Source organism: Quercus robur, chromosome 6 (assembly GCF_932294415.1).
Source record: "Quercus robur chromosome 6, dhQueRobu3.1, whole genome shotgun sequence".
Taxonomy (NCBI): domain Eukaryota; kingdom Viridiplantae; phylum Streptophyta; class Magnoliopsida; order Fagales; family Fagaceae; genus Quercus; species Quercus robur.
The window spans coordinates 19,630,747-19,702,835 of record NC_065539.1 but is presented as its reverse complement, the minus strand read 5'-3'; the positions used below and the strand labels follow the sequence as shown (position 1 = coordinate 19,702,835).

The window sequence follows — 72,089 nt, the reverse complement described above, 5'->3', positions numbered from 1 at the left end:
AATAAGAATTCAAAATTCATATAAAATTATCTAAAATCCTTAACCCTTTAAACAAAAAAAAAAAAAAAAAAAAAAAAAAAAAAAAAAAAAAAGCTTAAATAACAACAATTATTAATCTATACAAAAACAAAACTAGGCCAACAACAAGTGAAAAAATTATTCATTAAAACCTAATCAAAAAAGGAAAAAAATTACATTTTCCCCACATACCATCATTAGTCCTCTTAAACAAGAAGAAAATGTCTATACAAAATTTACTGATCTAAAATCCCGTAATACAAATTAGCAAGGCCAAACAAATTAGTCCAACAACAAAATCACAGATAAAAAATTTAGCCCAACCAACCAATTTTACCAAAAAAATAATAATAAAATTAGCTTGGCCCTTACAAAGTTTGTAGCAAAACTGATCTCAAAAGGTTGAATTGAGACATTCCACTCCATCAAATTCCAAATAAAAATTTATTTAAAAAAAAAAAAAAAAACTAACGGAGAGAGAGTGAGAGGCACTAGGAGTAAAGCATGCAGTAGAGGTAGAGGTAGTGGAAGATTGAGACCAAAATGCAGCAACACTCCAGCAAGAAACTTTGACTTCGGCACCACCACACTAGATCTGCTTCTGAGAGAGACACCAACAACAGCACTACAGACTACAATAGCATCAAACAATTTAACAAGCAAATTTTTCTTTTCAAGCTCAAGAGATTCAATTTTCTTTAGGCCAAGTTTAACATTCATAGCATCCTTTGCACCAACTTTGCAAAGTTTGTTATAGGCCTCTTGAAGATCTGCATCTTCAGAGGGTTCCCCATCAGAAGGGTTCTCTTCAACAGATATGCTCTCATCAACTACAGCAGTAGCAGTGAAAGTAATGAAGTTTCCATCCTCATCACAATCAGACTCATGATCAGAAACTTCACCATCACTAAGGGTTACAGCCATAGCCTTACCCTTAGACTTCAAATAGGTTGGACATTCAGATTTCATGTGTCCATACCCTTGACACCCAAAACATTGAGAGCCCAAGGAATTATTGGAAGATTGACCTACTCTTTCTCTAGGTTTATCATTGTTATTAACCTTAGTGGGATCATGCTTCCTAAAATTTCTAGGTTCAGCAGTGTTTGTGCCTCTTGCCTTTCTATTGCTATTCCTGAGAAAGTTTCTAAAGTTCTTGGCAAGATAGGCAATCTCTGTAGCAGAGAGCTCATCATCAAATCCACCACTATCAACATCATCAACTAACTTAAGAGCCATTGATTTGGATTTGGTAGTTTTGGGTAGATCCGACTCATAGGATTGAAGAGATCCTACAAGCTCATCAACAGGGATGGAGTCCACATCCTTGCTTTCAGTAATGGCAGTCACCTTGGGTGTAAAGTCTTCAGTCAAAGATCTAAGAATCTTCCTAACAATTTTAGGTTGATCATAGATTTCACCCAAGTTAAAAGCAGAATTAACAATATCATTCAGTTTAGCATAGAATTCATCAACAGACATCCTAATGCTTTCAAATTTAGAAGTCAATTGCTGCAATTTATTTATTTTGACAGCCTTTGTGCCTTCATGCACAGTCTGGAGGATATTCCAAGCAGTATGAGCGATCTCAACATTCGAGATTCTCTTAAATTCCTCCATAGAAACAGCGTTAAAAATCGCATTCACAGCCTTGCTATTAAACGAAGCTGCTTCTTTCTGAGAAGTTTCCCACTGACTAACAGGAGTAGTGGGCTTCTCCCATCCGTATGCAACGGAGTTCCACACCCTCTCATCAATGGATTTTGGGAAAGCTTTCATCCTTACTTTCCAGTAAGCAAAATTATTCCCATCAAAGTGAGGAGGAATAACTAGAAAGTGTCCGTGTTCCATGACAACAGGGGTCAAGGATCAGCTCAGTGATCAAAGGATCAACAACAAAAGAGCTACCTGCTTAGATACCACTCGACAGTTTTTAGACCCCTTAAACAATTGATTAAACCTAGGTAATTAGCCAAGTTGTTATTTAGTCCAATTAAACAAGTCTAGGTTATCACAATATAAAAGATCAAATCATGCAAAGCAGCGGAAAATAAATAACACAAGATATGATCACCCAGGAAACCAAACCGGTAAAAACCTGGGGAGGATTTGACTTAGCTATCCTCAAGGTAAACCTGAATCCACTATCTTGAAAGAATCGAAGTTCATACAAAAGGACTTACAAGCACCCCCGCTCGACTTCCTAATGCTACCAACCAGTAGAACTTACTGAAACGACCACGTACAAGCTCCGAATCCACGGACTCCTTCTTCCTTGGATTCCCACAAGCTACAAGCACACCCGCTTATGTAGTCTTTAAGCTTTAATGGCAGCAACTGAATTGATCATCAAGGTGTAGAAAATATCTCCTCCTTGAAAACCCTAAGTTTGTGTAAAGGAAAGCTCCTCTAGATCTCACAAGAGATTTACACAAACCGCAATATGAGCAACACTAAAACGTGGCTAGGGTTTACCTTTTATACTTAGGACAAATAAGAAACCCTAAAAACGTTTTAAAACAAATAGGACTGAGTTTGACGAATCTGCAGAAAAGCAATCAGCCCGAGCTTCAATTGGTCGAGCCTAAGCTTAGATCGATCGAGCCAGGCCGAAAGCCACAGTGCTTCCTGCTTTAAACTCGATTCCAACTTTACATTGACATACAACTTTGAGCTAGCTTTAAACACTTCTAAACACATTGTTTTGATCATGGTTTGCCAACAATACACATTAGAGTTCTAAATACATAAAATCCTAAACTTTAGAACCTAACAATATATATATATATATATATATGAGTTAATGTATGTTTTCTTCACCTTTGTCTCACATGTGTTGTTTCTTTTCTATCTTTATACACATGTTTCTTACTGTATACAACTTGTCTATGTTTCACACTTGTTCTTGTTTAACCATTTCAGATAAGACAGGTTGCAAGTTTATCATGCCATGATCTCTCTTTTTGCAAAGTTTTCAAGAGTTCGCTGTAGGGCTAGACTTATGTACTTTTGTAAATTATGGGATAGTTAGGTAGACTTCTCTCATAATTGCTTTTTGTGGTTTTATCACGGATTTCCAAAGGGGGAGACTGTTAGGGTCATATTTTATTGTAATTGGCTAATCCTTTGACAAAATACACTTTACTTGTAATTGGGTAGATCTAAGATGGGTTTAGTACTTCAAGAAACACGTTGTTTAAGTCAAGTATTAAAGACATGAAGATTGATCCAAAGAACAAGTGAAGAAAAGCTGTTCACTAAGTCTCGACAGATAGCTCGATAGAAGCCTGCTATCAAGACTTAATGTGAAACTCGATAGATAGCTCGACAGCAGCTCAATCTATCAAGAACTACGATTTTAGAATTTCGAAATACGAAATTTGACCCAGTCTTGTGCAGTTGTTTAGGGTTTCTTTTCTCATAACCCTAGACATATTTAAGGCTTATTTTAAGAGTCGTCACACACGAATACAGAGACCAAGATACTTATTTTCTCTGTGTGAAACTACTGTGTTTGTGCGCCATAGGATTTTGTAACCAAGTGTTTCCAGATCTTCATTGTTGATGAAGTGAAGAACTTTGCAGTCAATAACATCTGTTCAAATTACTGGAGCTAGTCACGTATTAGGGATCCATGCAAAGGGTTAGTCACGTAATGGGATCCATGCAAAGGGTTAGTCACAAATTGGAGGTTTGTGCATCAAAGGGAAAGAAGGCTACTACAAGATCAAGTCCAATTGGGTATTAGAGCAATGGTTCAACTTTAGGTTGGTATTTCGAGATTGGCTAGGGTAGTTGGTAAGATTCCTTATACTTGTAACCGCTTGATTGTTAATTAGTGGATTCTTAGGAGTGGTGACCTTAAAATCACCTGGTGGGATTTTTGCCTTGCTAGGTTTTTCCCATTTGTCAACAAATCACCGTGTCTAATTTATTTTCCGCTACACTTAGTATTTTTGGTGATTTGTTGGTGCTTTCACGATTTGCATACAATTGAACCTAATTAATTAACTTGGATAATTGAATTAATTAACCGGGGTCAAACTATCCTAACCCAACTAATGAGACCTATGAATAGTAGCAAAAATAAGATGAATACTTAAAATATCTGGCTTTTTAAGCAATCCTAAACGCACAATTAATGCATGAGCCTGGACTCACTGAGTTAGGGTCCAACCCATTCTTCGGCTCCTTCAAAACCTCTATATCCCTCTGAAATGTTTTTGATTCTGCTGTAAACGAATATCGGTAGGTGAAAGGAGAAGAGAGGGGAATTTTTGGGTAATAATTGTGCAATAATTGTTTAAAGATTCAATTGAGCAATTATTGTGGTCGATGGTAAGCTTCCAAAAAAGGGCTCCAATTAGGGATGATCAGACCCATTGGGTAATGGGTATCCGACCCTACCCAACCTGAAAGTTCCAGCCGATATTATTTATTTAGTTTTTAATGAGTATAACATAATCAAGTTGGATTTTATCCAAACTCGAACAAACAAACAAGAAAAACACAAAAACAAAAACAAAATAACACAAAATGAATCTAAAGCTGGAGAATACATAATCGGATAGAGGAAGTCATGGACAACACATACTAGTATACTACCGGACTACATGCTATGCAATTATTAAAAAAAAAATATGTATTGTAATAGCACTTCCTATTTTGTATAGATGAAGTCATATACCATTTATTAAGAATATATATAATTAATAGCAACTTCCTATTAATCAAGAATTCATACCCTCTAAATGTGTCATTAATTTTTAGAAATCAAGAAAATCTAAAATTTATAGATTTCTAAATTTGTTCGTATAAATATCTTTCCTTGAAATTCGAAATTTATAGATTTCTAATTTTGTTTGGCCAAAGATCTCTCCTATATATACATGTATGCAGAAGAACATCAACCATAAGGGTGCAAAAGTAAACACACACACAAAAAAAAAAAAAAAAAAAAAAAAAAAAAAAAAAAAGAGAGCATAGCAATTGTATACACAAAGACATAAGAGATGGAGAAATATTCCTTCAAGTTGGCTTTTTTAATTGCCCTCGTAGTTCTTGGCTCCTGTAAGAATCTCATCCTATATTTTTACTTAATTTGTTTTTTCTTATATGTATATAGTACTATATGGCCTTATTGTTCTTGCAAATAATTATAAACTTTGAGATAATTCAGTATTTTAAATAGGTTTGGTACATCTAATATGATAGAAATTTAAGTAAAAATTAAGGAATATATACTTCTATTCATCACAAAATAAATGGTCATTTTCAAGTTTTTTTTTTCTTTTTTAATATGCAAAATTATTCATTATTCAAGTCTGTGTTATAGGGTAAAAAAATTTAACTCATTCACTCAAGTAAAATTTAGATTCCCTCTTACTCACATTTTTCTACATCTAGGTAAACAATTTTGTATACAATCATTTAATCCTTATTCATTTAAGAGGGAAAATGAACATTAGTGTTACTAACAAACATTTGAAAAATGCATAATATCTAGATTTAAAAAATTGACATTATATCTCATAATAAACGAGTTTCAAACACAAGAACGTTCACTTAGTTATCATTTACATAGGAGATTAATTTGTTGGATCTTATTTATTTACTTTTTTTTTTTTTTTAATGTACGATGATACAGTGTTGTATATATAAAACTAGTACTGTGCCACAATTTTATAATTTTAATGATTTTTCAATGTTTCATACTTAAATATAATTTGAGAGAATGCAATCGTTAACAAATACAATAATTGCAGGTTTTAGGTTGGATGTTGAAGGACTTACACAAGTTAAATGCAATACTGTTAAAGAGTGCAGTGATCCACGATATTGTTATTGCCACCAGGTTTTGAAGTTGTGTTTCTGTGATCCCCCCGCTAAACAAGAATTTGTAGCTAAAGTCTTCAATAATCGCTTGGAAGGAAAAAATGAAAACTTGTTGCATTAACTTCAACCCTTTAAGTTGTAATTCGGAATAAATTGTAATTCTCAGGACATCCTATTATACAAGAAAAATAAATCAAGGATCCTGTTAATAAGTGCTATAAGGACACAAGTTAAATATTAATAAATGTTCAATTATTTAAAATGCTAAAAGGTTAGCATTAAACTCAATATATTTGCACATTTTGTTCCATTCTCTTTTATTTTCAAATCATTGACATAATATGGTTAAATTTTTTGATTTGTACGTTTTAAGTTTTTATCAAGACTAGGATCACGCACGGTCTAGAGAACAATCACGCTAATATCCATACCCAAAATAAAAAACCCCCAAAATGGTAGATATATGAAATTGAATCATCAATTTCAATAGGAGAAAAGAAAGATACTCATCTAGCTAAGTAGAAGAATCCTTAAATCCTTAGCATAGGAAACTATAAGTCCGGCCACCATATTGACCAAGAAACATATCTAAATGAAAGAAGCTAAAATGGAGAGGCCAAATTATGTACAATTATCTCTAAGCTACTGCAAATTTTGAGAGGGCTTGTTTCTGTTGATTGTAGCAAGGGAATTAGTTGTGCATATAAACACGAGAAGTGCTACGTCTACAAACAACTTGCATGGAACGCGAAGGAGTGCAGCCCAAATTGCTTGGAACTCAAGTTTGAGTTGAAACTCGAGTTCCAAAAATGTGCTATATAACTAAATAACTGTGTTAATGTGCTTTTCTCCTAAAATTTGCTAAAATTTTGCTATTGGGAAAATTTGGCAACTGGTGATCTCTTCAAAGGTTTAGTCCAGTTTAGCTATTCCTATATGAGGGTGAATTAAAAAGAAAAAAGAAAATAGAGGTAACGCATGGGAATTGGGGAACTGTAATTGGTCATTATTATTATTATAAAAAAATTAGTCTAGGGTCTTGACTCTTTAAGTGGAGCTTATGTTGTTATATAAACCACAATTTATTTATTTTTTAAAATGTGAAGTTTAAGCAAAATATTTTTCAAATTCTCTTAAAATAAGAATTCAAAATTCATATAAAATTATTTAAAATCCTTAACCCTTTAAACAAAAAAAAAAAAAAAAAAAAAAAAAAAAAAAAAAAGAAGCTTAAATAACAACAATTATTAATCTATACAAAAACAAAACTAGGCCAACAACAAGTGAAAAAATTATTCATTAAAACCTAATCAAAAAAGGAAAAAAATTACATTTTCCCCACATACCATCATTAGTCCTCTTAAACAAGAAGAAAATGTCTATACAAAATTTACTGATCTAAAATCCCGTAATACAAATTAGCAAGGCCAAACAAATTAGTCCAACAACAAAATCATAGATAAAAAATTTAGCCCAACCAACCAATTTTACCAAAAAAATAATAATAAAATTAGCTTGGCCCTTACAAAGTTTGTAGCAAAACTGATCTCAAAAGGTTGAATTGAGACATTCCACTCCATCAAATTCCAAATAAAAATTTATTTAAAAAAAAAAAAAAAAAAAAAAAAAAAAATAACGGAGAGAGAGTGAGAGGCACTAGGAGTAAAGCATGCAGTAGAGGTAGAGGTAGTGGAAGATTGAGACCAAAATGCAACAACACTCCAGCAAGAAACTTTGACTTCGGTACCACCACACTAGATCTGCTTCTGAGAGAGACACCAACAACAGCACTACAGACTACAATAGCATCAAACAATTTAACAAGCAAATTTTTCTTTTCAAGCTCAAGAGATTCAATTTTCTTTAGGCCAAGTTTAACATTCATAGCATCCTTTGCACCAACTTTGCAAAGTTTGTTATAGGCCTCTTGAAGATCTGCATCTTCAGAGGGTTCCCCATCAGAAGGGTTCTCTTCAACAGATATGCTCTCATCAACTACAGCAGTAGCAGTGAAAGTAATGAAGTTTCCATCCTCATCACAATCAGACTCATGATCAGAAACTTCACCATCACTAAGGGTTACAGCCATAGCCTTACCCTTAGACTTCAAATAGGTTGGACATTCAGATTTCATGTGTCCATACCCTTGACACCCAAAACATTGAGAGCCCAAGGAATTATTGGAAGATTGACCTACTCTTTCTCTAGGTTTATCATTGTTATTAACCTTAGTGGGATCATGCTTCCTAAAATTTCTAGGTTCAGCAGTGTTTGTGCCTCTTGCCTTTCTATTGCTATTCCTGAGAAAGTTTCTAAAGTTCTTGGCAAGATAGGCAATCTCTGTAGCAGAGAGCTCATCATCAAATCCACCACTATCAACATCATCAACTGACTTAAGAGCCATTGATTTGGATTTGGTAGTTTTGGGTAGATCCGACTCATAGGATTGAAGAGATCCTACAAGCTCATCAACAGGGATGGAGTCCACATCCTTGTTTTCAGTAATGGCAGTCACCTTGGGTTTAAAGTCTTCAGTCAAAGATCTAAGAATCTTCCTAACAATTTTAGGTTGATCATAGATTTCACCCAAGTTAAAAGCAGAATTAACAATATCATTCAGTTTAGCATAGAATTCATCAACAGACATCCTAATGCTTTCAAATTTAGAAGTCAATTGCTGCAATTTATTTATTTTGACAGCCTTTGTGCCTTCATGCACAGTCTGGAGGATATTCCAAGCAGTATGAGCGATCTCAACATTCGAGATTCTCTTAAATTCCTCCATAGAAACAGCGTTAAAAATCGCATTCACAGCCTTGCTATTAAACGAAGCTGCTTCTTTCTGAGAAGTTTCCCACTGACTAACAGGAGTAGTGGGCTTCTCCCATCCGTATGCAACGGAGTTCCACACCCTCTCATCAATGGATTTTGGGAAAGCTTTCATCCTTACTTTCTAGTAAGCAAAATTATTCCCATCAAAGTGAGGAGGAATAACTAGAAAGTGTCCGTGTTCCATGACATCAGGGGTCAAGGATCAGCTCAGTGATCAATGGATCAACAACAAAAGAGCTACCTACTCTGATACCACTCGACAGTTTTTAGACCCCTTAAACAATTGATTAAACCTAGGTAATTAGCCAAGTTGTTATTTAGTCCAATTAAACAAGTCTAGGTTATCACAATATAAAAGATCAAATCATGCAAAGCAGCGGAAAATAAATAACACAAGATATGATCACCCAGGAAACCAAACCGGTAAAAACCTGGGGAGGATTTGACTTAGCTATCCTCAAGGTAAACCTGAATCCACTATCTTGAAAGAATCGAAATTCATACAAAAGGACTTACAAGCACCCCCGCTCGACTTCCTAATGCTACCAACCAGTAGAACTTACTGACACGACCACGTGCAAGCTCCGAATCCACGGACTCCTTCTACCTTGGATTCCCACAAGCTACAAGCACACCCGCTTATGTAGTCTTTAAGCTTTAATGGCAGCAACTGAATTGATCATCAAGGTGTAGAAAATATCTCCTCCTTGAAAACCCTAAGTTTGTGTAAAGGAAAGCTCATCTAGATCTCACAAGAGATTTACACAAACCGCAATATGAGCAACACTAAAACGTGGCTAGGGTTTACCTTTTATACTTAGGACAAATAAGAAACCTGAAAGTTCAAAAACGTGTACAAAAACACTTTTGAACGTTTAGACCCCCAAAAACCAATTTAATCAACACACGCAATATGTTAAACAACTAGTTGGCGGAAACTTAACATATGCTATAACATGGAATTGATTAAACAACTATCTAAGCCACAACAAAATAAACCACAGCAGATAATGTAAAGGCAGAGATAGAGAGGAAGGAAGATGCAAACACAGCGATAACACCAGATATGTTATCGAAGAGGAAACCGAAGACCTCGGCGAAAAACCTCTCCGCCGCCCTCCAAGCGGTAATCAATCCACTAGAAAATACAGTTGGGATACAAGGACAGCAATAGACCCTCCAAGCCTAATCTACCCAATGCACCTAAGCCCTCCAAGCTTCTTGCTCCAACGAGGTTGCGCCGAACCTCTTTCTTTTCTAGCTTTCCGGATTCCGCTACTTCACTGTAGCATCAACCAATGAATATTGGCTCCTTCCTAACTGCTTCCCAGAACTCCAAACGTCTGTCTCACAGAGATGATAATGGTGAGAACCAGGTTTGGTATAATGGCCTCTCAAGGATTTGACAATGGAGAGGAAGAGAGTGAGGGAATTTGATGAGACTCTAAGGTAGAGATTGTGGGTGAAACAATCTGGTTTTTCTTTAGGGTTTCTCTCTCAAAATTCTCTGTGGAAGCTCTCTTTCAATCGTGGGTTAAAAGGGTATTTATACTGGAGTGAAGAGGAATGCGAAACGTCAGGTTTTTCCAAAACAGGGGTGGCTCGCGGCTTGACCTCGCGGCTTGACTAAGTCGCGAGTTCCAGTCGCGAGTTAACCGTATGGCCAGTTGTCCTGTTTTGTCATGTAGTGCTCCAGCTAGCATGACTGTTCATCTTCCAACATGCTTGGCACGTGTGCATCTTCTGGCGGGTTGAAGCCGCGAGTCCAGCCGCGAGTCCCAGCCGCGACACTCTGTTTTCTTGCACACTCTTGAGCAATCTTCACACTATCTCACTCACTACCCTTACAACAATCCCACCTAAATACAGGGTTACTAAATGCTGAATTACAAGCAAATTTGGCACGGAATAAAGCCAATTAGATGGTTGAATAAATTCAACCTTACAATCTCCCCCTTTGGCTATTCCGTGACAAAACCCTAAAACAGACTCTAGACTTAACATGTGAGTTGGGAACAGTTGAACAAAACTCACTCACACCTAATTCTAGAAGCTGTGAAGCACTTGAATCATATGAACATAAACTCCTGAAACACAACAATACACCATGATCATTGTAAGTAGAAAATTATAAATGCATATGAAACAGGCAATATGTGATCAAGCAAAGATGGAGTTAATAAACAAACCATGGCTTGATCAACCAAGTGAACACCACAAGGTAGTGATCACAGTGCTCATTCACACTTGGAATGAACACAAGGACATACAAGTTAACAAGCACAAGGCAAGACACTTGTATGCTCAACACTCAACCAATGCATAGCACACAAGACATATGCATCTAGGAACAATCCTACAAGGGCACAAGAGTGACAGTACAACAATCACAATGCAGAACATTTAGATTAAAGTACTGATTTCAACATAGCATAAAGGCTGCACTTAAGCATGGTACATACCACAAGGCCTACAAACTATGCATAAAACATAAACCCTAAAAGCTTACAAAAGCATATGGGTACAAACCAACAAGTACCTGAATAACATCATCAAAATATATTTAAAGAATAAACCAGGAGTATATGAAAAGATTTAGAAACAGTTATACACCAAAACCCAGTGTATTAAAAACCATAAAAACCATAAAAACACTAATTACTCCCCCTCAACAAATTACTCCCCCTTAAGAGCTGCTTTTCTGCTTCTCAATTATCAATGAACTTTCTCCCCCTTTTTGACATGGAATGGCCAAAGGGTCACTTGTCATGCTGAGTTGTGAAGCTGTCAAGTGTAGCAGCCAAGACATCAATCTGGTCTTGCATGGCTCTCATCCTGTCAGAATGCTCAGTCTGGACTGCCCTGATCCCATCAAGCCTTTCCAGAATGATCTGGAAAGCATCTGGAGGTGTGTCTGCAGAGGTTGAAGCTCTGTGTCTTTTGCCACTTCTCCTAGGTGTTGAAGTTGATGCAAGTCCAGCTGCTTCTGCTTCAGTCTCCATTGGAGCAGCCTCTCCTTCATCACCTTCATCTTCTTCTCCTGGAAGCCTAACACTTATCCTTTTGCAGGTAAGCTTGTTGATTGCAGAGGCTGTAGACATGGGACTGATGTCTTGAGGGATTGGAACTCCTTTACTCCTAAAAATCCTCATAAGCAAACTTGGAAAGATCAATTTAGGCCTAGAGGTTGTTCTGGTCTCATCCACAATGGTGTCATAAATGTGGGAACTTATGTCTATGAAGTTCTTTTCCTTGAGATCCATCAGAAAGACTGCTCTAGCACAGTTGATTGTAGTCAATTTCCTAATGGGATAGAGGTTAAACATCATGATTATGGTAAGACACCTCATGTCCACTGGAAAGGCAGTGGTATTCAAACATTTCCCTTCTCTCTGTCCACCTATCCTTTGTTGAATTGTTTCAATAGACACACTCCTATCCTTGTAATTGATAAATTCTTCATCATCTAATCCTTCAAGTCCTAATGCATCATCTATGACATGAGCATCCAAGACAAATTCTTTACCCCTCACCCAGCAACTCAATTCATTATCCTTTATCACAGCATTTGAGTAAAATTCCCTTATTAAGGGTTCACACACAACAGGGAAACCGCCCAAAAGCTTTTCCCATCCTCTTCCTTCAAAACAACTGGGAATAAAAGTTTGCCTTAAATCTTCCAAATCCACAAATCTCTCTTGAATGATTCCTGCATTCAAGAAGTTATCCTTGTATCTCTTAAAATGGTGAACTGACCTAAACAATCTAGGATCCATCTTAAGTCTTTTGTCAGCCTTCTTCGCAGTAGATTTCTTCTTCTGAGGTGAAGGAGCCATCTGTGAACAATCAGAAAAGGCCACAACAACATATAGCAATATATGTGCAGAACCAGTCAGAACCATGTAGTAAACAGAGAGAGATATCACCCAAACAAATGAACTTCAAACACTTAAACAGCAAGCTATTTAGTTCACACATATGGATAAACCAAGCCTAGGATAGGAAACACATGAACAACATGGTGAAACTATCCTGAAGGCAGATGAATGACAAAGAGGCAGATAATGGAAAAATGATATGACATACAAACAATATATTGAGCCTAACAGAATCTTCCCACAGATTAACAATCTAAGACATGCAAATCTATCAAAGGAAAACTCACAACCTCAAACAGAACCAATAGTAACATTTCAACAGCTCAAAGTTCATATTGAAATGAAAGGAATACTTAGCTAAGCACAAGAGCAATAGGAATATGACTATCATTAACACAACCTATATCAACAGCATCCATAAGCTAAGCAAGAACAAAGGGCAGAGACCGAAACACAAACCCATTTCAAAAACACAATCAAATGCGAAAAATCAAGGGTAAAAGCACAGAATCAGGTAGAAAAAAGTGAAAATCAGAAAACCCATACCTGTAACTTGACGATTTTGGGCTGTAAGAATGCAACACAAGAGATTGGAAAAGGGAGCACGGAGTGTTTGGGAGGAAGAGTGTTTAGAGAGAAGATAAACAGTCACAAAAATTCGAGGGAAAAACTGAAAAAGTTTAAAAACTGCTCCTGTTTCTGCAAAACACGCGATTTTCGCGACTGGTTCAAGTCGCCACACAGTCGCCAGCTCAAGCCGCCAAAGCACTCAAGAACAAAATTTTGAAAAATTTTTCCAAGTGTTTTTCGCGACTGGAAGGTCTACCCGCGAGAGAGTCGCGAGCTAAGCCACGAAAATCTCTGAGTGAATCTCGCGACTGGACCTTCCACTCGCGAACAAGTCGCCAAAACTGACCAGCGAAGATGCGACTGAGGCTCGCGACTTGATACACCCGCGACTGAGCCGCCAAAACAGGGCAAAACTGTATTTTTGAAATTTTCAGATTTTTCCAACAAAATACTTTCCAAAAACACCTAAAACACTCAAAAATCTTTTTGTGATTGAATTAACAAATATTGAGCATGTGAAAACACATTTTATCAAGTACAATCACACAAATGAATATGGCATTTATTGAACATAAACTTGTGTGTTGTGTGTGGATACCAACACTGAGATAGTCCTTTGTCTAATGTGAAGCTTCAATGATCAATTCAACCAAGGCATACACAATTAGCACTAGATCATGTGACCAATCTCAATTATAGAAATATGAATATATGACCTCCCACACAACTTGATAACATAACTTGGAGCTTTTTATTTGACTCCACTTTCAGCCTTAACATTTGATCTTTTGAGGCAATCATCTCTCATTGTGAGAGGGATATATAACATTTCTCTTTGAAGAACAGGCCTTTGGCCTTTTTGAATGAAATTTCACTTTTAATATAAAGTCGCTTACCCTTTTTCCTAGTCAAATACTAGAATGTGCGACAGGCTTTTGTAGCTCAATATCTCTTTTCATTTGGAGATTTACATTTAGTGAGCTCTTTTTAGCAAAAAAAATAAAAAGTGGGAAGAGATATAGACACAAGTCTATGCATGTTTCAAGATCAACATAACCATTCACTAATCATTCATGACAAGTTTGAAGATCTATTTACAACAATCACATAGATTTCAAGATTTTTCCCATAGTGATATGAGTGCATGAAGACAAGCAATGCTCGAAAATGCACAAAGCCATTAGCACAAAGGTACACGGCAAAACGAGTTTTAAGACAAAACTCAACAAAGTCAATCAAGCTTTTTGATTTTCAAATTTTTATGTAATTTTTGGATTTTTGACTCAAGAAACAAAAAGATTGATAAAACACAATTAAGAAATATTCACAAACAAACAACCAAAAGCAAAAACACCAAGCATACCACACAAAACATAGTCACAAAGCATAGGAAGTATTAGTGCATGGACATGTTGTAATGCTTATGCATGAGTACCCCTTTTCACCCACACGTCACTTGCGTTTGGGGTGATTTCCTTAAAGGATTGGGTACGAGAGTTAGGGCTTTCAAACCTTCGTGAGAAGCTTTCCAAGCAGTTGGTGAATGCACCAATCATCTTCATCACGTCCATCATTCCGGGATCTCCATTTTGCTCTCTAGGTTGATCCCCTGCCCAAGTTCTCCTATCAGTTCTTGGTCCTCCTGACCTTTGAGGAGTAGCACTGTTCTTTGCTCTCAGCTTTTGGCAATTTGGTCGAGTGTGCCCTTGAAGTCCGCAATAATGGCACACATACATTCCTCTAGGACCTCTTTGTGGTCGAGGACGTGACTTGGCACGAGACTCAGACCTGCCCACATACTGATTACGATGATTCAGCATCCGTTGGTCCACCACATTCTTCTTCTCCTCCACCTTGAGCTTCACACCAGTAGAGTTAGCTACAACTGGATCTTTGGCTTTGACAAACTTCACTTCTTTGGTGACATTTCCAGTTGAACTACTTCCTCCGCTATATCCCAGTCCGGATTTGTCTGAGAAGCTCTTTTGAGAAGATATAACATCGTCTAGCTTCTTGGTGGTGACCCTCTCTATTTTTGCATTTGCTTGAACAACCTCACTTTCAAGAAATCTCACTTTAGTGTAAGCTTCGGAGAGCTCACCATTCAAGGTTTCAATCTCGCATTTGGCCTCCCTATACCGGATTAGGAGACTTTTGTAGTCCTCCTCAGCCTTCTTCATCTTTCTCACCGCGGCCTTGGCCACCCTTGTGTATTCACCAGATTTCTCCAAAAGTGAGTTGTAATTTTCTTGAAGAGTTGCAATGCTTTCTTCTTCTTCAGCTTCCGATTCTTCAACAATTCCTAGTAAGTCATCCTCACTATGTTCTCCAAGGTCTTGAACAAGCACATTCAATTCATCCGAAGACTCAACATGAGAAATAGTCATGAAAGCGGAGTAGTTCCCTTCTCCATCACAGCTCTCTTCAGATTCTGAGTCGGATGAGTCTGAATCACTCAAGGTCGTGGCATACACCTTGCCTTTCGATTTCAAATAATTAGGACATTCCTTCTTGAAGTGTCCATGCCCGTTGCATTCAAAACAAACGACACCTTGTGTGGATTGGGATTCTTTTCCATCTTTCCTTTTGAAATCCCTCTTCTCCCTTCCAGAATTTTGGAAATTTCTCTTATCATCAAATTTCCCATGGTTTTTGAATTTCAAAAACTTCTTGAAATTTTTAACAAGATAGGCTACATCCTTGTCCACCATATCTTCTCCCGACGAGCCTTGATCTTCCACCTTCTCATTAGTGGTCTTTAGAGCAAGGGATTTTCCCTTCCGTTGATTTGGCAGCGATATTTCATAGGTCTGTAGAGAACCAACCAGCTCCTGCACCTTGATGTCGTCAAGATCCTTGCTCTCTTCAATAGCTGTCACTTTGGCACGGAAGCTTTCCGGCAATGATCGAAGGATCTTCCTTACAATCTTAGAGTCCTCCATCTTCTCCCCCAAGTTAAACTTACTGACAACCACTTCATTCAACTTTCCATAGAAAGAGTCGAAAGACTCATCCTCACTCATCTTGAGCTCCTCAAACCGAGTGGTCAGCATTTGTAACTTGGTATCTTTCACCTTCTTCGTGCCTTCATAAGTTGTTTCCAGAATCTCCCATGCATCTTTGGCAATAGTAATGTGAGAAATCCTGTGAAATTCATCTGGAGACACACCACAGAAAATAGCATTTAGTGCTTTACTGTTAGCATTAGATGCAGCAAGTGCTGCCTTATCCCATGTGGATTTGGCTGCCTCAGGTTTGGCCCAACCAATCTCAACAGCATCCCACACGGATTCATCAATAGAGCATAAAAAGGCTCTCATACGAACCTTCCAAAATGCATAATTACTTCCATCAAAATATAGAGGTGCATTAAGGGATTGAGACCTATCCATCTCAAAAAGAAAGGGAGTCAAGGATCACACAATGGTAATGAAACCAAACAGATGTGTACCCGCTCTGATACCAATTGAAAGTTCAAAAACGTGTACAAAAACACTTTTGAACGTTTAGACCCCCAAAAACCAATTTAATCAACACACGCAATATGTTAAACAACTAGTGTGCGGAAACTTAACATATGCTATAACATGGAATTGATTAAACAACTATCTAAGCCACAAAAAAAAAACCACAGCAGATAATGTAAAGGCAGAGATAGAGAGGAAGGAAGATGCAAACACAGCGATAACACCAGATATGTTATTGAAGAGGAAACCGAAGACCTCGGCGAAAAACCTCTCCGCCGCCCTCCAAGCGGTAATCAATCCACTAGAAAATACAGTTGGGATACAAGGACAGCAATAGACCCTCCAAGCCTAATCTACCCAATGCACCTAAGCCCTCCAAGCTTCTTGCTCCAACGAGGTTGCGCCGAACCTTTTTCTTTTCTAGCTTTCCGGATTCCGCTACTTCACCGTAGCATCAACCAATGAATATTGGCTCCTTCCTAACTGCTTCCCAGAACTCCAAACGTCTGTCTCACAGAGATGATAATGGTGAGAACCAGGTTTGGTATAATGGCCTCTCAAGGATTTGACAATGGAGAGGAAGAGAGTGAGGGAATTTGATGAGACTCTAAGGTAGAGATTGTGGGTGAAACAATCTGGTTTTTCTTTAGGGTTTCTCTCTCAAAATTCTCTCTGGAAGCTCTCTTTCAATCGTGGGTTAAAAGGGTATTTATACTGGAGTGAAGAGGAATGCGAAACGTCAGGTTTTTCCAAAACAGGAGTGGCTCGCGGCTTGACCTCGCGGCTTGACTAAGTCGCGAGTTCCAGTCGCGAGTTAACCGTATAGCCAGTTGTCCTGTTTTGTCCTGTAGTGCTCCAGCTAGCATGACTGTTCATCTTCCAGCATGCTTGGCACGTGTGCATCTTCTGGCGGGTTGAAGCCGCGAGTCCCAGCCGCGACACTCTGTTTTCTTGCACACTCTTGAGCAATCTTCACACTATCTCACTCACTACCCTTACAACAATCCCACCTAAATACAGGGTTACTAAATGCTGAATTATAAGCAAATTTGGCACGGAATAAAGCCAATTAGATGGTTGAATAAATTCAACCTTACAAAACCCTAAAAACGTTTTAAAACAAATAGGGCTGACTTTGACGAATCTGCAGAAAAGCAATCTGCCCGAGCTTCGATTGGTCGAGCCTAAGCTTAGATCGATCGAGCCAGGCCGAAAGCCACAGTGCTTCCTGCTTTAAACTGGATTCCAACTTTACATTCACATACAACTTTGAGCTAGCTTTAAACACTTCTAAACACATTGTTTTGATCATGGTTTGCCAACAATACACATTAGACTTCTAAATACATAAAATCCTAAACTCTAGAACCTAACAATATATATATATATATATATATATATGAGTTAATGTATGTTTTCTTCACCTTTGTCTCACATGTGTTGTTTCTTTTCTATCTTTATACACATGTTTCTTACTGTATACAACTTGTCTATGTTTCACACTTGTTCTTGTTTAAGCATTTCAGATAAGACAGGTTGCAAGTTTATCATGCCATGATCTCTCTTTTTGCAAAGTTTTCAAGAGTTCGTTGTAAGGCTAGACTTATGTACCTTTGTAAATTATGGGATAGTTAGGTAGACTTCTCTCATAATTGCTTTTTGTGGTTTTATCACGGATTTCCAATGGGGGAGACTGTTAGGGTCATATTTTATTGTAATTGGCTAATCCTTTGACAAAATACACTTTACTTGTAATTGGGTAGATCTAAGATGGGTTTAGTACTTCAAGAAACACGTTGTTCAAGTCAAGTATTAAAGACATGAAGATTGATCCAAAAAACAAGTGAAGAAAAGCTGTTCACTAAGTCTCGACAGATAGCTCGATAGAAGCCGACTATCAAGACTTAATGTGAAACTCGATAGATAGCTCGACAGCAGCTCAATCTATCAAGAACTACGATTTTAGAATTTCGAAATACGAAATTTGACCCAGTCTTGTGCAGTTGTTTAGGGTTTCTTTTCTCATAACCCTAGACATATTTAAGGCTTATTTTAAGAGTCGTCACACACGAATATAGAGACCAAGATACTTATTTTCTCTGTGTGAAACTACTGTGTTTGTGCGCCATAGGATTTTGTAACCAAGTGTTTCCAGATCTTCATTGTTGATGAAGTGAAGAACTTTGCAGTCAATAACATCTATTCAAATTGCTGGAGCTAGTCACGTAATGGGATCCATGCAAAGGGTTAGTCACAAATTGGAGGTTTGTGCATCAAAGGGAAAGAAGGCTACTACAAGATCAAGTCCAATTGGGTATTGGAGCAATGGTTCAACTTTAGGTTGGTATTTCGAGATTGGCTAGGGTAGTTGGTAAGATTCCTTATACTTGTAACCGCTTGATTGTTAATTAGTGGATTCTTAGGAGTGGTGACCTTAAAATCACCTGGTGGGATTTTTAACTTGCAAGGTTTTTCCCATTTGTCAACAAATCACCGTGTCTAATTTATTTTCCGCTACACTTAGTATTTTTGGTGATTTGTTGGTGCTTTCACGATTTGCATACAATTGAACCTAATTAATTAACTTGGATAATTGAATTAATTAACCGGGGTCAAACTATCCTAACCCAACTAATGAGACCTATGAATAGTAGCAAAAATAAGCTGAATACTTAAAATATCTGGCTTTTTAAGCAATCCTAAACGCACAATTAATGCATGAGCCTGGACTCACTGAGTTAGGGTCCAACCTATTCTTCGGCTCCTTCAAAACCTCTATATCCCTCTGAAATGTTTTTGATTCTGCTGTAAACGAATATCGGTAGGTGAAAGGAGAAGAGAGGGGAATTTTTGGGTAATAATTGTGCAATAATTGTTTAAAGATTCAATTGAGCAATTATTGTGGTCGATGGTAAGCTTCCAAAAAAGGGCTCCAATTAGGGATGATCAGACCCATTGGGTAATGGGTATCCAACCCTACCCAACCTGAAAGTTCCAGCCGATATTATTTATTTAGTTTTTAATGAGTATAACGTAATCAAGTTGGATTTTATCCAAACTCGAACAAACAAACAACAAAAACACAAAAACAAAAACAAAATAACACAAAATGAATCTAAAGCTGGAGAATACATAATTGGATAGAGGAAGTCATGGACAACACATACTAGTATACTACCGGACTACAGGCTATGCAATTATTAAAAAAAAAAAATGTATTCTAATAGCACTTCCTATTTTGTATAGAGGAAGTCATATACCATTTATTAAGAATATATATAATTAATAGCAACTTCCTATTAATCAAGAATTCATACCCTCTAAATGTGTCATTAATTTTTAGAAATCAAGAAAATCTAAAATTTATAGATTTCTAAATTTGTTCGTATAAATATCTTTCCTTGAAATTCGAAATTTATAGATTTCTAATTTGTTTGGCCAAAGATCTCTCCTATATATACATGTATGCAGAAGAACATCAACCATAAGGGTGCAAAAGTAAACACAAAAAAAAAAAAAAAAAAAAAAAAAAAAAGAGAGAGAGCATAGCAATTGTATACACAAAGACATAAGAGATGGAGAAATATTCCTTCAAGTTGGCTTTTTTAATTGCCCTCTTAGTTCTTGGCTCCTGTAAGAATCTCATCCGATATTTTTACTTAATTTGTTTTTTCTTATATGTATATAGTACTATATGGCCTTATTGTTCTTGCAAATAATTATAAACTTTGAGATAATTCAGTATTTTATATAGGTTTGGTACATCTAATATGATAGAAATTTAAGTAAAAATTAAGGAATATATACTTCTATTCATCACAAAATAAATGGTCATTTTCAAGTTTTTTTTTTCTTTTTTAATATGTAAAATTATTCATTATTCAAGTCTGTGTTATAGGGTAAAAAAATTTAACTCATTCACTCAAGTAAAATTTAGATTCCCTCTTACTCACATTATTCTACATCTAGGTAAACAATTTTGTATACAATCATTTAATCCTTATTCATTTAAGAGGGAAAATGAACATTAGTGTTACTAACAAACATTTGAAAAATGCATAATATCTAGATTTAAAAAATTGACATTATATCTCATAATAAACGAGTTTCAAACACAAGAACGTTCACTTAGTTATCATTTACATAGGAGATTAATTTGTTGGATCTTATTTATTTACTTTTTTTTTTTTTAATGTACGATGATACAGTGTTGTATATATAAAACTAGTACTGTGCCACAATTTTATAATTTTAATGATTTTTCAATGTTTCATACTTAAATATAATTTGAGAGAATGCAATCGTTAACAAATACAATAATTGCAGGTTTTAGGTTGGATGTTGAAGGACTTACACAAGTTAAATGCAATACTGTTAAAGAGTGCAGTGATCCACGATATTGTTATTGCCACCAGGTTTTGAAGTTGTGTTTCTGTGATCCCCCCGCTAAACAAGAATTTGTAGCTAAAGTCTTCAATAATCGCTTGGAAGGACAAAATGAAAACTTGTTGCATTAACTTCAACCCTTTAAGTTGTAATTCGGAATAAATTGTAATTCTCAGGACATCCTATTATACAAGAAAAATAAATCAAGGATCCTGTTAATAAGTGCTATAAGGACACAAGTTAAATATTAATAAATGTTCAATTATTTAAAATGCTAAAAGGTTAGCATTAAACTCAATATATTTGCACATTTTCTTCCATTCTCTTTTATTTTCAAATCATTGACATAATATGGTTAAATTTTTTGATTTGTACGTTTTAAGTTTTTATCAAGACTAGGATCACGCACGGTCTAGAGAACAATCACGCTAATATCCATACCCAAAATAAAAAATCCCCAAAATGGTAGATATATGAAATTGAATCATCAATTTCAATAGGAGAAAAGAAAGATACTCATCTAGCTAAGTAGAAGAATCCTTAAATCCTTAGCATAGGAAACTATAAGTCCGGCCACCATATTGACCAAGAAACATATCTAAATGAAAGAAGCTAAAATGGAGAGGCCAAATTATGTACAATTATCTCTAAGCTACTGCAAATTTTGAGAGGGCTTGTTTCTGTTGATTGTAGCAAGGGAATTAGTTGTGCATATAAACACGAGAAGTGCTACGTCTACAAACAACTTGCATGGAACGCGAAGGAGTGCAGCCCAAATTGCTTGGAACTCAAGTTTGAGTTGAAACTCGAGTTCCAAAAATGTGCTATATAACTAAATAACTGTGTTAATGTGCTTTTCTCCTAAAATTTGCTAAAATTTTGCTATTGGGAAAATTTGGCAACTGGTGATCTCTTCAAAGGTTTAGTCCAGTTTAGCTATTCCTATATGAGGGTGAATTAAAAAGAAAAAAGAAAATAGAGGTAACGCATGGGAATTGGGGAATTGTAATTGGTCATTATTATTATTATAAAAAAATTAGTCTAGGGTCTTGACTCTTTAAGTGGAGCTTATGTTGTTATATAAACCACAATTTATTTTTTTTTTAAAATGTGAAGTTTAAGCAACTAAGTTAATATGCAGCGGAAAATAAAATTGACACGGTGATTTGTTTACGAATAGGGAAAACCTTCAAAGCAAAAACCCTATCGGATGATTTTAAGGCCACCACTCCCGAGAATCCACTATTATCAAAGCAAATGATTACAAGTAAAGGAATCCCAATAACTTATACCAACTTACAGTTGAACCCTTACCCCAATACCTAATTGGACTTGTTCTGTAGTGACAATCTCTCCTTTTCAATGCACAGCTCCCAGTGCTTGACTAACTAATTGATGCACGGATTCAAGTACGTGACTAACCACCAACTTCAGAGGGATGTTGGCTATTTTTAGTTACAAAAAAAAAATTAGCTCATAAATATAAAATCATTTAAACTCTCACATTCTCTAAATTTATATATAGAGTTAGATATTTGAATAGTTTTTTATGATTTATTTATATTGGACTTCTCATTTTTTGCACTGAATTAACACAATTGGAACAAAAATAATAATTATAAAGAAAAAAAATTAGATTTGGTAGTACATGTGTAAAATTAAACTCTAAATGAAATCCAATTTTTACACTAAATTAACTCACTTGGCACAAAAATTTAAAAGCTTAGATTATATGGGACACGTGGCAAAAAATTAGGATCTAATTGGATTTTCTCTAAGATTTGGCTATTCATATTAATATATGTATATATATATATATGTGTGTGTGTGTGTGTGTGTGTGTGTGTGTGTGTGTATATAGATAGATAGATAGATAGATTACATAGTATTTATAATTTTTTGTGTCACTAATGAAAAAAAAAATGATATATATAAATATATATATATATATATTTATTTATTTATTTATTATATTTTGAAATCTATTAATTTTATTCACTACCACATCAGTTTTTAATAAAAACTAAATATATTGCATTTAGGGAATTGAACCTAAGTATTGGTGCATTCACATATGTCCTAACACTAAACATCATAGTTAGGCTTATAAATCAAGATGATAAAGAAGGAAGTATGAATAACAAAATCTTCATTGCAGATGGTTGAAAGTATTTAATTTGATGAAGAGCTTCAAATTGTAGCATATATCATCATTCATTACGAAAATTTAAATATTGTGGAAAGATGATGACATTCATTATCATTCTTAATAGCATTATTTAGTGAGTAGATATTACATTTAATAAATATATAGGTTCTAAGAAATTGTCATAGTAAATAGCTATTTTAAATTTAAGTACATGACTTCTACTTCTTCCCGAAGAAGAAAAAAAAAATCTATCTTAAATTTCTCACTAAAGGGGCAACACGTGCAACCCAAACTAATATTAAAGAACATTTCGAACAACAAATATAATCAAGAGTCAAAAGCTTGTGTTATTGTGCTCATGCTATTCGTTTATTGTGCATTGTAAAAAGAGAGTAATTCTGACAATTTGAATGAAAAAAAAAAAAAAAAAAACAAAAACAAAAACAAGAATGAAATAATGTGCGGTGGGTGGTGCAAGAGATAAATTGTAAATGATAAATTGTAGTAGTGCTATTGATATTAGCTTGGGTTATTAAACATATAGGACATTAGTTCGACGAGGACATTTAGAGTTGCTAAAATGATTTTTCCTTATAGTTTTCATGATATTAGTTATGCCAATTTTTTTATTACACTGCTATTACATATGTAATTTTGAAAATCATTATAAGATACTACATATATAATATCAATTCACAATAATTGTATGTGAAATTGTACTACATACAACACAAAATAAAAAGAATAGATTAGTCCAATAGTATCCCCTAAATTGAATGGGGATAGGTGTATAGAATTGTTCAGCCTAATTACAATTTTTTAGCTTCAAGATTTTCGTAAACAAAATATTTGAATAGAAACACTATAAAAAATATGTTCATTAGTTTAGAAAAATATAATAGCAAAAATATAAACAATTTAATATTTATGGAAAGCTAACAAAAACAAAATCCAATTTTGATTCTAATTGAATTTTCTCTAAGCTTTGTTTTTTTTTTAATATATATAGACCATACATATTTATGGTATATTACATTAATGACTTACTTATAAATTTGAATTATTTTTAGTTACAAAAAAAAAAAAAAAAAAAAAAAAAAAAAAAAAAAATCTCATAAATATAAAATCATTCAAACTCTCACATCCTCTAATTTTATATATAGAGTTGGTGTAGGGATAAGGGCCCAAAATTGTATATTGGGCCTTGGGCTTTGGCCGAGGACGTTGATTGGTCTGAGGACGAATAAGCAATTGTGAGGGTGTTAAGTTCAGAGCACCATCACTAACGTGCAAGTAGAAAGGTTGGGAAAGGTGATCTGAGGAGAATTGTCTCCTCGGATAAACGAAGCACGGATCGAATGTATGTTCTATCACTCAAAGTGACCTTCCAAGAAATGCCACTGAGAGCAACATGCCTTATGAACGTACTGGAAGAATGGGAGCTCTGAAATATGTAAGGGAAAGCTGCTACCACCACATTAAATGCTCTGCACCTAACTTTCTTGCTGGATTAATGTGGAGAAGACCCTTGAACAGTGCTGCCTTGACTACCTCAACTCACAAAAGGCCTAAGGGGGTGTTCGATGGGACAGACACTCAAGTAGTGGCTTAAATGATCAACAAGTGTAGGGCCAAGATAATCAAAAGGGAACTATATAATATAAAAGACCCTCTATGGAAAAGAGACCGAAAAATAGAGAGAGAACTCTAAAGAGAAACACTATAGCAGTTAGGAAGTAATCGTGTAATCATACTTAAGATAAATATACAAGAACTGATCTCCTCGGACTTGTCCGAGGACGACTTTCTCCAGTTGAAATCCATCTACCTTTATGTTCTTGTCATTTGAATCCACTTTGTTTGCCATCCAACTCATTCTAGCCCAGTTTTCCAACCCACTCTCTACAAATTTATTATTTTGGGCTTTTTGGGCTTTTTGGGCCCGAGCCTATTCATTCTTTGGGCTTGGGATTTCAACTCGATCCTTACAGTTAGAGATTTGAATAGTTTTCTTTTATGGTTTATTTATATTGGACTTCTCATTTTCTACACTGAATTAACTCAATTGGAACAAAAATAATATATATATATATATATATATGTATAAATAAAACTTAGATTTGGTAGTACATGTGGCGTAAAGTTAAACTCTAAATGAATTCCAATTTTTACACTAAATTAACTCACTTGGCACAAAAATTTAAAAACTTAGATTATATGGGACGCGTGGCACAAAATTAGGATCTAATTGACTTCCAATTTGAAATCTATTTGGATTTTCTCTAAATTTTGGCTATTAATATATATATATAGATAGATAGATAGATAGATTACGTAGTATTTATAATTTTTTGTGTCACTAATGAAAAAAAATATGATATATATTTATTGATTTATTATATTTTTGAAATCTATTAATTTTATTCACTACCACATCAGTTTTTAATAAAAATTTAATATATTGCATTTATGGAATTAAACCTAACTTCTTTTTTTTTTTTTTGAGTGAAATGTACCTAAGTTTTATCCTAAAGTATTAAATTGCTTTGATGACATTCCATCGAAATTTGATATTGCTTTATTTTTCTTATGTACTTTTCTGGTTAATTTACTCTTTTTTTATGATGCTTATTATTGTTTACCTGTGTGATTGAATGTATCGATATCCCCATTCTACTTCTCTACTTAATTTATTTAAAAAATAGCGAGTTTTATTTTGATAGATAATTATATTGCAATGTTTTCATAAACAATTATTTAATGCATTTTTTTGTTGATAATTGGTTAACATTGAAAGGGCGTTAAATTGGATTTTCATGAAAAAAAAAAAAAAAAAAAAAAAAAAAAAAATGGTTCATATTTTGCCTTGCCTCACCTGATATCCTGGCTCCATTCCTGGTCAGTTGGCACATTTTGACGCCACTTTGCGCAATAGCAAAGGTACAACATGTAGAGATTTGATTTGAGTCTCTTGAATTCGCTTCTTATTGTTAATAGTGAAAGAAAAATTGAAATACAAAATATGTAAGAAGTTACAAATTAGCGCAGATCTACTATCATTTTCTTTTACAAAGAAAATGGCAGAAGTGAAGATGCATTTGACTTGAAGACTAGTGTTTGGTGTTGGCCATCGACAATGGATTCTATCATCAAAGATCGGTAGAGGAAGGGCAAGAAAGGGGAATTTTTTGGTAATAATTGTGCGTTATTGTTTAAAGATTCAATTGGGCAATTATTGTGGTCAATCGTAAGCTTCAAAAAAGCAGCCCCAATTAGGGATGATCAAACCCATTAGGTAATGGGTATCCGACCCTACCCAACTCACAAGTTTCGGATATTATTTGGTTTTTAATGAGTATAATATAATTAGGTTGGATTTTACCCAAACCTGAACCAACAAAAAACAAAAAACAAAAAACAAAACAAAAAAAACAAAAAACAAAACAAAACAAAACAAAAAATAAAATAAAATAAAACAAAACGAATCTGTTAGGTTCTAAATGTTTAGAACAATTGGCAAATCGTGAACACAAACTTGTCTAGATATAGATCTTAGAGTCTATAAGTATTATTAGACAATGCTCAAGGTGATTCAAGTCAAGATTCAAGAACATACAAGCTGCAAGAAGAAGATTTCATAATCTGTCTGGTTCAATCAATCGAAAGACAAGCTCGATCGATCGATATCTACAGAATTTTAATTAAGCCCAAATAGCAGTTCAAGCCCATTAAGGATTAGGGTTTCTAATCTACTTCTCCCAGTATATAAAGGAAACCTTAAGTACGTTTTTATGTGGCTTTTCAGAGAGAAAAGAGTGTGCCTCTTTTGTATTTAAGGTTTTGTTCCTAAAAATATCTCTTATGTCTTCTACCGGTGCTATTCCTTGAAGAATCTCAAGATCCGGTATTGTAGAAGTTGCTGCCTTCTCTTGTCATCAAAAGTGTTGATGATCTAAACCTTCAAAGGTGGTCTTGGAGTCACAAACAGGAGAGTTTGTGTTGCTAAACCTTTGAGTGGGATCTCAAAGTCACAAACGGGGGTGTTTGTGTTTTGCAAAGGCCAAAGGAAAAAGGAGTCCGTGGATTCGGAGTTTGCACGTGGTCGTGTCAGTAAGTTCTACTGGTTGGTAGCAATAAGAAGTCGAGTGTGAGGGCTTGTAAGTCTTATTGTATGAACTTCGATTCTTTCTAGTGGATTTTCTTTTTACCTTGAGGATAGCTAGGTTAAATCCTCCCCAAGTTTTTTACCGATTTGGTTTTCCTGAGTAATCATATCATTGTCTTATTTATTTTTCGCTGCTATGCATGATATAATTGTTTGATTGTGATAACCTAGACTTGGAATTTGGACTAAGTAACAACTTGGCTAATTAACTAGGTTAATCCAATTGTGTTTTAAGGGGTCTAAAAACTAACAAGTGGTATCAGAGCGGGTTGCTCTTTTATTTTAGATCTTTTGATCTAAAAGCTGATCCTTGACCCCTGTTGTCGTGGATAATTTGAAGTGTTTTTCTGATCACGTTTCTGCTCATGCTTCTGTTGATTTTATTGATGCCTGTGAAACTCTTCGTAAGGAATTATTGAAATCTATGAAAATTGCTAAGAAATTCAAGGAAGAGTTAAAATTGGCTAATCTTGAAAAAGAGGAATTGATTATTAGATTAGATGAATCTAATAAAAAGAATGAATTTTTGAGAAATCAAATTTCCTCTCAAGATGAGAAGATGAAAAGCTTGGAACAAGAGTTAGTTGAATCTAAAGTTAAAATTGAAAATTTGACTAGTACCAAGCCTGCTGTTAATAACAGAAGTGTTTCTGTTTCTCTTAAGCCTAAAACTGAGAAAGTTTATATCCCTCCTTTTAAGAGGAATAATAAAGAAAAGACTTATTTTGCTAGGTTAGACAAAGGTAAAAGTTCTGATGTTGACGCTGAAGTTTCTAAACCTAAGTCTAAACCTACTGTTAGAGAGCATAATAAATCTGTTTTTGTGCCTACTTGTCACCTTTGTGGTGTTGTTGGTCATATTAGACCAAATTGTTCTTTGTTAAGGCAAAAACCAAAATCTGAGACTAGATTTGCTGTTAGGAATACTGATGTTCCTAAATTTGTTCCCGTTTGCCACTATTGTGGTGTCCATGGTCACATTCATCCTAATTGTCATAAACTGAAATTTATGCATTCTATGTTTCAATCTAGGATTTGTGATGATATTTCTCCTGCCATAAGTCCACATAAATTGTTTCATATTCTTTTGAAAAATTCGAGCTTGTTGGCTTGTGAAAGGAATTTGCAGGATTTTAGTCTTTCTCAGAAGATTGGTGTAATTCCTCAAATACACTCTGCTTCTCATGGATTTTCACCTACAAAGCCGAAGACTCGTGCTAGATGGGTGAGAAAAGATTCTCCAAGGTGAGTATTGCTAACTTGTCCCTGATTTAATTCTTTCAATTGTTTGTGGACATGTCTTGTTTTTGTTTTTGGTTGTTTTTATTTCTTTTAGAATGTTTTTTAATTTAATAAAAAAAAATCCAAAAACATTGAAAATTTTTCAAAAAGACAAAAATATTTAATTTTGAGTCTTGTTTTATTTTTCTTGAGGATTACATGAGTTATGATATCTCTCTTGATTTAGAACATGCTTGACATTGTGGAGAAACTTAAATAGTATGTGTAATATAAGTGCTAAGCTATTTATAATTGTGTATGAGTATGTACTAGTTTGTACATGTACTCATGGGTTATTTAAGAAATTGATATTTCTTATTTATGTACCCTCTATAGCTTAGTTAAGCACTGTCATGCATTGCATTTGCATTGTTCATTTAGCATAATATGTGTTTTTTGTTTTTTGTCATAAATTTTTTAAAAACCAAAAAGTTTTTTGTGTTTTGTATTTCACATCTTGGATTTATAATCAAGGATTGGCCATATTATCTTTACATAACATGTTTATGTACCTTGTTTAGTTTTGATGAGTTTACTTATTGCACTTTACTAGTTGAAGCTTTGTAGTGCATGTTATGTGGGAAAGATGTTTATGGTGTTTATCACTTTGTCTTAATCTTGAAGTCACATGTTATTTAACTGTCGGACTTGATCCTTTTGAGAAATGCATAAATAACCATCTCACCACTGTTCACTAGTCAATCATGAACACCTTAGTGCATATCGTAAGATTTTGTGCTCGAGAAAGTGTAGCACATGCACAAAAAGAACATAAGGTGTAGCCTCGGTTTAATTGCTTAATACTTAAAATTGGTGTGTACTATTAGGCTTGATGCCAAAATCACATGACTTAAAATTGGTGTGTATATTATGAGGCATAAATTCAAGAAACTTACATGATTGCAAGCTTATGATCTAGGAGATGTGGGAGTTATATGATGTAACTCTTTAGGTGATAGTCTCTTTTAAATTCTATGTGATGAATTTTGTAGACTTTGTGATTGATTGCTATTCACATATCACCTCACATGTATCTCAAGCTTTTGCTAGTTGCACACACTACACAAGTTACTCTTTGCTAAACTTGGTATATTATATGTCTGTAATCTTATTGTGGCCATCCAAGATTAAAATTCCTTGATTTTGATGTAAAATGTGTTTAATGTTTGAGTTTTTGAGGAGAATTGGTTGAAAAACTTGTTTTTGGCAGATCTGGGTTGAATTCAAGTGTTTTTTTTAAAAAAAAAAACTTTTAATCTCATACTCATGCATTTCATTCATGAAATATTGTGCTTTGAGGAGTTTCTGCATTAAATTGCTCTGTTTTTTCAAAAATTTGATTTTTCCATGCATCATTTGTGTTTAGGATTCACATGCATTGCATTGTTTTTGTATCCATCTTACAGTTTTGTAGTCATATCTCTTATTGTTTTCACATATAACATGCATACACTTTGCTAAATTGGGTACTCAACTTGATTTAAAAATTGATTGATTAATTTTTGAGTTATGTTCTTTCTAGTACATGCTATTTTTATGTGTGAATTGTAGAAAATTATTTTCTTAAGAGTTATGATGGATAATCAATTTCAAATATTTTCTCTACTCATGCAACTGTTTATGGGTCACATAGTGCCATGTTTGCATTTTATTGAAAGAAAGAATATTTTTTCTTCATATGTATCCTCAACTTAGTTTTTTTTAAAACTTGGTTTGTGTCTTTTTATTTATCCCCACCCCCTTTACTTTTCCCCAAAACTTGTTTTATTTTTCCTATTTTTATAGGGGCATAAATTTTTTTTAACCTTTGTGGTTCTTAGGGGGAGTTGTTGCTCTTCATAGGGGAAGTTGTCTCTATTTTCTCTTACTCTGTTGCGTATGTTTTCTGTCTACCTTCTGATTAGGTAGACTTTGTCAATACGTGACAAAAAGGGGGAGACATAGATGACCTGTTTGTTTTGTTTAGGGGGAGAATATAAAAAACTTTTTATTGTATCTAACTTAGGGGGAGAGTTAGTTTTTTTTTTTTTTTTTTTCTATTCTGTTTCATATTATTGTTTATATGTCTTTCTTTCCACACATGCGGTGATGTGTTTGTTGAGTGTTTCAGGAAAGACAGGTGCATTCTGATCAAGACCATCTACCTCTTCTTGCAACTTCTAGGTTAGGAGTCTTAGATTGGGATTTGTGATGTAATTGGGCATTTTATTGTATTGGGTTGTTCTTGTATTTGAGCATTTCATTTTGTATGAAAGTTTTGTCACGAATTGTCAAAGGGGGAGTTTGTTAGGTTCTAAATGTTTAGAACAATTGGCAAATCATGAATACAAACTTGTCTAGATATAGATCTTAGAGTCTATAAGTATTATTAGACAATGCTCAAGGTGATTCAAGTTAAGATTCAAGAACATACAAGCTGCAAGAAGAAGATTTCATAATCTGTTTGGTTCGATCGATCGAAAGATAGGCTCGATCGATCGAAAGTCGTATCTACAGAATTTTAATTAAGCCCAAATAGCAATTCAAGCCGATTAAGGATTAGGGTTTCTAATTTACTTCTCCCAGTATATAAAGGAAACCCTAAACACGTTTTTATGTGGCTTTTCAGAGAGAAAAGAGTGTGCCTCTTTTGTATTTAGGGTTTTGTTCCTAAAAATCTCTCTTATGTCTTCTACCGGTGCTATTCCTTGAAGAATCTCAAGATCCGATATTGTAGAAGTTGCTGCCTTCTCTTGTCATCAAAGGTGTTGATGATCTAAACCTTCAAGGGTGGTCTTGGAGTCACAAACAGGGGAGTTTGTGTTGCTAAACCTTTGAGTGGGATCTCAAAGTCACAAACGGGGGTGTTTGTGTTTTGTAAAGGCCAAAGAAAGAAGGAGTCCGTGGATTCGGAGCTTGCACGTGGTCGTGTCAGTAAGTTCTACTAGTTGGTAGCAATAAGAAGTAGAGCGTGGGGGATTGTAAGTCTTATTGTATGAATTTCGATTCTTTTTAATGGATTTTCTTTTTACCTTGAGGATAGCTAGGTTAAATCCTCCCCAGGTTTTTTATCGGTTTGGTTTTCTTGTGTGATCATATCATTGTCTTATTTATTTTCCGCTGCTATGCATGATATAATTGTTTGATTGTGATAACCTAGACTTGGAATTTAGACTAAGTAACAACTTGGCTAATTAACTAGGTTAATCCAATTGTGTTTCAAGGGGTCTAAAAACTAACAAAATCTAAAGTTGGAGAATACATAATCAGATAGAGGAAGTCATGGACAACACATACTAGTATACTATTGGACTACATGTTATGCATTTATTAAAAAAATATGTGTATTATAATAGCAACTTCCTGTTTTGTATAGAGGAGGTCATATACCATTTATTAAGAATATATATAATTAATAGAAACTTTCTATTAATTAAGAATATATGCCCTCAAAAAGCAAATAAATAAATAAATAAATAAATACATACCCTCTAAATGTGTCATTAACTTTTAGAAATCAAGGAAATCCAAAATTTATAGATTTTTAAATTTGTTTGTACAAAGATCACTCCTTGAAATTCGAAATTTATAGATTTCTAATTTTGTTGGGCCAAGGATTTCTCCTATATATACATGTATGCGGAAGAACATCAACAGTAAGGGTGCAAAAGTAAACTCAAAAAAATGAGCTTAGCAACTGTATGCACAAAGACATAAGAGATGGAGAAATATTCCTTCAAGTTGGCTTTTTTAATTGCCATCTTAGTTCTTGGCTCTTGTAAGAATCTCGTCCTATATTTTTACTTAATTTTTTTTTTCTTATATGTATATAGTACTATATGGCCTTATTGTTCTTGCAAATAATTATAAACTTTGAAATAATTCAGTATTTTAAATAGGTTTGGTACCTCTAATATGATAGAAATTTATGTAAAAATTAAGAAATGTATACTTCTATTCATCACAAAAAATGAATGGTAATTTTAATGTTTTATATATATATATATATGCAAAATTATTCATTATTCAAGTCTGTGTTATAGGATAAAAAATCTTAATTCATTCACTGAAGTAAAATTTAGATTCCCTCTTACTCACATTATTCTACATTTAGGTAAACAATTTTGTATACAATTATTTAATCTTTATTAATTTAAGAGAGAAAATGAACATTAGTGTTTCTAACAAAGATTTGAAAAATGCATAATATTTGGATTAAAAAAATTAACATTATTTCTCATAATAAACGAGTTTCAAACACAAGAATGTTCACTTAGTTATCATTCACATAAGAGATTAATTTTTTGGATTTTATTTATTCATTTTTTTTTATGTACAACGATACCTTGTTTTATATATATAACTAGTATAGTTCCACCATTTTATAATTTTAATGATTTTAAATGTTTCCTAGTTAAATAAAATTTATAGAATGCAATCATTAACAAATACAATAATTGCAGGTTTTAAGTTGGATGTTGAAGGACTTAAACAAGTTAAATGCAATACTGTTAAAGAGTGCAGTGATTCACAATATTGTTATTGCCACCAGGTTTTGAAGTTGTGTTTCTGTGATCCCCCCGCTAAACAAGAATTTTTAGATAAAGTCTTCAATAATCGCTTGGAAGGACAAAATGAAAACTTGTTGCATTAACTTCAACCCTTTAAGTTGTATTTCGGAATAAATTGTAATTCTCAGGACATCCTATTATTCAAGAAAAATAAATCAAGGATCCTGTTAATAAATGTTATAAGGGCACAATTAAAGATTAGTAAATTTTCAATTATTCAAAAAGCCAAAAAATTAGCATTAAACTCTATATATTTGCACATTTTCTTCCATACTCTTTTACTTTAAATCATTGACATAATATGATGAAATTTGTTGATTTATACAATATAAGTTTTTATCTATACTAGGATCATGCATGTTCTAGAGAACGATCAAGCTAATTTCCCTAACCCCCCCCCCCCCTCCAAAATGGTAGATATATGAAATTGAATCATCAATTTCAAGTATCATTGTTCAAAATAACATGAAAACTATAGTTTAAAAAGTGTTATTAAAATACGTGTTTAAAGTATTCATAATGCAAAAAATGTGCTTATTACCCTATTTTAAATAGCATATTTTAAAATATAAAAAAGGATAATTGTGTTTGGTATGTGTGTGCTTTTTTTTTTTTAGTCTTACAAGCACAGTAAAAGCATATTTATTTTATTGAAGAGAGAGAAACTCCCTCGTTACCACTTACCAATGCACACCCTTTCCTTCTCTCTTTTCTTTTCTCCTCTACTGCTCCATCTTTCTTTTCTTTATTTGTGTCCTCAAAACCCATTGTTCGACCCTCTCTCTCTATGGTTCTAGAAAATAAAACCCAAGTGAAATTTCAAAGGTGAGAAATTTCTTGGGTTTTGTTCTCCCTATTGACATGCCATTTTCTCATTGATTTTTCAAATAAAAGCTCTTCACTTATATAGGAAAAGAAACCATGTGAAATTTCAAAAAGAGCTGTGAGATGTGGAAGTTTTTCATAGGTTCTGATTGAGTGGAAATATCCTTACTTGTACGGTTTGTGCTTTTGTTCTCCTTGTTGACATGCCCTTTCCTCTTAAATTTTTTTAAATAAAAAGATCTTCACTAATATAGGAAGAAAAAAATCATTAGAATTTTCAAGAAAAGCTGTGAGATGTGGAAATTTTCTTGGGTTCTGTTTGCTTAGATCGATGGAAGAAATCATTGACTTGAGACGTTAAGGGAAGCAAGTGTGAATTGAAGGTGACAGTGAGAGAAAAGAGTGCTAGAGATGTGACAGAGAGAGAAATTTGTTTAAGTGTTTTCTAATCAAGTGGGACCCGTGAATTCCTATTAGCTTAACTGGTAAAATCTCTAATGGTTGAATAAGAAATCTGAGGTTCAATCCCCTCCTCCACCAAAAACTGATTGATGCTACAGTTCAGTATTTAAATACTGAAAATTGTTAAGAAACCAAAAGTTGGGCCTCCTTAGACCATTAGCAATGGAAAGGCTAAATGCCAAAATATAAGCTCCTTTTACCATTCAAGCCCAAAAACCCACTCCATTAGACGTTGTAAAATGTAAGTATTGTAAAAAAAAATACAATTGTGCTACAGTGCGATTCTAAATTTACAATCGCACTGTAGCTCAATGGTAAAAACAAAAATTATTTTTTAATCGGTTTGGTCTTCTCTCTCCTCTCTCTATAGATCAAAATTTTCATTATCTTTCTCTCTCTTTCTTTCTGCTCTCTCTTCTTCCTGCTCTCTCATCTTCAACGAAATGGAGACAACGGCGTGGAGGCTCGATCAGAAAAGCTGTGGTGGAGGCGTGGAGGTCGTGAGTTTTTTTATGGGTTTCTGTGGGTTTGTTCATGGGTTTCTAGCATTTGGGTTGAATTTGGGTGGCGTTTGGGTGGTGTTTGGGTTGGTGTTTAGGTGGTTGGATATAGGTCCGTTGGTTGTGATTTTTTTCGATGGGTTGGGGGATTTATTCCGATGGGTTTGATGGTGGGTTTCGGTGTTTGCTGGGTTTGTTTGGTAGTGGGTTTTGATGAAGATGATGATGATGATGATGACGGGTTTGGGATGAATAGAGATGGCGACGGGTGACCTTCTCTCTCTCGCCAACGCTGCCGGTGAATAGATGGGTTTGGGTTTGGTGAGAATAGATGGGTTTGATTTTGGATTTTGATTTGGATTTTGCTTAGCAGAGGTGGGTGGTGTGACTGAGAAGCTGGACAGTGGTGGTGGTGGTGGTAGGTGGTTGACAGAGGAAGAGAAATAGAGATTAGAGAGAAGTGAGAAATATTTTTATATTATTTTAATGTGTAGTATGGTAAAATAAAAGTTAAGATGCTGAGTGTATTGTAAAATAATATTGTATAATTGATAAAGTGACTTTTTAAGATAGTAAAATGGGATAGGATGGCATGAGCCATTGTGGATGCTCTTATTGACCTAGAAACATATCCAAAAGAAAGAACTTGAAATGAAGAAGCCAAATCATGTAACATTGTCTCTAAGCTGTTGGAAATTTCAAGTGTGTTTGTATAAGTTGATGGAAAACAGTGTTAAATTTAAAATAATTATTTGTAAAAAAATTATTACAAGAAGTTGTGGATGTAAACAGAGTTGTAAATTTTAAAAACGTTCTTTTAAACTCCCAAAATCGTCTAACCAAACGAAAGTTCAAGAGATCATGTTTCTATTGATTGCAGCACAGTGATGGCTCCATTATTATTATTTAGAGCGATCAATAAGAAACATAAATTGTACCCAAAAAAAAAATTGAATATATTGACATCACAAAAAAAAAAAAATCAAATCAAAAGCAAAAACAAAAACGAAAACAGAAATACATAAAAACACAAGAAGATCAATTACACGTCGTATTATTTGTTTAAGGAATTACAGGGGCAAAGCTCCTACATTCTGCCAATGATTTTTGCTGACCACCTTGACAGAAAAAGAAAGTTACCGGACACCGGTACAAGCAGTTATCAACCAGCCTCACGTTTACAGAACCGGGTTGGAGCCCCATTAGAGGATCCGGTATGGGTCCGAACAAGTAGTTCCCTCCAAGCAACAGCCTCGTTAATGGTGAGATTCCGAGTCCGGGTATTACCGCTTTGAAGGCGTACTGGGTCGGTATCATACCCGTGAACTTATTGTTCTCCAAGGACAAAGCGGAGAGCATTGGCATTAACGCCATGAATGAAGGTAAAAAGCCTCGGAGCTCGTTGTTGCTCAGATCGATAGCAATGAGCTCGCTTTGTGTGCCTAAAGAAGCTGGGGCTTGTACGGAGGAGAACTGGTTGAATGAGAGAGTGAGTTGTTGCAGTGATGGGAGGTCGAAGATAAGGGATGGTACTGAGCCACTGAGTCGATTGTGACTCATATCGATTACTTGTAAATAACCCAAAGTTCGGAAACTCTCTGGGGTTATTGTTCCTTCTAAGCTGTTGTTTCTCATGGAGATTTGAACCAGCGATGATGGAAAAACCCACGGGATTTTGCCGGAGATGGCATTGTTGCTAGCGTCTAAAAAGGAAAGGTTGTTCAAAGAACCCAACTCGGGAAACTCGCTTGTGAGCTTGTTTGATTGGAGTTCGAGTCTTTTTAAGCTCACTAGGTTGTTGAAACTCGCTGGAATTGCTCCCTCCAGCTTGTTGTTATCGAGGTAAAGCTCCTCGAGCTCAGTGAGTGAGCTAATCGAGGTGGGTATTTCGCCGGAGAACGAGTTCATTGAGAGACCGAGTCGACGCAGACGAGTCAGGTTAGCGAGTGAGTCAGGAATTGGACCAGAGAAGAAGTTGTTGGAGAGGTCAAGGGTGTCTAAGTAAGGGAGGTTCCAAGAAATGGAAGAGAGTGAACCGTTGTAACCCGCCTGGTCAAGACTGAGTTCGGTGACTCGGCTCGTTTCTGAGACATTGAGGTCGCAACGAAACCCGCACGTGAACCGGTTGCTGAAGAGGTTGTCGCATGGGTCAACATTGAAGTCCCAGGAGCTAATGCATGAGCCTGGACTCACTGAGTTAGAGTCCAACCCGTTCTTCAGCTCCTTCAAAACCTCTATATCCCCCCAATAAGTTTTTGATTCTGCTCTAAACGATAGCACCATAACCATAATAACTAGCAGAAGAACCATAGAAGAAGAAGATAGAGAGAGTTTTGGAAAACCCATTTGCTATTTTTGATTTTTTTTTTTTTAACTCTTGAGGGAATGAGTGGAAACTGGGAAATTTTAGTTTAGATTATCCACGAGAGAGAGTGAATCAGGAGCGTTGGATTGGGGACATTGGAATGAGAACTATGATGGTAAAAAGAGAGAGAGAGAGAGAGAGAATTGAAGTTGAAAGGAGCGAAGGAAAAGGACTATTTTGATGAGATGTGCTTTACGTGACTGAGTGGTTTCACGGGCAAATGTCAGAACTTGTCTTCAATGATTCAATATTTGAGTTTGGAGTCTTTGGACTTTGGATTCTGAGATGATTTTTATGGATATGGCTAGAGAGAGAAGGGAAAAGCAGGCTTTTTGGGTCAGTGTTTGAAGCCGTAGCGACACTTTAACTCATTTATATACGGACGCGTGTTTAATTGAGTCCCCCTTGCCTATTTGAGTTGTCTTCTTCACACTTCACAGTTCATAATCTATGACTCCGGTTAAAAATCTATTTTAAGAAAGATATATATCTTCTCTGTGCAACAAACCCATAGAAGAATCTTCTATGAACAAATCACTATTAGAACAACTTATTTGGCACCAAAATTCAACCTAAAAGAAAACAAATCAATTTTGAAAAAAAAATTATGATGATGAAGAGAAGTAAAGGGTGAAGTTTAAAGATTAAAAAAAAAAAAAAAAAAAAACTCACTAAAGCCTAATACACATTTTCAGTGAGTTTCTTCTTTAAAAAATCAGGGCAAGACTCCATGACTTTCTCCAAAAAAGACCCATTATTCCTCCTCAACAAATCAATGTTTTCTAGTGCTGGAGCGAATTTTTTCCTAAGCGCTCTTTAGGGGGGAGGAGGTATTCGGTGATGCACAGGGACGATCCCTCTTGAGCTTGGCCACGGGTAGGCATACTCATGACGAGCCCTCAGGCACCCAACCTCACGTGCTCCATGGCATGAGGCCACACCCACCCATGCCTAGTGGCGGGGGGTCGATGGTCTCTGTAGCCGAGTGGTGGGGGATGCATGCATTCTTGGTTTAGCTGTTAGCTTGCGGCAAACAAAGAGGAAAGTTACGCTGTATTCGTTAACGAAGACTGGAGGAGCCGGCTAAATTTTACATTGGTTAAACGGTTAAACTTTCAAAAATAATAATAATAATAATAATAATAATAATTTAGGGCAATCTAGACTATTCCAGAGTAACTTCTATAAGGGATTTTTTATTATAAATATTTTAACAATAAATTTTAAATAGTAAATTATTATTGATTTTAATTTGAATTTATCAATAATTTTTTTTTTGGACTCAGCTTCTGTCCAGTAACCAGTGATCACTGGACACGTTGGATACGCGACACGTGTCCAAGACTGGACACGTGTACTGGCCACTGGACAGAAACCTTACCCCTTTTTTTTTCTTTTTTCTTTTTTATCATTAACAACCAATAATTACTTGCCATTTAAAATTTGTTGGAAAAATATTATAAAAGACATTATGGACATAATATTTCTATTTTTAAAATAGGTTTTAGTATATAATTTTTTTTCTCTTTTTAAATGAATTGTGATATAAATCTCAAGATTTTATATTCAACCACCACACAATTAGTTCATAGAAATTTGAGCTGCCTCGTTAATAGATAGTGAAATAATCTAACAAAAAAACTAAGATTATCACTTCATAATTTTTTTAAAAAAAATTATAAATTAAAGAGATATTTATTAACTTTTTGTTACTTTTCAATACAATGAGACTTGTTTAAGTGGGTGTCAAAAACAACCAACAAAGAAACAATGAGGATAATATTTGATCTATACAACTAATTTCTAAAACATGGGGAAAAGTAATCCACAATAGGAGATCAAAGCAACAAGTTGTAAGTCTAAAAGGATCAAATTAAGCTCTTATATATGTAGGAACAATGTTTTCGAGGTACATGAGTAGAGTTCTAAGACTGAAAATACTTAAAACAAACTCTTTGACTTTTCTTTCTCTCTCTTGTTCTTGCCTAACCTTTATCTCTCCAATTTTTTGAACCTCTCCTTCTATTGCTTCCCTCCTCCCTTTCATAGCCATTTCTCCCCTCCTCCATCTTCCAGTTGTCTAGCCACCAGCTGAATTTTTATAGGGCTACTTGTCTCATCATCCCTCTACTCTGCTATTTTTTGATCATGAAGGAAGATTTTTGGGGGTGTTTCTATTATTCAAGTCAATCATTCAACATTAAATATGGCTAATAATAGGTGAGGGGTCTCATTAATGCAAAGGTGATTGCTCCATTGGCATAACCACATCTTGGACTGGGCCCATTCTTCAAAACAATTTATTGGGCTTTTGATTTTCGGCCCAAGCTCACGTTCATCCCTCCACAGGTGCACTTTGACACCGTAAACAAAAACCTTACTATTTATACACATCAACTTTAAAATGTTAAAAGTTAATCCAAAAAAAAAAAGGAAAGAAAACATTAAAATGTTGAAAGAAATTAACTATAACGTGGATTTGGATTAAAACTGGAGATTTTAGCATAGGAGAGATAGCGAGGTGAAAGAAAGTCAATGCTTGACAGTTGAAAGGTTAAAAACATGCTTAACTGAACGAGAATGATAAATTAACCATAATTCTTTGTCCCCCACTTCATGCCAAATTTTTGGTTTTATAATATGTATGCCCTCTGGCTCTTGCTCTAGAGAGTAAAGAGAGTAGAGGCCACTCGGTATTATATCCTACATGCAAATTTAAGCTAGTTGTATGTTCTTAAGTACACATTTATCATTTTACTACAGGAATTCATTCAATTGGTAAAATAAAATAAGCCCTACATTTACCAAACAACCCCCAAAACCTTATCACACCAGTTTTTTTATAAATAGGCAACAAAATTCATTCACGTATACAGTAATCGTGTTACACCATTGACACTATTTATTTTGTATGTAATTTTTTTTTTTTTTAATTTATGTATCCTGATGAAGGAAGAAAGCAAATATTAATTGTTGTGTGTGAAGAAAAAAAAAAACAATTAAAAAAATCAAGAACAGGTCATTGCTTAATTAGAACCATCATCCTATCCTAACGACTTAACTAGGACCCGTTTTAGAATATTAGAACTTCATAGCTTTATCATCAAAATCTGCTTTTCACTAAAATATTTGGTAACGGAATCAACAAATTCCAATCATGTCTTGGAAAAACAGAATCAAACAAGTCTTAATCCTGAAGGAAAACAGTGGTCGTTGGCGATAAGAATCAAATGCCAGCATATTACATTCATTGTAGTTGTTAAGAGGTATCTCAAGCTGGTGGGTGATTTGGGCATTCAGTGAGACTCTAATGGTAGTTGCAATATGTAGTATGTACATCTATTATTTCTAAGGAACTTTGACTTTGTGAAAGAAAACATAATTCCAGGGTGTGATTCGCGGTTGGTACTTAACAACTACACTAACAAATAATAATGCTAAACAAAAGAATTCTTTTTTCACTCTATAGTGTATTGCTTTTCATGATTATCTTAGCGTCAAAAAGTGTTCATGAGTCATGATCTTAAGCCATGTAATAATTAATAAACCGTTAGGCAAGATACAGATATACACAAATATATTTTAAGCAAGGAAGGCTGAAAAGGCCAAGAGATTAAGCTTGCTTTGCATCTCTATAAATAAAGCATATAGCTTCTTAAAGCTTGTATTTGTTTATTTGTAAATGGTTAGAAATATTATATATTAGTATGCAGTCCTCGTTGCTCGACCCAAGCCCCCTTGGTCTTAAATTAAGCTTGTATTTCAAATTTAGATGAGGGAGAAAATGTAGTCTCTCTCTCTCTATGCATAAAATTTTGGACTTTGGAGGACAGACCAAAAAATTAATCGACCAAAAAAAAAATCCTTAAAGTATATATTTTTATACTATATTAAATTTATTTTAAACATTGGCTTAGACTTAAAAGAGATGCAAGATTAGTAATTGAACAATTACCAAAAAATAAAAAACCATCTAGAACTGTACTATAAAGTACTAATTAATTAGAAGAAAGCAACATGCTACAATTACTCCGAAAATAGTACATTGATCAGCCAAAACACCATTTTTATTGATCTTGCCAACCGCTCCATGTTCTTAGTTCTCACAATCCTTATTTCACCGATAAAACTAGGAATACAATAAAAAATTGCAACAATTTTACAATATTTCCATCTTAGTCTATCACTTTACATTGGCCTATCAATAGTAAATTTTTTTTTTTTTTATAACCCGTTTGTGAGGTGGTAGGCAAATTTAGATATGTACGGCACCGAGCTCCCAAAGCCCATACAGGCCTTGGGCCCAGACCCATCTAGGCCCCGGGCCCAAGCCCATACCAGCCTTGGGCGCAGGCCCAGCAGATAGTTCCCGTTACCTTATGCCCTTCTGAAAACTGCCTTAGGGCCAAAAACAAGTTTTGGTTATTAAGCTCTCGGGGTTGACCGGTTAACATTTCTCGGTAGAGCGCATGAGTCAATACCCGGGAAGGTCATGATATGCACGGGAACGTGAGTCGCCGAACATAATCGGTGAAAATGGAGCCAAGTTCCAAGATCATAAATGCTGCACCGCCCTCTCACCTAAAACAGCCACTTTAACCAGATAATACTGGACCTTCAATAGCACTAACGATGAACATAATCATGGTCTCCCCACTAACCTTGGCTATAAATAGAGGAAAGTTGGGAGAAGAAGGGGTTCAGAAAAATTGGGAGAAAAGGAGTGAAAGAGAGAGAGCTTTTCAGCTGAGAGTTGCTTTGAGTCTCTCTGCCGAGAACGACCCATTGTAGGAAATCCTTAAACCCACTACAAATAAATTGTGAGCCCAAGGGATCTAAGGCCCAGAGTTCTTGTACTTGGTTCTTACAATTGGCGCCCACCGTGGGGCCATCCTACAAAGCTGTGGTTCGAGTGAGACTCAAGCAAAGAAGATGTCTGAGGAGCGTTCAAGAGGGCACGTTCCGAGCAATTCCGCAGGATCTTCCCGGGGATCGACGTGGAGGGAGAGAAGGCAGAAGCGGCTGGAGGATAGGGAGCATTCGAGAGGAGAGGAAGGGTCCGGATTGGGAGAAGGATCGGACCAAACGCACCGGACGATTTCAAACGTCTCAGCACATCGGCAACCTGATGATAGAGACCGGGAGCTGGAGCGGTTGCGCAGATTGGTAATGGACTTGGAGCTGGAGGCAAGGGGTCGGCGCCACGAAAGGGACCACAACCCCCAACCCAGAAGGAACCGTGGCGAGGAAGGTTCCAGCCGACCTGTTACGCAACAACACCGAGACCGATCCCATTCTCAAGAGTCACGTCGTCACTCCCGGGATATTCGTCGTAGACGGGACCGTTCCCGGTCACATGGACATGATAACCACGGGTCAGAGTCGCCAGAGGAGCGGCAGCACCACAACGCCGCGATGGATGCCATGAGCAGGGCCTTGCGGATGGCGGCCCGGTCTCCATTCTCAGATGAGATTGAACGGGCACCCATGCCGAGCAGATTCACGCGTCCACCATTCAATTCCTATGAGGGGAGAACAGACCCCGTGGAGCATGTCAGTCATTACATCCACATGATGTCGTTGCATGCGCACAACGATGCATTGATGTGTAAAGTATTCCCCTCTAGTCTCGGCTCTACCGCACTGAGATGGTTCAATGGGTTGCGGAAAGGTTCTATACACAGCTTCGCCGAGCTGATTCAGGAGTTCGGCAGCAGGTTCGTAACATGCAGCCGAGTGCAACAACCGGTCGACGCATTGCTTTCCATGAAAATGAGGGTCGGGGAAACCCTTCGGAGTTATGCCAGCCGATACTGGGAGCTCTACAATGAGATTGGTGGGGGAAACAAGAAAATCGCGGCTAGCACATTCAGGATGGGGCTCCCCGAGGATTCTGAACTACGGGAGTCGCTGACAAGAAGACCCCCGGAGGACATGAGGCAACTGATGAGACGCATAGAGGAGTACAAACGCCTGGAGGATGACCGGCTGCAAAGCAGGGGGAAAGCCCCTCTTTCAGGGAGAGCTCGGCAAAGCTTCTTGCCGCCAAAGCCGAAAAGGGACTTCAGAATGCAGGAGCCGGAGGTGCAGATCGAAGGGGTTAATGTGTTGTTTAAAGAGCCCGTGCACAAGATACTGGAACGAATAAGGAACGAGCCATTCTTCAGATGGCCGAACAAAATGGGGGGCGACCCATCTCGGAGGAACCAAAGCCTATACTGCACTTATCACAGGGACAAGGGGCACACCACCGAGCAGTGTAGGGTATTGAAAGATCATCTCGGGCAGTTAGTGAAGGCAGGGCACCTGAAAGAGTTTGTAGCAGATTCCACTGACCGGGAGACCGAGCAGGGCGCACCACAGAGAAGGAATCCCCTTCCACCACCCCGGGGTGTAATCAACGTCATTCATGCCGCACCGAGAGGGGCAGCGGCGGCTAGGATGGTGATGACAGTGGCTTGCGCGGAGGGAGAATCATCCAAGAAGCAAAAGAGGGCTGGACGGCTAGACATCTCGTTCGGAGAAGATGATTTCGAAGGGACAATCCAACCCCACGACGACGCTTTGGTGGTGACAGCCCGGATAGGCGGATTCCTGGTGAAGAGGGTGATGATTGATCAGGGTAGTGGGGCTAACGTCATGTACCCGGACCTCTTCAAAGGGCTCGGGTTAAGAACCCAGGATTTGGCGAAGTATAACACGCCATTGGTCTCGTTTGACGGGAGAATTGTGATTCCCGAGGGGCAAATCTCACTCCCAGTGGACATGGAGGGCAAGGAAGTTGTAGTTACATTCATAGTAGTCCGATCGTTCGCACCTTACACCGCAATCCTGGGGAGGCCATGGATTCACACCATGGGGGCTGTTCCATCCACCCTTCACGTGAAAGTAAAGTTTCCTACTGAGTACGGAGTTGTAGAGGTAAGGGGGAATCAGCAGGTGGCGAAGCAATGCCTCATAGCCGCGGTCCAGTGGGAAAAGGAACAGCTCGGCCAGGCTGAGCACGCCGAGAAAGAGACTGCATAGCAATTACAGATACCCCAGGAAAAGGGGGCGGACGTTGCCGAGGAGTTACTGAAGGTAAGAATTCTCCCAGATAGTGACAAATACTTCCAGATAGGTACAAGCATGAATGACCGGGAAAGGGTAGAGATGTTGTTGTTCCTGTTGCAGAACATAGATGTCTTCGCGTGGAACCCGTATGAAGTGCCCGGCGTAGACCCCGAGTTCATTGTTCACAAACTCAATGTGGACCCATCATTTCCTCCGAAAAAGCAGAAGCCGAGAAGAGCGTCAAAGGAGCACGTCGATGCAGTAAACCTGGAGGTCCAGCGGCTGAAGGAGGCCGGGGCCATAAAAGAAATATTCTTCCCGAGATGGCTAGCAAACACTGTCGTAGTAAAGAAGAAGAGCGGTAAATGGAGAGTTTGCGTGGACTTCACCGATTTAAACAGAGCGTGTCCCAAGGATCCGTTCCCGATGCCCAAGATTGATCAGTTGGTGGATGCCACGTACGGGCACCCGAGAATGAGTTTCCTGGACGCCTTCCAAGGCTACCACCAGATTGCCTTAGCACCCGAGGACCGAGAGAAGACAGCATTCATATCCCCGAACGCAAACTACCACTACGAGGTCATGCCGTTTGGATTGAAGAATGCCGGAGCTACCTACCAGCGTATGATGACAAGGATGTTCCGGGAGAAAATTGGTTGCACGGTTGAGGTTTACATCGACGACATGGTAGTAAAGAGCAGAAAAGAGTCGCTGCATACTGAAGACCTTCGGGGAGTGTTCGAGATACTACGGCGACACAGGCTGCGCCTCAATGCCGAAAAGTGCACTTTCGGAGTGGGGGCTGGCAAGTTCCTGGGTTATCTGATCTCCACTCGGGGAATAGAGGCTAACCCCGACCAAATAGAGGCAATCAATCGCCTAAAACCACCGAGCAATCCTAAGGAGGTGCAGGTGCTCACCGGGATGTTGGCCGCCCTAAACCGGTTCATCTCCAAGTTTGCCGATCGCTGCCGGCCATTCTATCAACTTCTGAATAAGTGGAAGGGGTTTCAGTGGGACGAGAGCTGCGATGAAGCTTTTCGAGAACTAAAGGAGTATTTGACAAAGGCGCCGAGGTTGACGGCCCCGGAGCCCGGGGAGGATTTGTTTATGTACCTTGCAGTGACCAATCATGCCGTAAGTGCTGTATTGCTAAGGGACCGGGGAGTGCAAATACCGGTGTATTACGTAAGCAAGACCTTGGTCGATGCCGAGACAAGGTACCTGCCTCTTGAAAAGTTGGTTTTGGCCTTGGTACACGCCACGAGGAAGTTACCACACTACTTCCAGGCACACACAGTGTTCGTCCTCACCGAGTATCCATTACAAGCACTGTTGAAGAGATCCGATTTCACAGGACGGATTGCTAAATGGGGGACTCGGTTGGGATCGTTTGACATAAGATACCGACCTAGAAGCTCGGTGAAAGGACAGATTCTCGCTGATTTCATCGCGGAATTCACACCTAAGACTGAAGGCCAGGTAATCTGTAGTGCGGAGATTCGCCCGTGGAGGTTATTTGTGGACGGCGCATCAAACGCTATGGGGGCCGGGGCTGGTATTGTCATAATCACCCCTGAAGGTATGCGACTGGAACATTCCTTCAGATTGGGGTTCAAAGCCTCGAACAATGAAGCCGAATATGAGGCCCTGTTGGCCGGACTAAGGGCAGTATTGCAGCTGGGAGCCAGAGACGTAGAAATCTACTCAGACTCTCGGCTGGTCGTTTATCAGATCACTGGGGACTTCGAGGCTCGGGATCCTCGAATGAAAGCTTATCTGAGTACGGCAAAGCAGATTATCGGTCAGTTTGGAAAGGTAAAGATATCCCAGGTGTCCCGGTCGTAGAACAAGCATGCTGACTCTCTTGCGACGTTAGCCTCATCGGCTACCGAGGACACCCCGAGGCTTATCACGATTGAACTTGTAAGGGAACCAAGCATCTGTGTGCAGACTGCCCTCGACCAGGCCGGAGTAGAAGTTGCGCGGGTGGCGGTGGCCGGACCATGCTGGATGAACCCGATCATAGACTTTCTTTCTGAAGATAAAGTTCCAGAGGATGAGGCCGAGGCCAATAAGATTCGACGAATGGCTCCCAGGTACTGGTTGTCTTCGGACCGAAAGTTGTACAGAAGGTCCTTCGCGGGCCCTTACCTCTTGTGCCTGCATCCTGAAAAAGTTAAGGAGCTTCTAACCGAGCTGCATGAAGGAGTATGCGGCGGGCATGCCGGGGGACGATCTCTAGCACACAGAGCAATGACGCAGGGGTTTTGGTGGCCACAGATGCAGAAGGACGCCGCCGAATACGTTCGGAGTTGCGAACAATGTCAAAGGCACGCCCCAATGATCCATCAGCCTGCCGGACATCTAAATCCTGTCAGCAGCCCGTGGCCATTTGCACAATGGGGGCTTGACATCCTCGGGCCATTCCCCCGAGCAACGGGGAACCGCCGTTTTGTATTGGTGGCCGTGGATTACTTCACAAAGTGGGCTGAAGCTGAAGCCTTGGCCAATATTCGGGATATCGACGTGAAAAAGTTTGTGTGGAAAAATATAGTTACAAGGTTTGGGGTGCCGAATTCACTAGTGACAGACAACGGGCTACAGTTCGACAGCAACGCTTTTCGGACCTTTTGCGGCGAGCTCGGCATCAAGAACAAGTATTCAACCCCGGCATACCCCCAGAGTAACGGTCAAGCTGAAGCAGTAAACAAGACTATTTTGAACGGGCTCAAGAGAAGGTTGGATGGAGCGAAAGGAAGGTGGGCAGAAGAACTACCCAGTGTCTTGTGGGCCTACCGCACGACCCCCAGGAGATCCACGGGGGAAACCCCATTTTCTCTGGCATACGGAGCAGAAGCAGTGATACCGACCGAGGTGAGCTTATGCAGTGCGCGGATCGTTGGGTTTGACCCTGTACAAAACGCCGACCTTATGATGGAACAGTTGGATTGGCTAGAAGAATGCAGGGAGGCTGCGACCGTACGTCTTGCCGAGTATCAGCAGAAGCTAGCGCAAAGGTACAACCGGAATGTAAGGACCAGGGAATTCAGTGCCGGGGAATTGGTGTTAAAAAGGGTAGTAGGGAACATGCGGGACGTGGCTGCAGGGAAGCTTGCTCAGAACTGGGAGGGACCATACAGAGTCACAGCCGTAGCAGGGGCAGGGGCTTACTACTTGGAGGACCTGGACGAGAGGCCGCTCCCCCGACCATGGAACGCCAACAACCTAAAGAAGTTCTACGCGTAACCATCGATGTAAGCCCGAAACTTGTATTCTATGAAGATTAAGAGTATGATGAACTTTTTTGTCTTTGCTGTTTTTATTTTACCCTGTAGCCGCACACCATGAGAATCGCCAGCAGAACCTAAGGACAGAAACCTGACCCTCGGCTCGATCAATATCGCCGAGCAGGTGAAAACCTTACAAACAAAATCCTAAGGACAGAAACCTGACCCTCGGCTCGATCAATATCGCCGAGCAGGTGAAAACCTTACAAACAAAATCCTAAGGACAGAAACCTGACCCTCGGCTCGATCAATATCGCCGAGCAGGTGAAAACCTTACAAACAAAATCCTAAGGACAGAAACCTGACCCTCGGCTCGATCAATATCGCCGAGCAGGTGAAAACCTTACAAACAAAATCCTAAGGACAGAAACCTGACCCTCGGCTCGATCAATATCGCCGAGCAGGTGAAAACCTTACAAACAAAATCCTAAGGACAGAAACCTGACCCTCGGCTAGATCAATATCCCCGAGCAGGTGAAAACCTTACAAACAAAAACCCTAAGGGCAGAAACCTGACTTCGACTCGGTCAAAATTACCGAGCATGTGTGAACCCTGTAATTAAATCTATGAGGGCAAAAAATTGATTCTCGGTTAAAATCAAACATCCGGACAAACGGAAACTTTGCAAACAAATGCTCGAAGGACGGAAACTCAATTCTCGGTTAAACCAAAACCTGATAAAAACCTAACCCTTTTTACAAAAACTAAGTCCAAATAGCGCTCTCAAAACTACTCACAGCTCCGCACAACAGGTTCTCGGGGGTACATTCTATTAAGCGGCCATAGCATTGGTGTGATTCAAGCAAAGCACAAACGAATATAATTCCATTCAACAAAATTGAAACAGGAAAAGAAAACGGACTTCCAATTAAAATAGTAAAAGCAATTGTTCAGTCACCACAGCCCGGTGACATAGGCAAATAAAACCAATAAAATAAAACAACGGTTCAATCACCACATCCCGGTGACATAGGCAAATAAAAACGAAATAAAAATAAGCTAAAATAAAATCAACTAGGGGGTTGAGTCGGTGGTGGCACTTCCTGTTGGACGATCAGGGAGAAAGGCTGGGCCTCGTCGAGAAGTTCCTGCACGGTCGGTGTGCTCGTAGCCTCCAGTTCCTCGGGCTCAGCATGAGAGTCTATTTGCTCAACCAACTCCCTCATACTGGCCGTCTCCTCCTCATCTAGAGCAGCCAGGGCGCTCTGGACGGCAGGTAAAGGACTCGGAAATGGAATCTGGCCGGGGTCTCTCAGCGGCGAGTCTTCAGGAACTCCCATTGCTTGAAGAGCAGCAAACCACCCGGCCTCGAAACCCATATGCCGAGCCCGAGCCACCACCGGTTCTGCGGAGTTCTCGGCGTCGGCAAAGCCCACGTCGTACCACTTCTGCTCCGCGGCCGCCAAGCCCGCCCTGAGATCAGCTATCTCCTCGACATGAGAAGTGTTGAGACTGAGGGCTTGGGCCAGTTTAAGTTCCGTCTCATTTTGCCTGGCCAGGAGGTCAGTACACCTCTGTTCGGCAGATGCTCGGAACTTCTCCGCGGCAGCAGCCTTATTCTCGGCAGACTCAACAATCTTGGCCTTTTCCTTAGCCGTTTTTACTGCTGCCTCCCGCGCCACCTTCTCGCGCTCATTTTCCTCGTCAAGCTCCCGTGCCCGGGCAGCCACGATGTGAGCTAGTTGAGCGGCCTAGCAAGCGTGAAGGTTAGCAAAGCGGCAAAAGGAAATTTACATGGAGCAAATAGACAAAAGAATTACCGCAATGGCGTGCCACTCTAACCGGCGCCCCACGGACTCCTCAGACCCGTCCTCAAAGGCGTGCACGTCCTCGGGAAGTTGGAGAGCTCCGGCCAAGGTTTGGGCAATACGGCCGCCCTCGCCCTTATCCCATATCCGAACAGAGGCCGTTGATGGCAATGGTTTGCCATCCAGAAGGAACTTCGGCTCCCACGCCGGAGCCACTTGGGAGGAGGATGCGCCCCCCGTGCCGGCTTCGGTCTGCGGCTCACGGATGACAATCCCCCCTGTTGGTCGAGGAGGAGTCCGGACAGCGGCGTCCCCCGGGGCCGTGGAATGTGGCTCGGCCACTTTCTGTTTTTTCCGGGCACGTCCGGACTGCGAGGTTGGAGGAGGTTGAGAAACTGGACCCCGACCTTGGGTAGGCGGGGGCTGGTTGGTCGGCCGGGCACCAGGCACGAACCTGTCTAGGGTCATTATTCGCCTTGCCACCATGCTTGCACCGGGCTGAATCGCTTCAGCTAGCAGGTTAGCCGCGTCTGTCACTTGCTGTTGATGCTCGGCGGGTGGATCCTCGGGATGGGTCTGCTCTTGGGCTTGGTCCCCTTGTTGTATAGCTTCGTGGGCTCTCTCTCTAAGGCGCCGGGATACTTGCTCTGCGGAATCGTCTCGAAGGGGAACTAGTTCGTCCGCGGTAGTGAACCGCCTACCAAATTCCCTCGCTTCCCCGGTTGTAAGCTTCGGCGGCAAGAAGTTCACGTATCGGACGTCTATGTACGAGAGCAGGGGGCTGTCAACTAACAACACCTGCTTGAATGATTGCCAAGTGGAGTAAACCGGTTCCACGCCGAGGATCAGGTGTGAGGCCCGGAGTTGCCCGTCCCAGTGCACGAAGATCTCGGAACGAAGGACGAAGTTTAAGTCCTTGACGTGGACGGCTCTGAGGTCCTGAGTAAACACTTTGCCGTCTGCAGAAGAACAAGTAACACGTTAGCTTTTAACAATAAAAGATTTTATTTTACTTAAACAACTACAAGAAGGGGAAGGTACGAACCCACTTCACGCCGTGTGAGGGGGCAAGGGATCTCCCCGGCAAACCAATTGCCGCGCACCCTGACAAACTCCCCGGCAGAGTTCCTGTTCGAATCGGGTAGGCACGATATCAGCCGTACCCGAGCATCCCTTGTCTTTAAGTAGTAATTTGTGGACTTGCTCCCACAAAGGCTGTACATTTGGTTAATATCATGGTGATCTAGTTGTAAGTTAAAGGTATGGTTTAACTGGCCGACACAACTAACTACCCGGTAAAAATTGGGGGGAAGCTGGTCGGGGCACAGCCCATAGTAGGTAAGTGTGCTTATCAGGAGGGGATCTACCGGGAACCTAACCCCACCTTCTAAGACGGACATCAAAGGAAAGAAGGCTGTACCATGCCCTCGGTGGAGTTCCATATCACTCTCGTGGCAGTAAGCCACGTCCACGTCACGGGGGATACTAAATTTACTCCTAAAGTTGGCCAAAGCAGCCGGGGTATCTAGAAGGTAAGAATAACCCATCTACAAAGCCTAAAACTACAAGAATAAAATCAAAGAAACAAAGCTGAAGGAACAGGAAGGGAAAAAGAGACTTACGTTGGGTTCTAAGGAGGAAAAGAACGCTGAGCAAGCAAGCACACAGAAATGTGGTCGGCAGAGAGTAGGCGCTAAAAATCAGAGGCAAAGGAAAAATGGAGTGACGCTTGGAGAAGAACTATTTATAGAGCCAGAAGAAATGGGGAAAGATGAAACGCTTGATCAAACAATAAATGGGCACAGCGAACGAGCGACCCAGCAAATGCCAAGCGTAACCGATTTGCGCACCGCTTTGGTTCACGAACCGTCAGGCAATAATGACGTCTGCGCCTGGCGCCGCGAAACGACGCGTTTTTTGAGATGGCTATTAATGAGAAATGACAGCCAGAAGTCCCAGACTAAAAGATTCCCGAGGTCAAGAAGCCCGGGCAATTCCTTGATTCTCCTCGGCAACCGAGTATGAATCAAGGGGGGGCTATTGTACGGCACCAAGCTCCCAAAGCCCATACAGGCCTTGGGCCCAGACCCATCTAGGCCCCGGGCCCAAGCCCATACCAGCCTTGGGCGCAGGCCCAGCAGATAGTTCCCGTTACCTTATGCCCTTCTGAAAACTGCCTTAGGGCCAAAAACAAGTTTTGGTTATTAAGCTCCCGGGGTTGACCGGTTAACATTTCTCGGTAGAGCGCATGAGTCAATACCCGGGAAGGTCATGATATGCACGGGAACGTGAGTCGCCGAACATAATCGGTGAAAATGGAGCCAAGTTCCAAGATCATAAATGCTGCACCGCCCTCTCACCTAAAACAGCCACTTTAACCAGATAATACTGGACCTTCAATAGCACTAACGATGAACATAATCATGGTCTCCCCACTAACCTTGGCTATAAATAGAGGAAAGTTGGGAGAAGAAGGGGTTCAGAAAAATTGAGAGAAAAGGAGTGAAAGAGAGAGAGCTTTTCAGCTGAGAGTTGCTTTGAGTCTCTCTGCCGAGAACGACCCATTGTAGGAAATCCTTAAACCCACTACAAATAAATTGTGAGCCCAAGGGATCTAAGGCCCAGAGTTCTTGTACTTGGTTCTTACAAGATATGTTATGAAGTTTTTGTCAACTCTTATTTCACAAATTCTCATCTTTAAATGATTGGAGATAACAAATTTTACAATTTTTATCTTTGGAAGACAAAAAATTTCACATTTTAAGTGGTTGATTGTTCTTTCACTCAAAAAGTGGTAGTAGGCAAATTTAGAAATGTTATGAAGTTTTTGTCAACTCTTATTTCACAAATTCTCATCTTTAAATGATTGGAGATAACAAATTTTACAATTTTTATCTTTAAAAGACAAAAAATTTCACATTTTAAGTGGTAGATTGTTCTTTCACTCAAAAAATGGTACATTTGCTCATTTACGCAGCTCTTCTCATTGAAGAGTGATAGATAAAGGGTTTTGTTAAGATATATTTTTAAAGCATACATTAGTCAATCATTTTTAAAAACTTTTCATGAGAAAATGAAAAAGTCATTAACTTTTTTGATAATTTTTTCAATTTCCTATAAAAGGTTTCTTAAAATAGATGACTAATGTATACCCTTTGGTTCCTAAGATAAAAAAAGTACAAAACAATAATAATTGACTTGAACAAAAGAGTGAAGAGAGATGAAAGGTGAAAAACAATAATGAATAAACATTGACTTGAGCAGAAGAGAATGCGCACTGTATCAAAACATCATCATGGCTCAAGTTAAGTCTGTAGTCAATATTTGTTGTTGTTGTTGTTGGTTTTTTTTTTTTTTTTTTTTTACTGAGTTAGAAATCTTAATATATTCTAAATATAATGCTTCTTCTAGAGCTTGAACCTATGACGCCACTACCTCACAAATACATAATACTTGTAAAATGACTATCACACCTTAGTTCATGGTGGCTTTTTTGGGAAGATAAAGTAATCTTTTTCCATGTGGCAACTGTTGACCTTGCCTTTTTTAAAATGGCATTTTTTGCTTGGACTAATTTTCTTTCCCACTTAATTTTGTGTGTAAATTTTGAATTTGAAAATTGTTTACTCATTTGACTCCTAAATGGCCAAAGAATAAAAATATTCCAATTTGTTTTGATGAATGAAAGTTTTATTCATATAATTACTTAAAATAATTAAAAGTTTAATAATTTTTTCATATAAACCAAACAACACAGATGATTCAGTTAATTATTATTTTTTAAAATGTTTATCATAAAAAGCAAGTTCAAGTGGCATATTATGTTGTCAAGAACTTTACAACTCAACTAGTTAACATGTCTTAGTGATTCTCAAAAAAAAAAAAATTAACACCTCTTAATATTTTCAACAAAAACATCTAGAATTTAAATCCCTCTTTCCATCTATAGATTGAGGATAACCATTTACCACATAGGAACTTTGGACTCTTGTGAATGGTAATTATTATCTTTCAGGGAGAATTATTACTGATTAAGGTATCAAAATACTTGAAAACGAAATATTCTATAGGCCATCAATTAGGGAATCGATCATGCCAAGGCAACGACAGAAGAAAAAAAACAAAGCCATGTTGCACTTAGAATGTAGCAACGTGCAGCAGTTCCTGTCCTAAAATCACATTGAACAAGAATAGAGAACAGAATTTGCCCCTTGGTCCAAAACAGAAAATTATACAAGGATATTAGGACAATGAATCGCTATTTGTTACTACTTACTAGCACTGCTTCATTTATACATAAATACATATATACATGCATTCCTACTTTTGATGGTAGTATCAACTATTCTATGATTCTAGAAAATAAAGCCTATACATTCTTTTGTTTGATAGCTTGAGGATGCTCCTAGTGAAAGGATAAACCCATACAATAGACCGGCTATTAATCAAACCAATTACCAAAAAGGAAAATAAAAAGGATGTACCCTCTATGGGTGTCTTTATTGACAGCCCCTCTCAGGCGACCACTCAAACTTGGTGCATTTTTCTTGGCTTTTTTTGACGACTTTGGCTAGATACTGCCTCACAGATTTGTGATTCATCTCAAACACAAATGCCATTTCCTTAATCTGCACAATCACCATTTGCCAAATATTTATTTGCTGTCAATGCTAAGCATGAGTTGAAGCATTTTATTCCAAAAATAAATGCTGTTGAGTTAGAGAAACATGTTAAGGAGAAAATCCACAAAAGATTAATTAACAGCACAGCACGGAGAAAACTGGAAATTTTGAATGGCAGCAAAGAACCCCATGAGATGTCAGTGCAAAACTAAAGATGGGGAAGCAATTTACCTCAATCAAACTACCAGAATTAAGATTCAGAAGCTGTCCCCTACCAACTTCTTTGCCATTCAAAAAAATTGAACTCTTGCCAAGATTCTTCAGAAAGAAAGTACCATCTTCTTTCATCTTTATTAGAGCCTAGCACAATGATGAACGCTAGTTATACTTGTATACCAAAAAATATATAAAAAATAAAATTAAAAAAAGGAAGAAAAAGACGTTTCTAAATTTCTGATCAAAGGCAACAAAATGCTTTTCCAACAACAGTAACCCATTGCAAGAGTGCTTAGGGACAGCAACCAACATTTGCTTTCTACTTAGTAATTATAAATAGTTTGCCCCTCAATGCTTTTCATTTCATTATACACTTCACTGCCTGCATTTTAGTAAAGAATATTTTGGAAATATTTAGGGGGATAACCAATATTAAAAATGTGACTCATTAATGAGTGCAGAAAATAACAATTTATTGCTTTCATGTATGTATAGGATTGACGAAGGATAAGTTGGTGCGGACACCAGATTAACTCTGACTGATTCCATTGATCCATATTATGGGATTTGAATTTTATTTTAAGTATTTTAAAGGATTTTGATTATTACCTTAATTATGATTTGATTTTCCTTACTTATTTGAGGTAATCTCAGACCCTCTTTATAGGCCCAAGAGGAAACATTATTGACATGTTGAATTTTGATAAATACAATTATATTGAGATTTTTTTTCCATAACTTGGTGATAATCCCAGACAAATTCTAGGGGGTGAAGCCTAGAGTTGTTTTGTTATTCTGTTATTTCTTAATATGAACTCAAAGATGGTCTTACCCACTATCACTACAAACAAATATGCAAATCAAGAAAGCCAAAAAAAATCTAACCTGCCGTCTAGATACTTTGTTAGCATGTCCTTCTCTTCCCAAGTCAATATCCACTGGCACTGCTGCAGCATCATTTGTTGCTCTACCAAGTATGACCTGTTATTTAGAAAGAGATTGCACTAAGAACAAGAGAACAGTCATGCATGAAGGTTGAAGAACAAAATTGCATTCAGTCTATATTATATACACAGATAATCTCATTACCATGTTTGAATAACACTAACATTCATCAATCATCTCTATTAAATTTCAGACTAAAATTGGCCTTTAAGGTCACTACAAAGTTTCAATTCACTTAGACTCTTTGTACAATTTAATGTTAACATTCACATGACAAAATAAGAAAGGCAAAATCCTCCTTCATAACCACCAAAATCTTTTTGAAAATTGTATAAATTTACAGGAAGAAGCACCGAAACACAAAGACCACACTTTCATATGTTTTGTTCAAAACTAATCAAAAGAATGACACTAGTAATAGTGTTGATCATTTGGCTATTACTAAGATATAGCAAAAATAACATTTAGTCCCTTTAATATTTGGGCCACTAAGCTTTTTTGTCCCTCAAATAGCAAATTTTTTAATTAAAATCCTCAACTTTAGAATCACTGTCAATGTGGTCCTTCCATCTAGACCCATTAATCATGAGCCATCAAAGGCCTCAAAATTGTGTGTGTGTGTTTTGCAGAAAATATAAGTAATTAAAAAAAAAAAAAAAAAAAAAAAAAGACATCACCTTGAGGTATTTAATATGAGTTGACAGATCTTGATAGAATGACAACATTGATGGTGATTTTAAAGCTACCAGTATTAGTTGCAAAATATGATCTCAAGAGACCAAAATAACAGCAACCCAAAAATTATTGAGACCAAGGGGCATTTAGCCATAAGATAAATAATGAACTCTTTGTTTCATAACTAGATAAATACCATAACTCACATAAAAGAAGTAAAAATCAACCACCAGAGCATCATAATATACTGTACCTCAGTCTTCTTAATATATTGACCGAACAATTAAAAAGGTCAAAATTTGGAAACTGTACCTCAGTCTTCTTAATATACTGTTTCAGATGGCGGCCATACAAGATTGCAAGTGCGCCTTGAGATGCAATGGATCTTTGCATAGAAGATCTAGCACACTGTTCCAACCTTATGATTGTCCTCTTAGTTTCCTCATGTTGATATCTTGAGACTAGAGATGAAAAATTAAAATAAAATGCGTATTAAGATGAGAATGTGATATACTTTCACCCTTTGTCTAGAAGAATGAACTCGTTTGCTATTTGATTGATTTATAAACTCATATCGAGTTTATTGTGTTCTTATATAAGAACACAATATACCCTTATATTTATAAACTCTTTTGCTGTTATATTTGATTGACAATATACCCTTATATTGTGTTCTAGCTCTTTCTCTGGTCCATATGGAGTCAGTTTGTGGAAAAATATTAGAAGGGGGTGGCCCTCTTTATCTCGGTTTATTCTATATGAAATTGGAGATGTATCAAAAGTGCAGTTTTGGCTAGATCATTGGTGTGGAACATCTTCTCTTGCAGATTGCTATCCTGAATTATATAAGATTTGTCGTATCAAAGAGGCAAGTGTGGCGGATCTAATGAGGTACACCAATGGAGTCCTCCATTGGGAGATTCTTTTTTGTAGGGATGTGCATAATCGGGAATTGGAAGCTTTCAGGAGTTTCATTAATACCATTTATAGCACTCCTGTACGGGGGATTGGGGAGGATAAGAGATGTTGGCTGCCTTGTAAGAGTAAACGGTTCACGGCTAGTGCGTACTACCATCTTCTAGTTGGCCATAGTGAGCAATTTTTCCCTTGGAAAAGTATTTGGAAGCAGAAGATCCCTTCTAGAGTGGCTTTCTTTGTATGGACCACTGCCTTGGAGAAATGTCTGACAATTGACAATTTAAGGAAAAAAAAGGTTTGCATTTTGGATTGGTGTTATATGTGCAAGAGTAATAGTGAATCTGTTGACCATCTATTCCTTCATTGCTTGGTTGCTTTGGAGTTGTGGGATATGGTTTTTGATTTATTGGGAGTTTATTGGGTTATGCCAATGTCTGTTGTTGGGCTATTTGCTTGCTGGCAAGGTTGATTTGGTCGCCATTGTAATGGAGATATATGGAAGGTTGTTCCTCATTGTTTGATGTGGTGTATTTGAAAGGAGAGAAATAGTAGGTGTTTTGAAGACAATGAGCGTTCCATGCCTGATCTCAAGCTTCTATTCTTCAAAACCTTATTGGACTGGTTCTCTATGTGGAGAAACCAACGTTTTTCTTCTATTTTGGATTTACTTGATTTATGTAATGTTCGCTTTTGATATGTTCACCCTTATATACTCCATGTACTTGGGTGTCTCTCTCTTTTTGATTTCAATAAATCTTTATTACTTATCAAAAAAAATTATATTGTGTTCTTATACCCTCCATTCTTTTGAAATATCAAAATAATCGAAGATCAATATCTAGTATCATCTATAAAATATTTAAATTTCAAGTTTTGATTATACCCTCCATGCTTCAAGGTAATCAAAATAAGCATCTCATCTATATTTTTTTGTACTTAAAATTATACACAAACATGAATTCACAGATCAGATAGTTAAAAACATCAGACTAATAGGAAATTGACTTGCATGTCAAGAATAAAGAAAACATGTAGTCCAACTATGGGATTTTCAAAATATTAATCCAATAAAAATGTTAGTAAGTATTGTAACATTAATAAAAAATAAGTAGCTTGATCTTGAACACATAAATCTACATATGCATGTATGATTTTGCGTGTTAATAACAAAAAGAACATACAATCCAACAATGGGATTTTCAAAATATTAATCAAATAAAATATTATTAAATTGTGTAACAATAACAGAAGTAACTTGATTCTAACCCAAACACATAGAGAGACACATAAATATAAATATGCACGTATGATTCCGCATGTGTGTGAAAACCAGTTACTACTAAGCCATCAGCATGAATAAGCATGAAGCATTGATGTCCATAACTTGTATAAAGGCCAATGTATATGTGAAAGCCAAATTTATCAGAACTAACTTTTTGCACAAGGAAAGAACTGCATGCAGAACATTCATCAGCTATAATGTGTGTGTGAAATCTGGCTATTCACTATTAAGCCATTAGCATGAAGCGTTGATGTCTGAAACTTGCATAAAGGCATATATAATGTGAAAAGAAAGTTGATCAGGATTATCTTTCTGCATAAGGAAAGAACTGCATGCAGAACACGCATTAGCTAATTAGACCAAATTTCAGAGGGATTACCTTCTCTACTACTGTATAAATCCTGATCATCCGGACATAAATCCATTCGAAGTATCTGAAAGATAGAATTTATAAGAGGCAGAATCTCAAGATGAATTAAAATACTCTCAATAAATTGCCTAAACCCAACCGTTAATATTTACCATTGTTTCAATATCAGAAAAGCATGGGATGTCATTGTCGTCCTCAGATTCTTTCTGATCTACCGTTGGGTCTGGTTCAAGAAACTTTTTATTAGAACCAGTCTGTGCATGTAGCATTGCATGTTCCCCAAGTAGACCTGGAGCATTGGTTTCCTGTTTACAACAAGCAGAGAAGGAATAGTTTTTGTCAAGGGCACAAACATGAACTTGCTGCTCTATAAAGGAAAATTGCAGATGCTATCTATAATCATGAAGTAACTCAATTTGACATATAACCTCAATTTTTAGTGCCCCATCCATGGCCAACTTTGGAGTTGCATGTGCTGATCTGCCTTGCCTTGGGTCAACATGAACAAAGTCTTTAGAGTCCCCATCAAGATGGCTACCATGAGACAACTCAGCTTTGACTCCAAAACCAACAATGGGGTGCTTTGGGCTGGTCTCTGGTAGTGTACCTGATCCCACCAACCGAGAAGCTGGAAAAGACAGTGTAGGAGCATCATTTTTCTTCAAGCTTATTTCTTTTTCACCATTTCTTTGACGGCCGGAGGAGGAGGATGGATTATTGGCCTCTCTGTAATTTGTTTGTATAACAGGTAAGCATATATCATCATTGCTTGGGATTTCGAGGTCCTCAGTATTCAATGTGCAATATAACTCTCCATCATGAAGTTCAGGAGTAATAGGATCAGGCACTGATGTAGATGCTGACATATTGACTTGAGAAGGACAAACACTAAGCTGATCACCATGACCAGAGCGAGATGGATCAGCAATAACACCCAACTCTGAAGTACAAGCCCCATCAGAAACAGCAGGGCACGTATTCAAAGCCGGAGTCTGAGGCTCACAAACATCGGCTACATCACCATCTTCTTGAACTTTACTTGGAGAACTCAACAGAAGTGAATTAATATTATCACAACAAGACTTTCCCACGGTATCTTTCCCATCTTCATCCATAAACATAAGCTCATCCTCATTCGCAAGGCTCAACAGACGATCCACAAAATCACCCTCTGAGGTAGCAGCCGAACTACTTATCATCAAATCACCAGCATGTCTATCTTTCAAAACCGTCCCCGAATTGCCAACATCACCATCCACATTATTAGGACATATCAACGTCTCCGCCACGCCCTGATCTTTATCACCACCCTCAATGCTCATATTAATCGGCATTGCAGGTGCCGAGACATCCTCAATCGTTTTCCAAATAGGCATATCGGGACACACGTAAGACGGCCCTAACTCCTCACCATTCCCAAACTCACCCAAACTATCCCCAAGATTAGAATGCGTATCCTTCAATACACCATTCTTCTCACCTGCAACACGCCTTAACCTTCCATCATCAACCCACGCAGCATTCTGAAACCGAAAACGGTCATCAACACCATCACCAATCATGCAACTCCCCTCGTAACCGACTTTATTATCATCATCATTAGTACCATTACCATTTACCACTAGTTCAAACAATTCAAGACTCTCGTCGCGTAACCTCTTCCGCATAGCGTAATACAGTTCACGAACGCTCTCTAGTTTTCTCTTCTTAGCAGGAGATTGAACAGACTTGTTCTTCGAGTCAGTCGAAGCAGAAAGCTCATACTCGACCATGCGAGCAGAAGCTTCGCTCGAAATTTCAGGGTTATAGAGCAGAGAATGCCATCGATCTCGCAATTCTCGAACTGTAAATTTTCGCGAGAATCGAACAGCACCTTTAGCAAGTGCCTCCAATGAGGCACCTGCCTGTAAATTTTTTCCGAATCACAAAAAGGAATCAGAAAAAAAAAAATAATAATAATAATAATAATAAATAAATTAACCAAAACAAAATTTGCAGATTTGTGTAAAATAAAATTGAAGGAAAATGAAATTGTTTTTCACAATTAATAAGAGATGGAATTTTGGTAGGGGTAAAATTGGAAAGAGAGAAGTACGGTACCTCGACAGCGTTCTTCAATAAGAGGTCATCCTCTGGGATCCAAGCTGCTACTGCTGCCATTTTTTTTGGGTGAAGAGGAATTTAAGAGAGCATGATGGATTTTGAAATTCTTGTGAGATTTGATTTGCAGTGGGAAATTTGAAATTTGAAATTGAAATTGGAAAACTCTAAGCTCTCTCTCAGTGTTTGTGTTTACAGTTACACACAGACTCTCAAGGTGGGGGAAGTCACCGTACCGGAAATTGTTTTTCCTAAACGCGGGTAAAAAGGTAAAAACGATTGCGGGCTCGTAAAATTATTGTCCAAGGAGAATTTCGCTGCTACTCTTTTTCTTTAATCAGATAAACTTTTTTGTTTTTTTTTTTTTTTTGGGGAATAATTTAACGGCATATTCCAAAGATACCAGGTTGGGGAGCGTTTGGTTCCAAAATTAATTATAGGGATTGCAAATTGAATAATTTTTACATCTATTAAGAATCAGATTCCTCTCTCTCACATATTGTGTATGAATGCGTGTTTGGGATCCAAATCATATATGTTCTAGTCCTTTTTTTTTTTTTGATAGGAAGTCCTTCATAAATCATCGCTTGGTTTTATATCTAGATATATTATATAAGTTTTTTTTATTTGCCAACACTTAATGGTCTTTTATTTTTAGAATGATATTCATAATGCTGAGCATTTATAGTTTCGAAATTTAGAATATTGGACATATAACTTTGTCTGTATGTTGTTTTATTTATAATATATATATATATATATAAAAATTCCTTGGCCATAGTAATTGACTTTTTAGTTAGAATAAAATTAAATATACTATTTTATAATATAATATTGCTGAGCTTGAGTAGGAAATGTATTAAGAATTTTAACATTTTAGTTACAACACAAATATATTTATGAAACAAATATTCTCTTAGTCTATTTTTAGTTCCTATGCTCAATAAAAAATAAAAAATTCTAGTTCCAATGACTTGTGAACTCTCTTTAGCTAAAAATAGGACCTCTTAAAGTACAGAACATTACCCAAAAGCTAGCATATGTAACAGTCTAGCTAGTTCCTTTGCATTCAAATTTTTGTAAAGGTTTAATTTTAGTATTTTTATGTAATTTTTGTTATTTTAGATTTAGGTTATTTATTTTTTCCTTTGTTTTTACTATTTAAACGTATTGTAACCTTTAAAAAACAGTTCAATTTTCAGACTATTATCAATAAAATATAGATGTTTTGTTAATTTGTTTCTCTGGTAGATTCCAGTTTATCTCACCTTGTGAATTCAAAGAACACCCTGTTGATTCAAGGTTTATTATCCAGAAACTAATAGTTTAGTTTATGTCCATTAAAGAGACTGTCATGTGTATTTTCTTCAAGTTTCCGCGATATCATACTATATCCAATGTGCTCTTTTTGTGCACCAGAAAATATTAGTAATGGATTGATAAGCTACATATTACCAATTAGGTATGTGCTCCAAATGGTATATTGATTAACATACTTGACATTATCTAATGAACAGCAGTACAGATAAGAACAAATATTTCTTATCCGCTTGTTAAAAAAATATTAGTTACAAAATTTTGCTGAGTTATCCCAGCAATAAAAAGTAAAACTAAGTGCATAGTAGTCCAGGATGAAAAAATATCTAATACCAAAATCACAACCAACATAACAAGAACAAGATATAAGGTACCGTACATATTGCATCGTGACAAACAAAGTATATACAAGAAGTGTGCATTAAAAGCAATTACAGTTTCAGCCAATACTTGCTAGCAAACATAATGTCCATATCTATATAATAGAGCCCAACTTCAAAACCCTTACATACTGCATCATGAGTTTAATTAAACAGTTTATCTGAAAATAAAAACACATAGTAGATTAAACATGTATTGGAGATGCAACTCCTACTGCCATTCAAGCAAGGCGCAGATCCTCGGTTTCAAATCCCCCAGCATGATGAAGATCCAGGTGGCTGCTATGCAAGCGGAATGCATATAAGTTGGAGGCACCATTTGTCAGAGCAATGGTGGATTCATAGTCTCCTTCATTGTCCACTAATCCATATTGTGGATCCTCCAATCTTGCCCTCTTAAATTTGAACAGAAAAGAGAAAAGAATCATTATTTAGAACCTTAGATATATGACCATATATGATATATATGACTTTAAGACAATATTCAACAAAAAAATTGATTGAATTTTTTTGGATAAATAATAATTGATTGCAAAATGAATTAAGACAAATTCAATTTTAAGAATCTTACAAGATCGAGCAGGAGATTGCCGTGTCTTTCCTCCAAGTTCTTTACCTGCAATAGAAGTTCAAAGTAATAGAGGTCCAAAAGCAACTTGGAGGTGACATAAGAGTGAGAAACAAATTAAAAAGAACTCATATCTACTATTGAATTTGCTAACCTTTTTCTTGTAGGTCTCGGTCTGAGTTTTGATAACGTGGTACTGTGTAAAGGATACATTGAAGATTTATATTGTTAGCTTAACTAAATTCTTTTATAAAATCTATACAGAACTGTTTGTAAAAACTCAGCTAGATGAGTAAACTCCCAAAATATGTTGCAGATGAAAAGAAAAGGACAAAAAAAAAGTAACAATCTCGTTTAAGGTAATAGAAAGAAAAAGTTTAGGGATCCTTTTTTTCAGAAGATAGTTCGTGGATCAAATTTCAATGATGTAGGTCCAATAATCAAGGATTATGAACTTCAGTGAAAATTAAAATTTTTAGAAAGGACAAATCGAAAGCAATAGAAATTTTATGCATTTTTTTTACCCCTACTAATAAGCAATTCAGGCATTTGAACTTTATTATAAGTGTTCCAAGGACGCAATAAATAAATTCTCCTATAGTTTAGCTCAAAAGGAAAATCAAAGATTACCTTTGGAAAAAAAAAAAAAAAAGATGCTCACTGATTAAATATATAAGAAATTTTCTCAAATGTTCAGAGAGTACATCCATTTGAAAATGAAAATGATCTTATTAGTAAAGTTATGTGCTTCTCCCCAAGGAAAAAAAAGAAAAAGAAAAAAGAACATGGTTTAGTAGCATAAATAACTAAGAAAAACCAAGATTTAGTAGCATAAATAACTAAGAAAATTTGTGAACACTAAAGATCTTTGCAGATTTACATGCCTAAGCTAAAATCACTCTCTTTTAGTAGGGATTCAATAACATATTTGCAAAATTTTCAAAACCTACACGCAAAGTTGTGTCTACAGAATTTCTCAAAATATATAGATAACAAAACCCAACCTTTCGTGCGCGTACGATGTCCAAGGAAGAAGACACCTTATGCTGAAGAGAACGTAGATCGTCTAGGCTCAGACCGTTCAGATCCTCACCCACCCTCTGCCTGTCAAAACAATATCCTAATTAGCCACGCATGAAAAACCTAGGCGCTCTACATTAATTTGGGCATGACTGCCTTTAATCTATCAGACAAATCACTTTTTTCTAGTATGCTTTACCTTATCTCTCTGCTCAGTCTATTGTTAATTTCTTTCAGTTTCCTCAAGTCTTCTTGCATTCTCTGCAGTCATAAGTACACAAAACTAAATCAGAAAGAGATACTAAGAAAGAAAACCTTAATAATAGAATAAATAGTCACAGATTCACAGATCAGAACTAAAAAAATGAGAGTGAAACCTCGTAGTGTGAGCTCCATAGGTCAGTATGCAAAGCATGTTGGTACTGATCGTAGATCTTCTTTGTCCTGGTTGGGAAAAACACATCAAAAAAACCCAAAACCAAGTTGATCATATTAGGGTTTCGTTTGTCACATAATAACATTAGTGAGAGAAAGAGAGAGTGGTCCGTGAAGCTTACGTTATGGAGGGGCTAGTGTACTCATGGAGCTTGCCAGTACTAGAGAACATGATGATCGAGACCCTAGCATCACAGAGAACAGTGAGCTCCTGAGCTTTCTTGAAAATACCATTTCGTCGCTTGGAGTAGGTGACTTGCCTGTTGGTTTGGTTCTCAATCCTCTTGATCTCGATCTTTCCACGACCCATCTTTCTTTCTTTCTTTCTTTTTCTTCTCCTTCTTCTTCTTCAACAAAAGGATGATCTGAGAGCTAACTCTGAGAGGGGCTTTGTATTTTGTAAGAGAGAGGTCTTGAAGTGCAAGAGATCAAAAGAAGAGAAGAAAGGGTTTCCAATTCCATATCGGGAAAATGGGTTTGGAAAGTAACGTTGTAGTGTAACTGAAAAATGTAAGGATAGGGGCAATGAGGGTAATATATATTGGTCTGATAACGTGTGGTGTCAGATGCTTTTGAGTTTTGACCACGACAACTCATGAATCATGGGTGCGATTAACCCATTCCTTAAACCTCTCTTATTGGGGGAACCAGGCTAGTTTAGGGTAAGCAACTAGGCCAAAATGGCCAAATGCCACAAATTTTTAAATATTTAGTAAAAAAAATATTGTTTCGGAACTATATAAGGAAATATCACTTTTGACGGAACTCGAGTTTTTTAAACTCGAGTTCCTAAGAGTTTTGCCATCATGGCACTGCTGAGGTGGAAATTGGGCCATTAAAAAAAATTATGTGGTACTCGAGCATGGTAAACTCGAGTACCATGCAAGACAATACTCGAGTATACCAGGCTCGAGTACCATTTTATATTAAAATGCTGTTTTTTTTTTTTTTTTTTTTTCTAAGGTACTCAAGCTCACCAAGCTCGAGTACCTTGTAAGGAACTCGAGTATTTTTTTTGTTGTTGGGATTATTGACAAATAAACATAAACATAAAAATAAGTAGCTTTTTTTATGTTTGTATTTATTTAAATAGAAGCATTGTAAAATATAGAGATTTTAATTTCAAAATATGAATTTAATTTCTACATTAAGTAAAACTGTTCACTGTTTTCTCATAAAATTCACCAAACCACCAATAGTCAATTAAAGTCAAAAATTCACCAAACCACCAATATTTATCATTTTAGATAAAAATTAATGTTTTTGAACTCGTATTTCAATTTTGACCTTGGTTTGACCAAAATTTTGATCGTTCAATTGAGATAAATTTGAGTTCATATTAAAAATAATTGAATTCATTTTAAAACAATTGCTCCCAAGCCTAGATTCAACTTAAAATGAGCAAGACCATGGACCATAAAATCAAACAACAAAATCTTCTTCCCCAAATTTAATGATTGTCTTTGGTGTCTTTTTTGTATGTAAACTTACGTGGAGAATAATATAATAAAAATTTGTCTTGTTCTTAAATCAATGAGGTAAATCTTACTTAATTCTATATGCAATTTAATTTCTTAGTAAGTAAATCACATGTCTACCTATGCTTTATAAATTTTACTCCCTAAACTAAATTTCCTAATTAAGACTATGTTCATGCATATTTTGTAATGTGATTAAAACCAAATTGTCAAGTATCTTAGTTACCTTTCAAATGACGAAATTTATGATTAATTTCAAAATAATATATTATATTTAGGATAAGTGTTGTGGGGTACATAACACCTTTCTCACATATAATCGAACTTCTAAGTCCATATCTTTGGTTCAAGACATTAGCATACCATATTGACTTATGAACCTTAAGAAGATCCTTAGTTAATTAGGTAATAAAATAAATTAAATATAGGTGGTCAATCACACCTTAGAAATCAATAGCTGATGGCGACTCCTAAAACATGAAAAAATAAATACAAGACTTACTCACACACACATAAACCAAATGTCGTACACGAATCACACTTTTACACATGCGTTGCCCCATTAACTGGAGATAGGGTTCGACTGTTGAAGCTCAATGGTGTTGTAGTCTGACAATGCTACAACTCAAAGATGGAGGAGAACTTGCAATCTCAACGATCTGGAGACAAAATAGATGAAAACGATGGCATATTTGGGTTCTCTCTCTCAACAAACATAGATGAAAGATATTTTTGTCTTATAATTTTAAGTGATGGAGTCTTAACCCAATCAGTGAGTTTCGAAGTCATGTGTGGTGCATGTACTTCCATGTTTAGTTAGACTTCATAGCAAAACAAACAACATATATATATGAGGGACACTGGAATGGAGTTATAACTTTTGGGGGGCCGATCATGTGTTTTGATAGTACATTAGGTTAAGTTTAATTGTGATGAAAGTTTAGGGTAGGAAAATATAAATTGCCAATTTTTAAAAATATAAGATTGGTGAATATAATTTTTTTACGTTCATATGTGAAAATCATTCTACCTTATTAACACAAACAATATAATTTTAACCATAATTTGTTATTATTTATTATATATTTGTAAAAGTTGATCAATTTTAGTTGTAGTATTTATTATATATAAAAACAAATTAATTAATCAAATAGATTGATTGTGTACTATTGTATATATAGATATATACGTGGATAAGTTGTAATAATGATATTTAAGTTTGGAGAGTATTGTTTTATAAAGTCGATAAAGTGTAAATTCAAGTTTTGAAATTTTCTAAGTGAAAATTCGAAATTCAGTATTTTCGATCAGTCGAAACTTTTGCTCGATCGATTGATATGGTAAGAAAATAATCCTAGAGTCTCTGGATATCGCAATTCGATTCCTGTTCAATCGATTGAAAGAAACTCTCAACCAATCAAAACTCGTAAAACTGAATTTACTACAGAATTTTTTGGTGATTGTTCTGAAAGTTTGAAGAGGTTTCAAACCTTATGAATGATTTTATGAAACATCTTGACTCTTCATACATGTCTTTTGACGAAATATAATCATATGGGTATAAATAGAGACTTATGTTCACTTGAAAAATAACTAAGTCCACAAAATAGTAAGTTAAAGAGAAACACAAGAAAGCCCGTGGTTATTCTTCAGAATTGCTATCTATAGAACCCAATAACTTGATTGTATCCTAGGAATAAGTTTGCAATAACTCTTTAACAACAACAATGTGGGGGCAAATATTGTTTAAGAATAACAATTTTGTACCTCCAAGTTATCTTTTTTTGTTTGTCTTTTGTGTTATCATTGTTCTTCCTTTATTATTTTGTGTATTATTGCCAACAATCTTAGACAATATTTCCTACAATGGAAAGAACAAGTGATGTTTCAGCGTTGAAGATGTTGAATCATAAGTTGGTGAAATTGGATCACTTTGATGGAACCAATTTCTCTCGATGGAAAGACAAAATGAAATTTCTACTTACTACACTGAAACTCTTTTATGTCTTGGACCCGAATTTGATGCATTTCCCTACTGCGAGTGTCGAAGACACTGATAAGATAAAGGTACAAAGAAAGAAACAGGAGGAAGATGAACTAATTTGCATAGGGCACATTCTCAATACTCTTCTGGATTGTCTCTATGATCTCTACACATCAATGAAGTCATTGAAGGAGATTTGGAATACTTTGGAGTCAAAGTACAAAATTGAGAAAGCTGGTATAAATAAATTTATTATTCAAAAGTATTTTGATTATAAAATACTTGATAATATCTCAGTTTTAAATCAAGTGCATGAATTTTAGATATTAGTCAATAAACTCTGTAATTTGTCAATCAATATTCCTGAATCATTCCAAATGGATGCAATCATTACGAAACTCTCACCAAGTTGGAATAATTTTAGAAAGAAGCTTCTGTATATGCCGGAAGATCTCACTTTTGAACAATTCCGACAACATCTTCGAATTGAAGAGGAAAGTCAAGTTAGAGATGGAACTAACACCGATTTAAAGTGAATGTGAACAATGTGAGCAATGTTCAAAGTGGGAGTTCAAGTAAGACGATAAGCACTTGAAAGTGAACAAAAGTGGGAGTGGTTTCAAGAAGAACAACTCCAAGAATCCCAACAAGGACAAGAAGTACCGGGCTTATTTCCATTGTGGAAAGAAAGGTCATTACATTCATGAATGTAAACTCTTAAAGAACAAGAAAAAGGATGAAAAAGGCAATGTCATTCAAACAAATGTCATTAAGGACATTGCTGCTATGGTAAATGGCATACATATTGATATGATCACTGAAGTGCATATGGCTGTAAATGCAAATCCTTTTGATTGGTGGTTCAATTTGAGTGCAACGATGTATGTGTGCAACAATAAAGAGCAATTCAAGATTTATGATGAGTCTTCCATAGAACAACAAGTGTTGATGGACAACCATAATAAAGCAAAGGTTCTTGGAAAATGCACCATTAAAGTGAAAATGAGTTTAGATAAAATGCTGATCTTGTCCAATGTTTTTCATGTACCTAATATCAAGAAGAATCTTGTATATGCCAATTTATTATGTAAGAGTGGTGTAAAAGTTGTACTTGAATCGGACAAATTAATCTTGTCCAAGAATGGGATATTTGTAGGAAAATGATATGATACTGATGACATGTACAAATTATTAATAAAGAAGTTTCTAGTTGTACTTATATTGTTGATTCTTCATTTTTGTGGCATGCTAGATTAAAACATTTAAATTTCAAAAACTTGAAGTTTATGTCTATTAGGGTCATATCTTGTGGTAAATGGCTAATCTTTTGACAAAATGCATTTTACTTGTAATTGGGTAAATCTAAGATGAGTTTAGTACTTCAAAAAACATGTTGTTCAAGTCCAGTATTAAAGACATGAAGATTGATCCAAGAAACAAGTGAAGAAAAGCTGTTCAAGTCTCGATAGATAGCTCGACAGATGCTTGCTATTGAGACTTAATGTGAAGCTCAATAGATAGCTCAACAGCAGCTCGATCTATCAATAATTACAATTTCAGAATTTCCAGATCTGAAATTCGGTCCAGTGTTGCATATTTGTTTAAGGTTTTTTTTTCTCATAACTCTAGACATATATAAGGCTTATTTTAAAGGTCATCATATACAGATACAGAAACCAAGAGACTTATTTTCTCTGTGTGAAACTACTACGTTTATACGTCATAGGGTTTTGTAACCGAGTGCTTCCAGATCTTCATTGTTAATGAAGTGAAGAACTTTGCAGCCAACAACATCTGTTCAAGTTGCTAAAGTCAATCACGTACTTGGGATTCATGCAAAGGAGTTAGTCATGTATTGGGATCCGTGCAAAGGATTAGTTACAAATTGGAGTTTTGTGCATCAAAGGAAAGAAGGCTACTACAAGATCAAGTCCAATTGGGTATTAGAGCAAATGTTCAACTGTAGGTTGGTATTTCGGGATAGGCCAAGGGTAGTTAGTAAGATTCTTTATACTTGTAACCGCTTGATTGTTGTTGGGAGTGGTGACCTTAAAATAACCTAGTGGGGTTTTTGCCTTATGAGATTTTTCCCATTTGTCAACAAATCACCGTGTTAAATTTATTTTCCGTTGCACTTAGTATTTCGGTGATTTGTTTGTGCCTTCACATTTTACATGCAATTGGACCTAATTAATCAACTTGGGTAATTGAATTAATTAACCGGGGTCAAACTATCTTAACCCAACAATGTCAAAGCATGGTATGATTTCATATAAGCATGATTATGAAAAGAAATGTGAAATTTGTATTCAAGCAAAGATGACAAAGAAATATTTTCCTAAGTCAGACAGAAATTCTATTATGCTTGAACTTGTACATTCAGATGTATGTGAATTGAATGGTGTATTAACTAGAGGAGGTTAAAGATACTTCATTACATTCATCGATGATTTCTCTATATTTAATGAGAAATAAAGATGAATCCTTTGACATTTTCAAACGCTATAAAACTGAAGTAGAAAATCAAAAGGATAGAAAAATAAAAATCCTACGAAGTGATAGAGGTAGTTAATATTTTCCTAATAATTTTTCTACGTTTTGTGAGGAACATGGTACAATACACCAAAGTTCAGCCCCTTATACACTCCAATAAAATGGTTTGCCAGTTTGGTTGAAAGAAAAAATAGGACTCTTGTAAACATGGTAAATGCCATGATCTTGAGTGCAAAACTTCCTTTTAATTCATGGGGAGAGGCATTGCTTACCGCATGTTATGTGCATAATAGAGTACCTTCCAAGAAAATTAAAGTATCTCCATATGAGTTATGGAATAGAAGAAAATCAAAACTTGATTATATCAAAATGAGGGTGTTTAGCCTTTTATAGAGTAGTTAATCCAAAAAAAAACAAAGTTAGGACCAAGAGTTATGAAAAGTGTGTTTGTAGATTATGCTGAAAATTCAAAGACATATAGGTTATTAGACTTAAACTCTAATACAATAGTGGAATCAAGAGATGTTGAGTTTACTGAGAAAAAATTTAGTAAAGATTCCATAGATTCTTTAATACTTACTCAAACACAATAAGGTAACTCTAATGCTAATACTACTTTGAGTGGTACTAAAAAGATTGAAAGTGGTACACCAAGTGAACAAAGAAAGAGTCAAAGGATAAGAAAAGTAAAGGACTTTGGTCCAGATTTCATTTCTTATCAAGCTAAATTGTTTCTTGTTGAAGGAAATAGACAAGTGATCTTAAATAAAATACCTATAGTGTAATGACCCAAGGAAAAGCGCTAACCACATCTGCACTATACCTCAAAATGATTAGTCACAATTAAGGCTCCTTATAGTCGTTAATAAAACTCAGATCTACCTAGTAAATACCCGATGTAAAACTCATCACACACCTACACACATAACACAATCAATCAAATTGGAGCATCACAATCTCCCCCACTTAAATCCCTAATGTCCTCGTTAGGGCCTACTTTTTGGGGTACTATCTCTGAACCCACACGGGATTACTAGGCCGACTTTGATACCATATGTAACGACCCAAGGAAAAGCGTTAGCCACATTTGCGCTATACCTCAAAAAGACTAGTCACAATTGAGACTCCTTGTAATTGTTAATAAAGCTCAGATCTACCCCAGTAAATACTCGATGTGAGACTCATCACACACCTATACACATAACACAATCAATCAAATTAAGGCATCACAATTGGTGCGGTGAGCGTGGGAGTTTTAGGTGAAGTCAATAATACTTGAAGTCTTAAAATATTATTAGTTATTTTTTTATTCCGCTTTAGATTTCACTGTATTTTGGAGATTATTCTAAATTTGTGGAGTTTGGATTTTTGTAAGAGGTTTTAAGAGTATTGTTTCTTTGGAGTTTTAATTTATTTTGGATTAATTATGTTTAGTAAGTTATATAAGTTAGTCCTTAGGTCGTAACATATGGTATCAGAGCCAACCTGGTAATTCCATGTGGGCTCAAAAACACTACCTCACAAAGTGGGCCTTAACGAGGACGTTAGGGATTTAAGTGGGGAAGATTGTGATACCCCAATTTGATTGATTATGTGATGTGTGTAGGTGTGTGATAAATCCCACATTGGGTATTTACTGGGTAGATTTGGGCTTTATTAACAACTACAAAGAGTTTTAATTGTGACTAATCCTTTTGAGGTATAGCGCAGATGTGGCTAGCGTTTTTTCTTGAGTCGTTATATATATATATTGTGATACCCTAATTTGATTGATTGTGTGATGTGTGTGGGTGTGTGATGAGTCCCACATTGGGTATTTACTAGTTAGATCTGGGTTTTATTAATAACTACAAAGAGCTTTAATTGTGATTAGTCCTTTTGAGTTATAGCGCAAATGTGGCTAGCACTTTT

General features: G+C 36.8%; 4 protein-coding genes across 4 annotated transcripts; all 4 read right to left on the bottom strand.

The window, feature by feature from the left end:
• Positions 1-35,952: 35,952 nt before the first annotated feature.
• LOC126733153 (MDIS1-interacting receptor like kinase 2) lies at positions 35,953-37,591 on the bottom strand. Its single transcript, XM_050436344.1, has one exon. It carries the CDS (start codon positions 37,262-37,264, stop codon positions 35,981-35,983), a length of 1,284 nt encoding a protein of 427 aa, XP_050292301.1. The 5' UTR covers positions 37,265-37,591; the 3' UTR covers positions 35,953-35,980.
• An 11,046-nt stretch (positions 37,592-48,637) lies between these two features.
• LOC126689958 (uncharacterized) lies at positions 48,638-51,222 on the bottom strand. Its single transcript, XM_050385107.1, has 3 exons — positions 50,421-51,222; positions 50,174-50,334; positions 48,638-48,832 (listed from the first exon to the last, which is right to left on the bottom strand). The coding sequence occupies exons 1-3, from the start codon at positions 50,920-50,922 to the stop codon at positions 48,638-48,640; spliced, it is 858 nt and encodes a 285-aa protein (XP_050241064.1). The 5' UTR covers positions 50,923-51,222.
• A 2,284-nt stretch (positions 51,223-53,506) lies between these two features.
• Positions 53,507-60,811, bottom strand: LOC126733152 (uncharacterized). The gene is made up of 8 exons (XM_050436343.1): positions 60,504-60,811; positions 58,832-60,307; positions 58,556-58,708; positions 58,413-58,467; positions 56,146-56,294; positions 55,099-55,194; positions 54,229-54,357; positions 53,507-54,003 (listed from the first exon to the last, which is right to left on the bottom strand). Exons 1-8 carry the CDS (start codon positions 60,561-60,563, stop codon positions 53,875-53,877), a joined length of 2,247 nt encoding a protein of 748 aa, XP_050292300.1. The 5' UTR covers positions 60,564-60,811; the 3' UTR covers positions 53,507-53,874.
• A 1,380-nt stretch (positions 60,812-62,191) lies between these two features.
• On the bottom strand, positions 62,192-64,713 carry LOC126733151 (agamous-like MADS-box protein TM6). Its single transcript, XM_050436342.1, has 7 exons — positions 64,346-64,713; positions 64,166-64,232; positions 63,988-64,049; positions 63,773-63,872; positions 62,923-62,964; positions 62,772-62,816; positions 62,192-62,595 (listed from the first exon to the last, which is right to left on the bottom strand). Exons 1-7 carry the CDS (start codon positions 64,531-64,533, stop codon positions 62,422-62,424), a joined length of 678 nt encoding a protein of 225 aa, XP_050292299.1. The 5' UTR covers positions 64,534-64,713; the 3' UTR covers positions 62,192-62,421.
• Between the last annotated feature and the right edge of the window lie 7,376 nt (positions 64,714-72,089).

Bases quoted from the DNA above. Each gene is read 5' to 3' on its own strand.
- LOC126733153 (XM_050436344.1), bottom strand. From the start codon at position 37,264: ATGGGTTTTCCAAAACTCTCTCTATCTTCTTCTTCTATGGTTCTTCTG.
- LOC126733151 (XM_050436342.1), bottom strand. From the start codon at position 64,533: ATGGGTCGTGGAAAGATCGAGATCAAGAGGATTGAGAACCAAACCAAC. The intron at 64,050-64,165 runs GTTTCACTCTCA...TTATGACTGCAG, and splicing joins TATGGAGCTCACACTACGAG to AGAATGCAAGAAGACTTGAG. The intron at 62,965-63,772 runs GTTGGGTTTTGT...TCCTTTACACAG, and splicing joins ACATCGTACGCGCACGAAAG to TACCACGTTATCAAAACTCA.
- LOC126689958 (XM_050385107.1), bottom strand. From the start codon at position 50,922: ATGGGTTATTCTTACCTTCTAGATACCCCGGCTGCTTTGGCCAACTTT. The intron at 50,335-50,420 runs GTTCGTACCTTC...GTTCTTCTGCAG, and splicing joins CCTCACACGGCGTGAAGTGG to ACGGCAAAGTGTTTACTCAG. The intron at 48,833-50,173 runs GTGTTGTTAGTT...CCTGCCGTCCAG, and splicing joins CTTGGCAATCATTCAAGCAG to AGCGCCCTGGCTGCTCTAGA.
- LOC126733152 (XM_050436343.1), bottom strand. From the start codon at position 60,563: ATGGCAGCAGTAGCAGCTTGGATCCCAGAGGATGACCTCTTATTGAAG. The intron at 58,709-58,831 runs GTTATATGTCAA...TGTTGTAAACAG, and splicing joins ATGGGGCACTAAAAATTGAG to GAAACCAATGCTCCAGGTCT. The intron at 54,004-54,228 runs GTAAATTGCTTC...GTGATTGTGCAG, and splicing joins ATTCTGGTAGTTTGATTGAG to ATTAAGGAAATGGCATTTGT.